The sequence below is a fragment of the Capricornis sumatraensis genome, chromosome 2 (genome assembly GCF_032405125.1).
Source record: "Capricornis sumatraensis isolate serow.1 chromosome 2, serow.2, whole genome shotgun sequence".
Classification (NCBI taxonomy): domain Eukaryota; kingdom Metazoa; phylum Chordata; class Mammalia; order Artiodactyla; family Bovidae; genus Capricornis; species Capricornis sumatraensis.
The window spans coordinates 199,571,555-199,643,643 of NC_091070.1; the positions used below are offsets into that span (position 1 = coordinate 199,571,555).

At 40.4% G+C, this 72,089-nt stretch overlaps 1 protein-coding gene and 2 non-coding genes across 7 annotated transcripts; all 3 read left to right on the top strand.

The window, feature by feature from the left end:
* The first annotated feature begins 5,679 nt into the window (after window positions 1-5,679).
* STIL (STIL centriolar assembly protein) lies at window positions 5,680-53,914 on the top strand. Of its 5 annotated transcripts, XM_068964693.1 has the most exons (18): window positions 5,680-5,723; window positions 8,997-9,104; window positions 11,152-11,264; window positions 12,490-12,674; window positions 13,475-13,516; window positions 13,658-13,722; window positions 15,754-15,837; window positions 17,175-17,261; window positions 23,417-23,567; window positions 25,502-25,611; window positions 29,750-29,864; window positions 30,926-31,891; window positions 34,991-35,156; window positions 38,490-38,721; window positions 40,011-40,021; window positions 43,011-43,159; window positions 44,251-44,501; window positions 52,804-53,914. In XM_068964693.1, exons 1-18 carry the CDS (start codon window positions 5,680-5,682, stop codon window positions 53,591-53,593), a joined length of 3,669 nt encoding a protein of 1,222 aa, XP_068820794.1. In that variant the 3' UTR covers window positions 53,594-53,914. The 5 variants fall into 5 exon arrangements, with proteins under 5 accessions (XP_068820794.1, XP_068820792.1, XP_068820793.1 ...); XM_068964691.1 differs by having other exon boundaries at window positions 13,475-13,722; XM_068964692.1 differs by lacking the exon at window positions 40,011-40,021 and having other exon boundaries at window positions 42,946-43,159.
* Window positions 27,079-27,150, top strand: TRNAE-UUC (transfer RNA glutamic acid (anticodon UUC)). Its single transcript has one exon. It is a non-coding gene; the product is annotated as a tRNA-Glu (tRNA).
* On the top strand, window positions 29,577-29,683 carry LOC138074674 (U6 spliceosomal RNA). Its single transcript, XR_011144500.1, has one exon. It is a non-coding gene; the product is annotated as a U6 spliceosomal RNA (small nuclear RNA).
* Window positions 53,915-72,089: the final 18,175 nt, after the last annotated feature.

Here is a 72,089-nt window from a genome sequence, read left to right on the forward strand (position 1 = left end):
CCCGCCCCACCCCGGAACTTAACCGTTGACGAAATCGAAGTGTTTAAATCCTCCGGAACCTGATCCTGGAGCCTCTTTCTCCACGGAGGTTTAGGATTGGTCGGCGTCGGACCGGTGCAGGGCGCTAATTGGCTATTGCACCATAGCGTCGCGGAGACCGGGAGTGTCAAGTCCGGCACCGCCCCTTCGCCCTGATGGGTTGGGCTTCCGACCAGTCAGCAGGCGTGGCGCGGGCTTCGGTTTCGCGAGCTTGTATTTGCCGCCCCGGTTCCCGCGACCCTCAACGTCCCAGAGGCGGGGCGAGTTGGCAGAGGTTCTCCTTGGACTCTGTTCCGGACCAGCAAACAAACCTCAACTCGGCGGAGATTGCGGTGAGTGTTTTTGTGCTTCAGTTCCCCCGAGGGGCCTCTGCGAGCCTGGGGGAAGGAGGGTGGGCAACACTCTGCTGCCTATGTTGGGTTCAGCGGACTAGGAGCCTGGACTAATGACGCAAAGGGAATCGGGACAATGAATTCCTTGGGAATCATTTCTACTTAGGTATGTGAACAAAGTTTTCCATCGATAACATGCTATCATATAAAGTTTTTACTGTAAAAATGTCTGGACGGAAGCCCAGTATGGTCGGACAGCTACATAGTAATGAGTGATACTTGCTCAATCTTGCCTGACTCTGCAATCCCATGGACTGTAGCCTGCCAGGCTCCTCTGTCCATGGAATTCTCCAGGCAAGATTACTGGAGTGGGTTGCCATTTCCTTCTCCAGCTACATAGTAAGGGATCGGTTAACGTTTAAAGTTCGTGGTCGGCTGGAAGTGATTTATAAATAACAAAGCGTGAAAATGCTGTGGGTGTGAATACAGTCGGTAGTAACACCACCATGGTATCTAGGAGACGGTTTCACAGAGGAGTTGATATTCGGATTGGATTGTGAAGGATGAGGGTTTACCAGGGCCTTCCAAATAAAAGGGACAGTAGGTGTCCGTGGATACTGCCAGTATCCACTGAATGTGATGTAGGAGTGAAGGGATGAGTGGAATAACAGGGTGGGGCCAGGTTCTGAAAGTCCTTTATTCTGTACATAAAGAAGAGCTGGAGCTTCCCTGGTGGCTCAGACTGTAAAAAGTCTGCCTGCAATTCAGGAGACCCGATTCAACCCCAGGGTCAGGGAGGATCCCCTGGAGAAGGGAGTGGCAACCCACTCCAGTGTTCTTGCCTGAAGAATTCCATGAACAGAAGAGCCGGGTGGGCTAGTCCATGGGGGTCACAAAGAGTCGGACACAACTGACCAATTGGATGGACATTGAAACAGGACATAAAGAAACTGAATGCTGAAGAATTGATGCTTTTGAATTGTGGTGTTGGAGAAGACTCTTTGAGAGTCCCTTGAACTGCAAGGAGATCAGCCAGTCCATCCTAAAGGAAATCAGTCCTGAATATTCATTGGAAGGACTGATGTTGAAGCTGAAACTCCAATACTTTGGCCACCTGATGCAAAGAGCTGACTCATTGGAAAGACCCTGATGCTGGGAAAGATTCAAGGCAGGAGGAGAAGGGGATGACAGAGGATGAGATGGTTGGATGGCATCACCAACTCAATGGACATGGGTTTGGGTGAACTGCTGGAGTTGGTGATGGACAGGGAGGCCTGGCGTGCTGCAGCTGATGGGATCGCACAGAGTTGGACACGACTGAGTGATTGAACTGAACTGAACTGAAAGAAGAGCCATCAACTCTTTAAGCCAGAGAATAACTTGGCCAGATTTATATAACAATAATTCCCTGTGGCTTAGATGGTGAAGAATCTGTCTGCAGTACAGGAGACCCAGGTTCGATCCCTGGATCATGAAGATCGCCGGGAGAAGGGAATGGCTACCCACTCTAGTGTTATTGCCTGGAGAATTCCATAGACAGAGGAGCCTGGCCGGCTACAGTCGTTAGGGTCACAAAGAGTTGGACACGACTGCTTCGTGACATTGTACAGGAGACAGGGATCAAGACCATCCCCATGGAAGAGAAATGCAAAAAAGCAAAATGGCTGTCTGGGGAGGCCTTACAAATAGCTGTGAAAAGAAGAGAAGTGAAAAGCAAAGGAGAAAAGGAAAGATATACCCATCTGAATGCAGAGTTCCAAAGAATAGCAAGGAGAGATAAGAAAGCCTTCTTCAGCGATCAATGCAAAGAAATAGAGGAAAACAACAGAGTGGGAAAGACTAGAGATCTCTTCAAGAAAATTAGAGATACCAAGGGAACATTTCATGCAAAGATGGGCTCGATAAAGGACAGAAATGGTATGGACCTAACAGAAGCAGAAGATAATAAGAAGAGGTGGCAAGAATACACAGAACTGTACAAAACAGATCTTCACAATCCGGATAATCACGATGGTGTGATCACTCATCTAGAGCCAGACATCCTGGAATGTGAAGTCAAGTGGGCCTTAGAAAGCATCACTATGAACAAAGCTAGTGGAGGTGATGGAATTCCAGTTGAGCTGTTTCAAATCCTGAAAGATGATGCTGTGAAAGTGCTGCACTCAGTATGCCAACAAATTTGGAAAACTCAGCAATGGCCACAGGACTGGAAAAGGTCAGTTTTCATTCTAATCCCAAAGAAAGGCAATGCAAAAGAATGCTCAAACTACCACACAATTGCACTCATCTCACATGCTAGTAAAGTAATACTCAAAATTCTCCAAGCCAGGCTTCAGCAATACATGAACCGTGAACTTCCTGATGTTCTAGCTGGTTTTAGAAAAGGCAGAGGAACCAGAGATCAAATTGCCAGCATCTGCTGGATCATGGAAAAGGCAAGAGAGTTCCAGAAAAACATCTATTTCTGCTTTATTGACTATGCCAAAGCCTTTGACTGTGTGGAGCACAATAAACTGTGGAAAATTCTGAAAGTGATGGGAATACCAGACCACCGGACCTGCCTCTTGAGAAATCTGTATGCAGGTCAGGAAGCAACAGTTGGAACTGGACATGGAACAACAGACTGGTTCCAAATAGGAAAAGGAGTACGTCCAGGCTGTATATTGTCACCCTGCTTATTTGACTTCTATGCAGAGTACATCATGAGAAACGCTCGACTGGAAGAAACACAAGCTGGAATCAAGATTGCCCGGAGAAATATCAATAACCTCAGATATGCAGATGACACCACCCTTATGGCAGAAAGTGAAGAGGAACTAAAAAGCCTCTTGATGAAAGTGAAAGAGGAGAGCAAAAAAGTTGGCTTAAAGCTCAACATTCAGAAAACGAAGATCATGGCATCTGGTCCCATCACTTCATGAGAAATAGATGGGGAAACAGTGGAAAGAGTGTCACACTTTTTTTGGGGGGGGCTCCAAAATCACTGCAGATGGTGACTGCAGCCATGAAATTAAAAGACGCTTACTCCCTGGAAGAAAAGTTATGACCAACCTAGATAGCATATTGTAAAGCAGAGACATTACTTTGCCAACAAAGGCCCGTCTAATCAAGGCTATGGTTTTTCCAGTGGTCATGTATGGATGTGAGAGTTGGACTGTGAAGAAGGCTGAGCGCTGAAGAATTGATGCTTTTGAACTGTGGTGTTGGAGAAGACTCTTGAGAGTCCCTTGGACTGCAAGGAGATCCAACCAGTCCATTCTGAAGGAGATCAGCCCTGAGATTTCTTTGGAAGGAATGATGCTATAACTGAAGCTCCAGTACTTTGGCCACCTCATGAGAAGAGCTGACTCATTGGAAAAGACTCTGATGCTGGGAGGGATTGGGGGCAGGAGGAGAAGGGAATGACAGAGGATGAGATGGCTGGATGGCATCACGGACTCGATGGACGTGAGTCTGAGTGAACTCCGGGAGTTGGTGATGGACAGGGAGGCCTGGTGTGCTGCGATTCATGGGGTCGCAAAGAGTCGGACACGACTGAGCGACTGAACTGAAATGAACTGAACTGAGCAACTAATGCTTTTCAACCCTTTTTCACTGGGCACAAAGGCAGCCCTTCTGGTAACACTGTGGAGACTTTTCAGTAAATCTGGTGAGAGCTAATAAAGTCAGGAACTGAGTTAGTGGAGATAGAAAGACAGTTTATATTGGGGAAGAGGGAGAAAGGAGAGATAAGGATGACTTGATGGTTTCCATTTGATACACAACTGTGCCATTATCCAGGGAGAATATGTTTTGCTAGGTGTAGGTGTTACATGATTTTACTTTCACTACACTTAGCTTTAATTGCTTGTGTGTTACTGTCAATTAACTCCTGTCGGTTTTTTTTAAATAAGAAATAATAGGTCAACATTCTTGATTTATCTTAATGGGTAAAGAAAGAACAGACAAATAAGGAGTTTTAAGACTCTTTTGTTTAATAAAGAAAAATGGCACTTTATTAATTCTGAAAGTTACAGCTATCAATCTGAATATTGTTGTCCATGACAACCAAGTAGCATAGAAGGACTTTAAAGTTTAAAACATGCATTCCATAGAAGCTGCATGAAGTCCAGATTCCTCTAAGAGGGACTTTTTATCAACCTTACAAGGGCACTTTAAATAGGATTTGGTTTTTGTAAATATTTCCAGATTGTGACTTTAACTAAAAAAATTTTCTGAGTGACTTCTGCACCAGCATGAATAACTCTCGCATTCCTTACCTTGCTTTTAAACAATTCTTTTTTGTTAGAATTGAAGTAGAATACACAGGGCCTATAGATTTTAACTATAAGCTTTGATAAAAGAACATAGCAAATAATGAGCTATAAAGAAAGGACTTTGAGATATGTATTTTGCTTTTATAATATTTAGAGGTAGATATCCAATGGGTAGGACTTTCCAGTGGCTCAGTGGTAAAGAATCTGCCTGCAATGCAGGAGACCTAGGGTTCCATTCCTGGGTGGGGAAGATCCCCTGGAGAAAGAAATGGGGACCTACTCCAGTGTTCTTGCCTGGGAAATCTCATGGACAGAGGAGCCTTGTGGGCTAGAGTCTACAGGGTTGCAAAGAGTCAGACATGACTTAGTGACTAAACAGCAACAAGAATCCAGTAGGCAATTAGAAATACAGACTTGAAACTTAGAAGAGAGGCAGAAACTGAAAGTTTGCTATGTTTGCTTCGGAAGCAATGGGAGTGGATGAGATTACCCAGAGAATGTATGAGGAGCCAAGAAAAGACCACTGACATGGCACTAATATAAGTTAGTTTGTGGGTATGCAGTATTTGTCTCCTATCTCCACAAGCTTGAAAGTTGTTGTCTTTATTATAGACCGAATAAATACCTAGCCCAAATTGTTCCTATTTGCTGCTTTGTGGTTTTCTGACTATTATGAAGCTTTTGGTTAAAATCTCATGTATTAAATACTACCTGCCCTACCCAGCTCACTAAATTAATACAAGGATCTTGGGGCAGAATCTTAATAAATAGATAGTTGGTGGGATTTGCTGCCTAGAATAAATATTAACATTAATTTACAGTCAGAGTACTATAAAGCATGAAAGTGATCAGAATCCATAAGCACTTTATCTTATTCATCTATGGATAAAGACACTTCATATAAGTAACCTAATTTTGTCTGTTATTTTGCTAATATGTGGTTAAATCATGTTTCTTTTTATTTTTTTGTTTTTGTCACTCATTAGTAATATTCTCTTTATTTCTTTAGGTTCCTGAGCATGTGAAGTTGAATAAATGATTCACCAACTATCATGGAGTCTACATATTCTCTTGCAGGGCCCCAGATGAATACCAGGTATAGAAATATTTTTACAGAATGTGCTTTTCACAGTTACTCACATAACTTGGGTTGGAAGAGAGGAGAAAAAAATAATCTTTAGAATCAGGAAAATCTGGGTCCATATCCCAGTCTTACCATTTATTAGGTGGGTGACCATGATCAAGTTATTTAACTTCTCTAAGCTTCAATTTGGAGAAGGAAATGGCATCCCACTCCAGTGTTCTTGCCTGGAGAATCCCAGGGACGGGGGAGCCTGGTGGGCTGCCATCCTTGGGGTCGCACAGAGTCGGACACGACTGAAGCAACTTAGCAGTAGCAGTAGCAGCTTCAATTTCCTCATCTGTAAACTGGGGACAATAATCTCTATCAGAAGGTTATTGTGAGGGTTAAATAAGACTGCTAAACTAAAGGGTCTGGGACATTGTAGGCACTCAGTAAATCCTAGTCTCATTTCCTCCTTTGCTTATTTTAGTTTCACAGAGGGTCTTTGTATTGATGAAAAATAGTACCTGAACTTTTGAGGCTAAAGATCACATACATATTTATTTACATCCTAGACAAATGGGAAAGCGGTTGAGTTCCTTCCCTCTTATAAACTCTAATTATTTGATGGGAAAAATTTCACACTGAATGTACCTAAGCCTTTTCCCACTCAGTGTGGTATAAGGAGGAGGAGCTTGCGACCTGTCTCCTAATTTTCTCAGTCTGTCACTACTTTGAGGAGCAGGCAAAAGGCTTGAGTTATTTGGCTCTTTGGATCATTTATTGTTCTTTTTTCCCCCTTGAGAAGAACAATTATTGCTGACATGTAAATTTCTTTTCTTCCTAACTAGAATTGCATCCATGAGTTACCTTTATCCGCTGTGTTATTTTTCTTTGTGGCAGATGTTCTTGATGAAGACAATGGGAAACATGACCCAAAGAGGCTATCATATTCCTTTTGCTTAACTTTGGCCCTTCTGTTCTCTCCTGTTGCTACCTCTTATTCTTTGAAACTTTATCAGCCTTTGTTCTTCTCTTTAATTTTATTATTGGGTCAAATCCATTCCTTACATTCTAGGGGAAATAATATACTCTTGTGATTTAAATTGATAATTCCTGGCATATACAACTCTAGATTTTAGTCCATTTATTGAACTCTGTAATTTGTGGGCTTTTAGGGCAGCAGTTTTGAATTATTTTTGTTTACAAACCCCTTTGAATGTCTAATAGCCATGAATTTCATTCCCTAAGGAAAAGTACTTTTATACATACATGCAGAACTTTGCACCCAGTTTCAAGGTGTTTTTATCTTTCTTGCCTCTCAAGTCTGTCTTGCTGTATACTTTAGATTAAGGAAAAAATTAATAAAACCAGGTTCTGTGCTAATAGGCACTTTGCATGCATTATTTTTATTTAATCCTCACAACAAACCCATGAGGAATGGGTACTATTATTATCCTCCTCTTTTTTTTTTCTATGCTAGGAAACTAGCATAGAGATCTTAACGAACCCACAGTTATACAGTTGGTAACTGGTATAGCCAGTATTTAAAGCTGAAATGATTTCTACTGTGTACTATAAGGAAGTAAACCTGCAGGAGTGCAGGTTGGATTTTAAACCTGCACTACTAATTACAGCAAAAAGAAATGGACTACTTATAACAAAACGAAATAGCTAACATTGAGCACTCACTGTAAGCCAGGATTTTTTTTCTGAGCATTTTATATATATTGACTCATTTAATAAGTATTCACTATAACTCTCCCAGGAGATACTGATATTATTTTGTTTAACAGTTGAAGAAACTCAGGCACAGAGACATTGATTTGATCATGGTCACACAGCCAGCAAATTTTGAAGCCAGGTTCGAAAATCAAAGACCTAAGCAGCTGATAGCCAGGCTTTGCTTTTAACCCTTAAATCACTCTTCTTCTCACCAACTGGTAAATAATAAATATATTAGATGTAGAGACATAGATAAATTGACAATTTGTCACTTAACTACCTTTGTGACTTTGAACAAATTTCTTAATTTCAGATTGTGTCTTTATTTCAAATAAAGAGAGATTAAAAATCCTTATAAAGATTTGCAAGCACATAACTAAGATTGTGGTAGAGCCAGACTGAACCATGGTCTAAAGCATTACATCATTCAGCTTCTAGTAGTACAAGCTTTGAAATCAGCCACACTTAGATACGAATTCCAGCTCTGCTACTTAGTTGTTGTATCAAGTTGTAGAAGTTGGAGTTTGTTATCTCCAAAGTGGACAATAAAATGTCTCAGAAACAGTTTTAGTGAGAAATATTGTACATGTAAAGTGCCCAGTAGGATGCCTGGTACATAGCAGATAATCTGTGGATCTGTGATGATCTGTGGATCATCATAGCAGATGACTGGGGCCCGTATTTTAGTTGGTAAGTTTTCTCAGGTGATACATGAAAGTAAGATCTAGAACAAGATATTCTTAGTGTGTGATATGATAAATATTTTTTCAATTCAACTATTTAATAGTCTACCACCATGCAAATTTACTTTTGTAGGTAGCTCACTGCAGAGCTTTCTTGCTTTAATTACATGTGACTTTAGCTGATATTCTCTCCTAGTCCTTTCTTTGCATTATTTTTCTTATTGTAGTGTTCTCAAATTACTCCCTTATACAAAATAAAAACTCTGTGATGCTACCCTATATGATTTAACATTGCTTTATGTTGCTTGCATGATCTTTGTTGAGGAATTATTGATGTTTTTCTGATGCTTCGGTAATTAAACTTATGTGTGGGACTTCCCTGGAAGTCCGGTGGTTGAGACTCCACTGTAGGAGGCACAGGTTCAGTCACTGGTCAGGGAACTAAAATCACGCATGCCATGTGATGCTGCAAAAAGAAAAGACCTCATGTGACAGGGCCTAAAATACCAAGTTTGAAAGCCCTGAAAAGGTTTTGTGTTTTTCAGAATTTTTTAAGTGTTTCCCTGAAATTAGTTCAGAAAGACATATATTAATTTAAAATTTAAATTCACTGTTTATATTCATTTTCTGTTACTTAAAGAAGATTTTATAGAATTTATACTCAGTTCTTTTTTAAAAGGCTAATGTGTATATAAATGTATATGTGAATAGGAAAAAAAGGATGTAACTTTTGAGTGTTTATTCTCTTGATAGTAGAGTTACAAGAGATTTTTCTTTTACTTTTTAAAAATGTTTTTCAGATATTCTAAAGTTACAAAAGCAATCAGAAAAGCTCTGTTATTTAAACTGTTTCTTGTAAGATTTGTCTGTTTCTCATTGTGCTTTGGTTTTTTTTAAGATTTTCTTCAAGCAGGATGGTGCCTTTCTATTTTCCTCCATCAAAACGTGCACTTTGGAACTCAGTGCCAATTGGAGATTTCATCTACTTACATCTCCGTTACTACAGGTATAAGATGCTTCTATTTTCAAATTAAACCAGTATAAACAGGAATCTAAGGAATATGTAAGGCAGTGGTTACTATGAGTAATTATTTTTTTTAATGTTTCCACCTAGGCTCCTCTGAGGCAAAATATTCTCTCTGCTTCTTCTTAAACCTGTTCCTTATGATTTTGAGAAGTAGTCCTAATTTCACAGTTAAAATATTCTGTAAATCTAAGGTTCTAAGTATTATAGGACTTCAAGAGGCAAAATATAATAAAAACTGAGTTTTTCATCATACTTCAGCATGGTATTTGAATAACATTGAGAAAATTGATTTTGAGTGAATAGACCATTTAAAAGGAGTGTAAAATATTAGAGTTATGACCAGGATTATGAAAGACAGACATAGAAGCTTAGGCTTCAAGTAATAGAAAACAGAGATCCATTGAGATATTGTATATTAGAGAGTTACTTGTTAAAAGCAGAGTTCTAAGAAGGATAGATCATAGCGGGGAGAGCTTAGAGTCAGCCCTAAGCGGGAGATGGTTGTCTGTTATCTAAGTGATACAGATTTACACTATAGTGGTTTAAGGTGTTAAACTAGAGCCAGACTTCCTGGAGGGTCAGATCCTGATTTACCCTCTCTTATTTAAGTGACCTCAGTAAAGTAGCCAAGGATCAGTTTCCTTATTTATAACATGGGGGACTTCCCTGGTAGCTCAGTGGATGGGAACCTGCCTGTCAATGCAGGGGACAGGGTTTCGATCCCTGGTCCGGGAAGATTCAATATGCCGCGAAACAACTAAGCCTGTGCGCCACAGCTGCTGAACCCGTGCTCTAGGGCCCACAAGCCTGTGTGCTGCAGCAACTGAAGCCCGCACGCCTGGAGCCTGTGCCCTGCAACAGAGAGGCTGCCGCAGGGGGAAGCCCATGTACTGCCAAGAAGAATAGCTTCTGCTCACCACAGCTAGAGAAAGCCAGTGCAAAAAACCTAACAAAGACCGATGCAGCCAAAAATAAACTAAAATAAAATGGGAATATGACACTTGTTTCATAGCACTCTTATAAGTATTGAATGAGACAGGTTTTAAAGCAGCAGTTGGCACTATGCTTGGGCATAAGAGGTAGTCAATAAATGTTAGGTATTATAAGGGTTTAGAGCAGTGTAGCAGCATTGAGACCAAGAGGAAAGGATGAAACAAGGTGTTTTGAAGAAACATTTTATAGCATTTGGTGATCAACTGAATAGAGGAACTGAAGGAAATTACATGTCAAAAAGGTTTTAAGTTTTAAACTAGTTGGCAGAGAAGGGTGATATCACTGAATATGTAAGGCAATGATTACTACAAATAATTTTTTAAACAATATCTTGTGGAAGTTCTGTTAAATATTTGTTAGACCTGTTGATTCTTTTCTACATGTCTCTTAACCTGTGTTTTCTATTGCTATCTTTCTGTGCTACATTTTGAGTATTTCTTTTGTTCTTCAGCTCTCCTAATTTACTCTTTAGCTGTGCTGCTTATTAGTTGCCATCTAACCTGTTCATTTAGGTTTTTAAATGTATATACTATACATGTGAAAGATAATTTATAATATATATACACACAGTTTATAGAATAATAAATTTCATCTTTTTTAATAGTATCTTGTTCCTTGTTCATATTTTAGAGTCCTTTTGATATTTAAACATGTGAATTGTATTTACATTTTGTATTCAGCAATGCTAGTAACAAGTTCATAGATAATATGTAAATAAATGGATGTGACTATCTCAATCAAAGTTTATTTACAAAAATAGGAGACCTCATAGTTTCTTGATCTTTGCTGTGGTTCATAAAATTAAGCAAATGCCTCAAGAATAACTGTAATTTCAGTGTCTGCTTATTGCAATATTGCTTTCTAGGCAGCCCTCCTTACACCTTGCCTTTGACCGTAGGATTTCCCAGCAGTGATCTTTCTGTACATTTTAGAAGATATATATATATATAGTACCTTAGGCAACATTTCATGACAGAAAGATTTTTTAGGCTGTCAGATCCATCACATTCATAAAAGGCTTGTTATTTTTCAGAAATCCAAGGCTTGTGGTAACTGAAAAGACCATCCGACTTGCTTGTCGTCATGCTAAACAGAATAAAAACAACTTGCCATGCTTTTTACTTGGTTCTCTCACAGTAGATGAAGGTAACATACTTTGAAAAATTATTTTTATGACTATAATAGACTCTGTGTTTACTGCTTCAGCCAATTATTGTAATACACTTTGACCATTTTTTCTTTTTTTGCTGTATACCAGTGTTAGGAAGATGAGTTAAAGTTGACACTACTTATCATAGATGTTGCAGTCTGGTCATGTTGATGAATATATATGCAAGTTATTTTTTTTAAATGAGAGTTTACATATATATATATGTATGGCTGAGTCCCTATGCTATTCACCTGAAACTATCACATTACTTGTTAATCGGCTATACCACAATACAAAATAAAAAGTTAAAAAAAAAAATTTTTTTTTTAAATTTAAAATCAGAGTTTCAGTTCAGTCGCTCAGTCGTGTCCGACTCTTTGCGACCCCATGAATCGCAGCACACCAGGCCTCCCTGTCCATCACCATCTCCCGGAGTTCACTCAGACTCATGTCCATCGAGTCCGTGATGCCATCCAGCCATCTCATCCTTGGTCGTCCCCTTCTCCTCCTGCCCCCAATCCCTCCCAGCATCAGAGTCTTTTCCAGTGAGTCAGCTCTTCCCATGAGGTGGCCAAAGTACTGGAGTTTCAGCTTTAGCATCATTCCTTCCAAAGAAATCCCAGGGTTGATCTCCTTCAGAATGGACTGGTTGGATCTCCTTGCAGTCCAAGGGACTCTCAAGAGTCTTCTCCAACACCACAGTTCAAAAGCATCAATTCTTCAGCGCTCAGCCTTCTTCACAGTCCAACTCTCACATCCATACATGACCACAGGAAAAACCATAGCTTTGACTAGACTGACCTTAGTTGGCAAAGTAATGTCTCTGCTTTTGAATATACTATCTAGGTTGGTCATAACTTTTCTTCCAAGAAGTAATCAGAGTTTAATGTACTCTTAGTATGAACAAAATGCTTTCCTATAATCTGGGCTTGCTTGGTTATTTCACATTTCATAATTGGCATTCTAATTAATAACTGCTGGGCTTCCCTAGTGGCTCAGTGGTAAAGAACCTGCCTGCCAATGCAGGAGACATAGGTTCAGTCCTTGGGTTGGGAAGATGCCCTGGAGGAGGAAATGGCAACCCACTCCAGTATTCTTGCCTGGGAAATCCCATGGACAGGGGATCCTAGCAGGCTACAGTTCATGGGGTCACAAAGAGTCAGACGCAACTTAGTGACTGAGCATGCATGCACACATAATAACTGCTGTTTTGTTCTACAGATGAAGAAAGTGTGACATTGACGATAGATCGTTTTGATCCTGGTCGAGAGGTACCTGAATTATTGGAGAGAATCCCTACTGCTTTTCTTCCTGGGGACTTTGTAATCCCATGCAAAATTCATACTCAAGGACTTTGTTCAAGAGAAATAATTCACAATGCAGATGACTTTAATTCAGCTTTCAAGGTAAGATTTGTTGATAATGTGATTATTCCTAATTCAGCAAAGAATCAAATTATGTGTACTGTGTTATATTTTAATAAACCCATATTTAATAGATATTCATAAAATTTTTGACTAAATGATTATTGACCTAAAATGCAATCAACTATAGTTTCTGAGGATGGAAATTGTAGTTGGATAATATGGGTAGCATTCTGGAAGAGGAAGCAACGTAACTAAGATAGCAAAGTACAAAGGATAACATTGAGGGTGGAGATTTTTGCTGGACTTGTGGGCAGTCACACTTCAGAACTAGTGTGTCTAGATCAGAGAGAGCCTTGTCTGCCAAGCTAAGGAATTTTAACTTTGTCTAATGGGCTGTGTTTTTCATTGAAAATTTCTGAAAAGGAAATACTGTTAAATCAAGGATGATTAATGTGATAGGGCAGGCTGAACAGAGTCAGAATAGTTAGGCCTTGCAATAGTCAGGGATGTATTTGCCTATAGTAGAGTGGTGGCAGTGAAACCAGAAAGGACAGTGTACATGAGCAACTACAGTTCTTATTTGGGGTAATAAGAACATAATCAAAGAGGAATGGACTTCTTTATATAGATGGAGTATAGAAAATCTTGTACAGTATAGTAAATCTTATTGATTTAACATCATTTTTCATGTAACCTTCTGGTCACATGGAAGAAGTAAGAGAATTGAAATATTGCAAATCAGAAATTTTTTTGTTAATGCAAGATACATGAAACAAATCCTTTAGAGATGTGTACAGATTTCAAAATTGTAAAATAATCGTGTGATGTCGATTCCTCAGGCTCTGCAGCATCATGTGTGTAGCAAAGAGTCCTTGGACTGTGGAAAACTACTTGCCCTGAGAGCTCACATCACTTCCAGGGAGAGTCTGGACACTGTGGATTTCGACTTGGATTGGGCAGCAGTAACTCTAGCAAACACCTTTAAGTGCACACCTGTTAAACCCATCCCCATCATTCCAACAGCTCTAGCAAGAAATTTGAGCAGTAATCTGAATATTTCTCAAGTTCAAGGTACCTATAAATATGGGTAAGTAAAGTAAAAGACATATTCATCCAAACTTTTAAATATTGGTCACATTAGTATATTTTCATGTTATTCACATAATATGAAATAATTGTTCAGTCAGTTTACATGCCTGATATTTGATGGCTAGAGAAATAACCAAGGAAGGTGATAAAGTAGTTAATTTTTTTTAATTGCTTATTTTTTTTACTTGTTTATTTGGCTACGCTGGGTGGTAGTTTTGACACATGGGATCTTCGATCTTTGTTGCAGCAGGAAGGATCTTTAGTTGAGTCATGCGAACTCTTAGTTGCAGTTTGTGGGATCTAGTTTCCTGATGAGGGATCAAACCCGGGCTCCCTGCGTTGGAAGTTTAGAGTATTAGCTTCTAGACCACCAGGGAAGTCCCTAAAATTGTTAATTTTTGCTGAATTAATTATTTTCCTGATAATGAGCCTAACGGAGGCTAGAGAATTATTTGTAATACGCAGTTTTACTTGTGGATAATGAGCACAGCAGATAGAGGAGATAATTAAATTAAAATGTTAAATACTCTTGCCTACTAAATTGTCAACCACTTGAGGGTGGAGTTTCCTCACATTGCTGCAGCAGCATCCTCTCTAGCCTCCTGTCCACCACTCTTGGTTTCTTAGGAAATGCATGCCAAATTGCTTGCATTCTGGTCCTCAGCAGGGCTGCTTCCCTGAATCCTCATCCACTTTCTTTAACCATTGTCTGCTGACCTAGGTCAGACAATGTAAGCACCCACTGCTTTAAAGTCTAAGCAATTCCTTTCTGGCTTCCTTTCCCACTGACTCCACCCTAGTTCCTGTTAGGTCTCCAGAGCTAAAACTGTTCGGCAAGGTAAACTCAACTCCAAGTCTCATCTACCAAAAATGCCTCTTCAAAAAAAGATAAGAGAAAGGTTTTTCTTCTCCGACTGTCCGTGAAATAGCAAGAAAATGCCTACATACTGATCAGAGCACCTTTCTGGTTGTAGTGGCACAAAGGAAAAAGTGTTCCAAAATGAATGGTCAAAGGTCATAATGATTTTTAACTGTTTGAACTAAATTGAACATTTAAATTCTCTTGGAGGAATAAAGTGCTTCTCAGTGGGGACACAGAAATGTGTGTTAAAATTAACCATAAAATTAGTTTATTTTCTTTAATATCTGTGTCCATGTAGTAGTGAAGCAGGAATTTATCAGGCTGTCAAGGCAGAAGCGCTCTCAAAGCAGGTGTAAGTGTCATTTTACTAATGTAAAACTCTTGCCAACTCTGGCTTAATCATCATGGTTTGATAAATTCATCATCTTTATGTTTTAAGGTTATTATAGCAATAAAATGTATCTTCTGTGGTATCGTCAAGACTTTACATCCCAAATGGAATTGTTTTTACTTTAGTGTTTTAAACCCACAACAGTGAAGTTAACTCTTGACAATTGTACTGTAGATATCATATTCTTAAAACTTATTGTCAGTAAATAAGTCCAATAACAAAGTATAAATGTAGTATAATGTCCTTTTAGGGAAAAGTGAGCTTTGGGGTTCTATCATGATTTGCAAAATTCTTTGATAGCAGTTGGAGGAATATAGTACAAGGAAGATTGAATACCCCTCACCTAATTCAGTGTCCTTCATTGACAAGTCACATCTGTTGTAATCTTGTCAGTTCACCTGGATGCTTGATCACTTCCAGCAATAGGAAGTTCATTTCTTGCAGGGAAACCTATTTGGTTCTGAAATTGTCAGCCTTGATTTTAATACTTTTGATTTTTAAAAAGTTGACACTTTCAGAGCAAGCTTTTTCAAAAGATGTGTAATCTTTATTGACCATTTTAATAGATAGAAATTTTAAGATATTAAATCTGTTCTATTTTGTCCTTGGAATTGCTGGAGTCTTTTTCTACACTTTGAACTCTTTTCTTTGTGTGTATGTGAGAGAAATTATTTATTTGAATCCTTTTCTCTGCCTAAAATATACTTCTTTAGCGCTCAGATTATTCTCTTTTAGGTAAAGTACATAGTTCCAATTGTTTTTTGTCTCTTGCTTAGATATCTCACCATGGATGAGACACGCAAGCTATTACTTTTGCTGGAATCTGATCCCAAGGTCTATTCTCTACCGTTAGTGGGAATGTAAGTATTGCATTACTTATAAAAACCTTTTCAGCCATATATGTACTTAAATGTATATGATAAATACGTGAATCATTTGTACTGTGAATATGTCATTAATACTTGGATCAAGGGAAAGGCTACCCACTCCAGTATTCTGGCCTGGAGAATTCCATGGACAGTCCCTGGGGTCGCAAAGGATCAGACATGACTGAGCGACTTTCGCTTTCACCTTATAAAATCATGAATGCCCGTGATGCTTAAGCTTTCTTATTTTAATAGCTGAACCAATTAAAGCAAGATTTTTGTCCAATCTTAGGAAGAATTCTAGTATATAAAACAAAGCTGAATTCTTCTGGTTGAAGCTGAAGCCTTAGAGCCCTGTTTCTTTAACCTTACTCACTATTCCAGTCCTTAAGGCAATTTGAAGAATCCAGGACTCAGAATATAACATTGCTTAAAATTCACTGCCAGGCAGTTTTCCAGAAATTCTCAGTATTTATGGCTGTCTCTTTCAAGTTAGTGGTTAATGACATTTAGACAGATTATTCCGTCAGAAATTTATCTTAATTCAGTATTTATTGAGTGCTCATCCTATACATAGTCTTGTGTTTCATAATGTGTTGGGATTTAAAGCTCCTCAAGGAATTTATAATATACTATGAAATAAACAGTTTAGACTGAGCACTATTTTTGTTTTTAAGAGAGATGATAGGGGAAAGGCTAACTTGAGCTGGACCTTACGTGTGTGGCCAGTAGAAGGAAGGATTGATGGGGTAAGGAACCTGTGTGTGGGAATGGCATGTGCAGAGTTAAAAAATAGGAGTGCACAAATGTTTTGTGGACTATGAAATATACTTACTGTCTGTTCACTCTGGTCTTAAGTGGCTGTGTATTGTTCCTGCTTAAGTGAGTATCTATTAAGAATTATTCTGTGTTTCAGGCTACCCTATATATTTATAGAATTCAGTCCTTTCAATAACTATGGTTTTAGGCTGCTAGCTTCATCCTCCCTTATTTCAGAATATTCTTTCTAGTACAGGCTAATTGATTAATTCTTATTTTCACTTCTATTAACCATTTTCTCTCTCACCATTTGACTGCCATTTCAGGTGGAAAAGGACAGAAAGTAGTGCTCTCTCTAAATATCTATCTATAGTTATAGCTATATCTATAGTCTCCCTCTTAATTATCACCATGGTTTAATGTTCATAGATTTCTTGATTATGAGCCCTTTGATTTATTCCTGGTGAATGCCAAGGATCTCTGCCACATTACCTTGAGAAGAACATAATCTAAAGATGTTAAATACTAATTTGTAAATGACTGTAGTTCTTAATTTCTATTTTTTGTTTTAGCTGGCTGTCTGGAATTATACATATCTATAGTCCTCAGGTATGGGCCTGCTGCTTGCGATACATGTTCAGTTCTTCTATTCAAGAAAGGTAAGTGGTATTTTTATTTTGATAGGGCTTTATTTTGATCTTTTCCTCTACTCATGTTTTATTGGTATCATTTAAGATTCATGCTATGCCTTAACCTTTTACAAACCAGAAGAACAAACACACCAAGGAAAACAAACCTTATATTAAACAGGAATAAAACCAGACAGAAAAGATGATGTTGTGCTAAACTTGGAAATATCAAGAAATTCACTTGCCTAACAATAGTACTGTAACACAGAAGATACATTTTTAATGAGGGGGGGAAAAAACCCTTGGGATCATCTACTCTAGCATTCTGTTTCATAAAAAAGATTAATTTTCATTGATGTGACTGAAAATAAGTTAGAATTTTTTTATCTTAACAAGTGTTTTATTTACTCAGTGCTACTGATAGTACCCTAAGAAACACTTGAATTTTAATGTTCTTGGAACTAAAGTATAAGCTTTGGAAGTAATAAACCTTCTGACCTCACTTCCTCATTTTATTTTGTACATGGTACCACTATTTGCCTCTTCCTTTCTTCATCTATTAAATGAAAATTCCATATTCTCTTTCTGTCTGCTTTGGTGGCTATAATACACTTAAAAGAAAATTTAAATGGGAAGCCAGTGCAAGTACATGACAATAAATCAGACATACATAAAGATGCATAATAAAAATGTCTCTTCCACCCCATTTCCCCAGATACCCTATCCCCAGAGACAACCACTGTTCAAGGAGTGCTTCCTTCTTGAAGTATAGACAAATATCACCCTTCCTGACCTATAAAAGTTAAATCAAAAATGATATCACACTATTCACCCTTTTCTCTGTTGCTTTTTTCTCTATGTCATAATAACTTAGAGATCATTACTAAATCTTGGCACATACAGATTTAACACGTATGTTTTACAACTGAATAGTAAATAATAGATACTACATTTTTAAAACTGCTCCTTTTGCTTGCAGAAACTTTGTCTTATACATCTTTGTGTGCAGATACTAGTATATTTGTAGAATAAATACCTAAAAGTGTGTTTTTCTGGGTGAAAAGCATATAATTTTAAGTTCTGATGCATGCTAAGTCGCTTCAGTCATGTCCCACTGTGTGAGACCCTTCCAGGCTTCTCTGTCCATGGGATTCTCCAGGGAAGAATACTGGAGTGAGTTATCATGCCCTTGTCCAAGGGGTCTTCCCAACCTAGTGATCAAACCTGTGTCTCTTGCGTCTCCTGCGTTGGCAGGCAGATTCTTTACCACTGGCTCCACCTGGGAAGCTTTGGTAGATATTGCCAATTTGCCCTTCAAAGGCTACCAATTTATAATCTTTCTGACAGTGTCTGAGAGTGCCTGTTTTCTCCATCCCCTCACTAACACTGTGGAACAAGTATTTGTTGAGCACCTACTAGGTATCAAGCACTATTTGTGATATTGGCAGTAAGCAGTACACAAAATAAAGACCCTACAGAGAAAAGCATTAAATAGGAAAAGTAAAATAAATAGTATTTTACAAGGTGATAAGTGCTGTGAAGAAAAACAAGCAGGGAGGCAGATGTTGTGTTGATACAGTGCCAGGTAGGGTTGCAGTTTTAAATAGGGCAGTCAGGCAGGCAAAGACCTGAAATGAGGTAGTAAGCCATGCGGCTGTCTGGGGCAGCGTCCCAGACAGATGGGTGCAAAGGCTATGCGTCAAAGATCACCTTGCATCTTTAAGGCACAGAAAGAAGGTAGTGTGGCTGGAGAGGAGTGAGGGAAGGGAAAAACAATAAGACCTCAGAGAGGTAACTGGAGGGCCATCATTAGGCTTTGATCTTTGCAAATCTGACAGATGAAAAATGGCCTTTTCTGATGTTTTATCACGTCAACTTCTTGGAGCTTCCTAATCGTGTCTCTTGCCTTTATTCTATTGGATTGTACATCTTTTTCACATTGCTTTCTAACCGCTCTTTTTATTCTCTGTATGTATGCGTTTATATAATACGTAAAGTATACAGAGAAAATGGGCTTCTCTGGTGGCTCAGCAGTAAAGAATCTGCCTGCAGCGCAGGAGACGTGGGTTCGATCCCTGGTTTGGGGAGATCCCCTGGAGGAGGGCATGTAACCCACTCCAGTATTCTTGCCTGGAAAGTCCCATGGACAGAAGAGCCTGGCGGGCTATAGTCCCTAGATTGCAGAGTCAGACACTAGTGAAGCAACTAAGCACACATGTACACACAGAGATAAATGTATTTATTAAAATATATGTGTTACATGCTACAAAGATTTTATATATGTATATAAATATGTTGTAAAAATGTGCATATGTATATATGTATTGGTGGGATTTTCAGGTGATTTAGTGGTAAAGAAGCTGCCTGCCAGTACAGGAGATACAGGTTCAGTCCCTGGGTCGGGAATATCCTCTGGAGAAGGAAATAGAACCCACTCAAGTGTTCTTGGAGAAGGCAATGGCACCCCGCTCCAGTACTCTTGCCTGGAAAATCCCATGGACGGAGGAGCCTGGTGGGTTGCCGTCCATGGGGTTGCAAAGAGTCGGACACGACTGAGCAACTTCACTTTCACTTTTCACTTTCATGCATTAGAGAAGGAAATGGCAACCCACTCCAGTGTTCTTGCCTGGAGAATCCCAGGGACGGGGGAGTCTGGTGGGCTGCCGTCTATGGGGTCACACAGAGTCGGACACGACTGAAGTGACTTAGCAGCAAGTATTCTTGCCTGGGAAATCCTATGGACAGAGGAGCCTGGTGGGCTACAGTCCAGTCTGTGGGAGTCACAAAGTGTTAGATATGACTGAGCACTCTATAGATACATAGGCACAAGTTTATTTCCCCCCAGAATGTCATTTTATTTGACTTTGGTTAATATTTTTTCCCAAATAGATGTTTTTTTAAAGTCAGATTTATCCTTTCTTTTTCTGTTTTGGTTAGAAAGGATTTTTATTAAAAATCTCTAGAAGCTTTTACATTTCTACTTTTTACATTCTAATTATAAAATACAATTAATTTTCCCTGCAATAAAACATAAATTAAATGTTCATTTTGGCATATTAGTACAGTTAAGTTTTATTATCAGTGACTGGTCTTGCTTTAATTACTTATTGATAGTAAATGCTCAGCAAAGTTATTTTTGAAGCTCTCTCTGTTAGTCTGAAGCATTAGGCAATTTCCTTGATACCTGGACTATAATGCCACCCTTTAACCAAGGAGGCATCAGTATCGCTTGACATAGCTTAGGTTGATACTTAACAGCATTCTGATCAGTGGTCTTGTCTGATTCTCAAGCGAGGAGTTGAACAGAATGGGCATTCTGCCTCCTGAATTCCCACTGCCTTATTTTGTTAATAGTATAATAGATCCCCAAATCATTTTCATTCAACATTTTACAGAGTAGAGAATTAACTAAAAGTATTTTTAAATACTGGGTTTTGGTGTGTGTTTTAAGGACTCTTGATTACTTTACAAATATTTGTTGAGTCATGTAGTGAACAAAATGAATATTCATTTTATCATTGTTTACAGTAGTGAAATACTATAAATTTCTACTTTTAGATGTCTACGTGAATCAGTAATAGCACATCTATATGTTATATTACTGGATAGTAACTAGCAAAGAATAAGAGTATCAAAGGTATAGTATAGAATAGTGACATGGAAAGAAATCCAAGATTGTCAAATAAGAACTAGCAAATGCAATGAAAGAAACAGTTCCATTTACCATTGCAGCAAAAAGAATAACGTACCTAAGAATAAACCTGTCTAACCTGACCTGTACTGAGAAAACTATAAGATAGTGGTGAAAGAAATCAAATATGATGCAAACAGGGAGATGTGCTATGTTCTTAGACAGGAAGAATCAGTATTGTAAAAATGGCTGTACTACCCAGAGTAATCTACAGATTCAGTGAAATCCCTCTCAGATTACCCGTGGCATTTTCACAGAATTAGAACCAAAAAATTATAGAGCCAAAAAATTATACAATTTTTATGGAAACACAAAAGGCCTCAAATAGCCTAAGCAATCTTGAAAAAGAAAAACTGATCTGGAGGAATCAGGTTCCCTGTCTTTCAGACTATGCTACAAAGCTACATTAATCAAGACAGTATGAAAAAATATGGTACTGGCACAGAAACAGAAATATCAGCCAGTGGAATAGGATAGAAAGCCCAGAGATGAACCCATACACCTATAGTCATCTAATCTATGACAAACAGAAGAGTATACAATGGAGAAAAGACAACCTTCTTTAATAAGTGGTGCTGGGAAAACTGAACAGCTACATGTACAAGACTGATATTAGAATGCTCCCTAACACCATACCTGGAGAAGGAAATGGCAACCTACTCCAATATTCTTGCCTGGGAAATCCCATGAACAGAGGAGCCTGGCTAGCTACAGTCCATGGAGTCGCAAAGAGTTAGACATGACTGATCAACTAAACAACTAACATCATACACAAAAATAAACTCAAAATAAATTAAAGACCTAAATGTAAGGACAGACACTGTAAAACTTAGAAGAAAACATAGGCAGACCACTCACTGACGTACATTGTAGCAAGATCTTTTCTGACCCATCTCTTAGAGTTATGAAAATAAAAACAAAAATAAATAAGTGGGACCAAATTAAACTTAAAAGCTCTTGCACAGCAAAGGAAACCATAGACCAAACAAAAAGACAACCCCTAGAATGGAAGGAAATATTTGCAAATGAAGTGACTGACAAGGGATTAATCTCCAAAATATATAAACAGCTCATGCAGCTCAATATCGAAACCAAGCAGTCAGTATGAGTTAGTTGCTAGTTGTGTCTGACTCTTTGCAACCCCATGGACTGCAGCACGCCAGGTTTCCCTGTCCATCACCAACTCCTGGAGCTTGCCCAAACTCATGTCCATGGAGTCGGTGATGCCATGCAACCATCTCATCCTCTGTCGTCCCCTTCTTCTTCTGCCTTCAATCTTTCCTGGAATGAGGGTTTTTTCCAGTGAGTCAGTTCCTCACGTCAGTAAGTATTGGAGCTTCAGTATCAGTCCTTGCAGTGAATATTCAGGACTGATTTCCTTTAAGATTGACCAAGTAACCCAGTGAAAAAATGGGCAGAAAACCTATATAGACATTTCTGCAAATGAAACATACAGACCAACAAACACATGAAAAGATGCTCAGCATCACTTATTAGAGAAATGCAAATCAAAGCTACAATGAGATATTACCTCACACCGGTCAGAATGGTCATCATCAAAAAATCTACAAACAATAAATGCTGGAGAAGATGTGGAGCAAAGGGAACTCCACACTGTTGCTGAGGATGTATTATAAATTGGTACAGCCACTGTGGAGAATAGTATGGAGGTTCCTTAAAAAATTAAAATTAGAACTACCATATTACCCAGCAATCCCATTCCTGGGCATATACCTGGAAAAAAATTGTAATTCCAAAAGGTTTATGCACCCTAATGTTCAATGTAGCACTATTTATAATAGCCAGGACATGGAAGCAACCTAAATGTCCATCATTAGAGGAATGGATAAAGAATATATGGTACATATATATAATATAATGGAATATTACTCAGCCATAAAAAGGAACAAAATTCAGCCATTTGCAGAGATGTGGATAGACCTAGAGATTGTCATACTGAGTGAAGTAAGTCAGAAAGAAAAAAACATAATCAAATAATATCACTTATATGTGGAATCTAGGAAAATGATACAGATTAATTTATTTGCAAAGCAGAAATAGACTGATGGGGAGAACAAACCTATGGATATCAAGGGGGGTGGTGGATAGGATGGATTGGGAGATTGGGATTGACATATATATACTGCTATGTATAAAATAGGTAACTAATGGGAATCTGCTGCAGAGCACATGGAACTCTACTTAATGCTCTGTGGTGACCTAAATGGGAAGGAAATCTGAAAATGAGGGGTTGTAACTGATGCAGTTTGCTGTACAGCAGAAACTAACACAACCTTGTAAATCAACTATACTCCAGTAAAAATTAATTGCAGGGTGTGTAGGTTCAGTACCTGGTCAGGGAAAAGTAAGCAGTTTTCTTCCAAAAATTGGACTGTTTAGTCTGTTAACTAAGTTGAGAGACTCACATAGAACTCTTTGATGTGCTTTTGTTATTTTCAATAAATTTTAAGTAAATGGCATTTTTTTTGTCCAGGGTGTTTTCAGAATCTGGAAATTTCATCATAGTTCTCTATTCTGTGACACATAAGGACCCTGAATTTTATGAATGCCTCCCTTGTGATGGCAGGTTACCTGACCTTCGATTCCAGCTACTAACCAGCAAGGAAACCTTACGCCTTTTCAAAGTAAGTGTGATTGGATCACCTAGCACACTAATGACTATTTAGTTATATGTTGTTGTATATTGGCCTTATAAACCCAATGGTCTCTACCCTTTAAAATAGTAACTCAAAGTATTAGGCTTTCTTTATTTTTGATCAGTCTTACTTAATATTAACTTTATTCATTTATGGTTAATTTCATTTTGTAAATTTTAGGACATAACCTTCAGAACCAAATTCTAATACAGGATCAAATGTTATCCACAGAGTAACTTTTCCATGTTTTTCTAAAACCTTTTAAAGCTATATAAAGAATTCATGTGTTGTTTCATTTTATGATGTTGAGAGTTAATTTGTGATCTTAGTGTTTCCTTTGTCCTGAAAGTTAATTTTTTAAATTATGGGTATAAAAAGTGATTTCTCATAGTTAAAAATCAGCATCTATAATATGTGGTCCTTGGAATCAGAGTGGATTGTTGCTGTATCGAATAATATACATAAAAATACATTTAGGAAATGGTCACAGAAAAAACAGGTCTTTGAAACCATAAGTGTCATTATGTAAAAGCATTCTAAGGCTGGGAATTGCCTCGTGGTCCATTGGCTAAGACTCTGTGCTCCTTCCTGGTCAGGGAACTAGATCCCACATGCTACAGCTAAGACACAGTATAGCCAAATAAATAAATAAATATATATATACTAAAGGTTTTTTTTTAATTAAATTTATTCTTTTAAGAAAAACATTCTAAGGCCAATAATAAAAAATAATTCTAAAAAAAAATTATGTATCATTTTACAAAAATATTGACAATCCCTAAATAACGGTGTGTTTCTACTCAGATCTTATTTTGTGCCTTTAATTTCATTTATAGGTTGTATTAATTCATGAATCAAGTTTTTGTATTTTAATTATAAGCATAATCATTTTTGATGTATAATTACTTATTTCCATTTTAGAGACATATATCATTCACTCATTTTATTCTTCAGATTGTATCCTCAGTTTAAAGTTACTATTTAATTGAATCTGGTTTTTAAGTTGTAAGTTATATAGCGAAGCTAAGTTTTCACTTTCATTTATATAGTAAGCAAATAGATAGTTTTTTAAAAGGTTGCATAAAAATAGAACTACCATATGATTCAGTAATTCCACTTTTGGGTGTTTATCCAAAGGAAATAAAAACACTAACTCAAAAAGATACCCACACCACCATGTTAATTGCAACAGTATTTACAATAGCCAAGGCATTCAAATAACCTAAGTGTCCACGGATGGATGGATAAAGAAAATATGATTTATATTATATCACATGTTTATATAATGGAAAACTATTCACCCATAAAAAAGAAAGGAAATCTTGCTGTTTGTGACAACATAGATGGACTTTGAGGGCATTATGCTAAGTGAAATTAACAAAACAGGCAAATACCATATGTCACTTATATGTGGAATATTTTTAAAAAAATTAAAACATTTTGTTGAACTCACAGAGAACAAATCAGTGATTTGCAAGAGAGTGATAAGGGTTAGCGAAGGTTTGAGGGTCGCCAAAATGGCCAAAGGTGGTCCAAAGATACAGACTTGCAGTTTTAAAGTAGGTAAGTCATGGAGATGTAATATACAGCATGGTGAATATAGTTAATAATACTATACTATATTTTGAAAATTCTTATCATAAGAAAAAATTTATTATCTGTATGGTGGTGAATGTTAACTAGACTTAATTGTGGTGGGTGTTTCACAATATATCCAAATATCGAATCATGTTGTATACCTGAAAGTATTATAATGTTATGTCAATTATATCTCAATTAAAAAACTTTTTTAAAGAAAGATTACAGTTACAGAAATCATAATTCCCCTTCCCACCCAGTGTTTCAGAGCTACTTTTCATCTACATAGTATTCTCTGGTGTTTATTTAAGTCACATCTCAAAGTATGACCTACTTTATTTCAGAATGTTGAACCTTCTGACAAAAATCCCATCTGTTTTGAACTGAGCGCTGAAGACCAGAATGCAGAAAGAGAGTTTTTTAAAAAAGTTTCTAAGAATCTTTCAATTAAGAGGTAAAAGATATTTTTATTATCATACTTTTTTTTTATTACTTTCATTAGTTTTTAATAATTAAAGTAAGTCCCCAGTTATTTCTGAGGGAACTGTTTGTAAATCTTATACCACAGGTGTCCTTACTTTAAATGCATTCCTTCATATTTGTAAGTTGGATGATAATTTTAATGAAGTGACAACTCTAATGTGGTTCTCATTTGACTTGATTTATTGCATAGGGGAACAAAAGTATTTGTCAAGAAATTATCTTACTTAAGAAGAAACATCCTGTTTTTGTTTGCCTTCTGTCTTCCCTTCCTTGTAGTATTAAACCTAGGGCTATCAGATAAACTACTATAAAAATAACTCCTACTGTAAAAATAACTCCTCTCCCTAAAACAGAAAACTTTTAAAGCAAATGCACTTGGAGAATATTAAATAATGGCTTGTGACTTTTTGGGTCCAATATCTACTTTGGTAAACTAAATATTCCCTTTATATTAGGGTTCTCCAAAGAAATAGAACCAACTAGTGCATAGAGAGATTTGTTAATGCTAGTCTAACAAATTACCACACACCTACTGACGTCAGATAATACAAATCTATCACCTTCTAGTTCTAGGAGTCAGGAGTCCAAAATGGGCCTTTGCAGCTAAAATTAAAGTGATGGTAGGGCTGCATTCTCTTCAGAAGTTTCAGTGGTAAATCCATGTTCCTTCTTCCAGCTTCTAGAGGCTACCTGCATTCCTTGTTGTCTGGTGGTCCCTTACTCCATCTTCAAAGCTAGAAGCATAGCATCTTCAAATCTCTCTCTCTGACTTCTGTTTCTGTCCTCACATCTCCTTCCCTGACTCTTATCTTGACTCCATCTTATAAGGACCATTGTGTTTACATTTAACTCATCTGATCGTCTAGGATAATCTCCACATCTCAAGATTCTTTACCTTAAGGACATCTGTAAACTCCCTTTTTCCTTGTTCACTAACATATTCACAGATTCTGGGGATTAGAAAGATGTCTGAAGTAAGCTCTATCTTTGGGCATTTTAAGTTATCCTTGAAACAGGCTAGGTCACCAGAAAACTATATTCTTATAGACTTGCAGGAACACCACCACTGACTGAAGGTTTAAAGCTTTTTTCAAGATTTTATTGAATGTTTATGGAAGAAAAAGCCAAGTTAAGGGGATGCTTGGTAATTTCTTTAACATTGTTGAAAAACAATGCCTGTTTTCAGCTCTGACCAAAGCTTAGATAAGGATCAGTCATTTTTAGATTTGAATTTTTGTAAAATGTTTATCCCTGGATAACTTTTGTTGAAATTATAGGTCAAGTTTTTTCTTTTTGTTTGAGTGCTAAAAAAAGCTCACAGTTAATTTTTTTTTTTTTTAATTTTTGGCTACACCACACGGGATATGGGATCTTAGTTCCCCAACTAGGGATTGAAACTGTGCCCACTTGTTTTCTTTTTAAAAGTAATTGGGGGAATTCCCTGGTGTTCCAGTGGTTAGGACTCAGCACTTTCACTGCTGAGGCCTGGGTTCGATCCCTGATCAGGGAACTAAGATCCACAAGCCATGTGGGATGGCCAAAATTTAAAAAGTAACGTACCTAATTTCCATTTTGAGCCCCTCTTAATCATTATGCACAGTTATGGAAGCCAAATTTCAATCAATTCAAGGTCTGTTTTTCCTGTTTCTGCTGAGGTTTCATGTAATTTAGAGGGGACTAATGCTATGCCCTATGCTTCCCTGGTGGCTCAGACGGTAAAGAATCTGTCTGTCAATGCAGAAGACCTGGGTTCAATCCCTGGGTTGGGAAGATGCCCTGGAGAAGGGAACGGCAACCCACTCCAATATTCTTGCCTAGAGAATTCCATGGACTGTAGCCCACCATGCTCCCCTACAGGCGGACTAGCTTCCATGCGGTTACAAAGAGTCAGACATGACTGAGCGACTAACACTTTCGCTAGCACTGTGCCACTACTGGTGATGGGGGGTGACGTGATTCTCATCCACCCACACCACTTGGCCATCTGCTGAGATGTTTTCTTTTGCATCTGATCTTTGACAGTCGGTTTGTGCAGGTTCCTGCTGCAACCTCTTTAACCTGTTCAGGTCACTGGTTCTGTGTCTTGTCCATGCTGCGCGGAGGCATATGGAATGTCATTCTGTATTCTCCACGTCCTTCTTGGGTATGGCAGGAGAGCTTTGTGGGATTGTTTCATTGCAACACCTTGGCACAGAAAGAACTCTGTGTTTGCCTCTCCAGACTACCAGGGTTTGGGACAAAGGTCTGTTCTGCTGTCAGATCTTCCACATCTGCCTAAGGGTTTCTGTTGTTCAGCCTGCTACGGAGACAGGACCCTTTCTTCAAAATTCCATTAATGTCTAAACTCTCTTAGCTTCCTTCTGGCTTTTCTGTCATCTTCCCTACCTCATCTTATTGAGATTTTATTTAGTTTCAGTTCAGTTCAGTCACTCAGTCGTGTCCGACTCTTTGCAACCCCATGAATCGCAGCACACCAGGCCTCCCTGTCCATCACCAACTCCCGGAGTTCACTCAGACTCACGTCCATCGAGTCCGTGATGCCATCCAGCCATCTCATCCTCTGTCGTCCCCTTTTCCTCCTGTCCCCAGTCCCTCCCAGCATCAAAGTCTTTTCCAATGAGTCAACTCTTCACATGAGGTAGCCAAAGTACTGGAGTTTCAGCTTCAACATCATTCCCTCCGAAGAAATCCCAGGGCTGATCTCCTTCAGAATGGACTGGTTGGATCTCCTTGCAGTCCAAGGGACTCTCAAGAGTCTTCTCCAACACCACAGTTCAAAAGCATCAATTCTTCGGCGCTCAGCTTCCTTCACAGTCCAACTCGCACATCCATACATGACCACTGGAAAAACCATAGCCTTGATTAGACGGGCCTTTGTTGGCAAAGTAATGTCTCTGATGCACAAAAACTTGATGTATATAGTCTTTCAAATCTTAGTCTTAAACTCTAATTTCAGCATTTGAAGTTCAGTACCAACACTCAAAACTTTTTCTGTGTTCTATTGAGGCACGATACTTGTGGCACAATAACTACAACTGACTAAATGGAAGGAGGTACTTCAGTTAGTCTCAGAGTAGTTTACCATAACAGATATAAGTACATAGGAAAATGTAATTCCTTGCTTGATTTTTCTTTCTAACACAGTGAGTGTTTAATGTATTATGTTTAATATAGTGAGTATACATCTCTTTCATCAGATGATAGTTTTTTTACGGTAAATTCAATATCTTATGTATTTCTATGCTCCTTAAAGTGGTTAATTCAGAAAATGCTCAGTAATTTGCTTTATTATGACTTAAGAATAACTGGGTTATGGATGCAACTAGAGATGATCATACTAAGAGAAGTAAATCAAAAAGAGAAAGGCACATACTGTATGGTATATGTGGAATCTAAAATATGAAATAAATGAATCTGTCTGTGAAACAGAAACAGAATCAGGGACATAGAGAATAGATTGGTGCTCGCCAAGGGGCAAGTGGGTTGGAGAGGGCTGAATTGGGAGTTTGGGATTAGCAGGTGCAAACGGGTATATACAGAATGGGTGAACAACACAGTCCTACTGTATAGCACAGGGAAATATATTCAATATCCTGTGATTAAACTATAGTGGAAAAGAATATGAAAAAGAATGTGTATGTATCTATGTATAACTGAGTCACTTAGCTGTACAACAGTAATTAACACAACATTGTGATTCAGCTATACTTTAATAAAAAAAAATAAGTTAAAAAAAAGAATAAATGGGTTAAACTTGCCATGGTCAAGAGAAGGGGATAAATTATTAAGCATGAGTCTGACTGGCTCAACTTTCCTGATCATCTGACACTAGCTTGAAAAATAAAATACTTTGTGGTTGTCAGATACTAAATTAAGTGGTCAAGACACTACTGTGTCTAATTAAAGGACCTTATTCAGCTTCAAAACAAAAGAAGAGTGCTCACTTCAGCAGCACATATACTAAAATTGGAATGATACCGAGAAGATTAGCATGGCCTCTGTGCAACTGTGACATGCAAATTCATGAAGTGTTCCAGATTTTTTTTAAAAAAAAGAACAAATGAATACTGATTACTGAAGACTTACTTTTTCTCCCCTCTGTTCTTTAGCTCTTCCCAGAAGTTACCTCCAGGGAAAATGCCAACGAATGATCATGACTCTGGTGTTGAAGATGAAGATGTTTCTCCAAGACCAATTCCTAGTCCTCATCCAGTGAGTCAGAAGGTATCACTGGTCTTAGAACTCACCTTTACAATTAGAAACCTAAAAGTCTGTTCATGTTAAAGCACTCAATAATATATAAAGATGAATACCATATATTCCTCACAGGTACATTTAATTATCATATGTAATAATATATATAAGTATGTACACATATTGTAATAAGTAAGTATAGTATTTCCAGAGAAAACCAAGGGAAAGAGGTTAAGTTAGCTCCCTAGGATTATATAACTAGGAAGTAGTAAAGCTGGAATTCAGGAAGTTTAGGATTGGATAGACTAGTAGTTTAAGAGGTTTTGTTTCAGAATCTGGTGCTTTTAACCCATGTAGACTCAACATTCTATACTATCACCAGAACTTGACATTGCTTCTTATCACCGTATTTTGAGAAAACATTCTACTTGCTTTTGGAGATTGCTAACAACCCATCAGAATTTTTTTTATTGAGGCGAACTAGTGGGTTATTTTAGAATTGTTCTGTCTTAATTGGACTAATTATTACAAGAAAAAGGAATGAGAAAGTTTTCTTAAATTAATATTATAACCAAATTCACCACAGCGAGTACTTTACTTACTCTTTTTGGCTCTCCAGCTCTTTTAGTTGATATCAATAAGAATAGCAGTGAATAATCTCACTTAGTATGATATTTTGAAACACTTACTGGAAGGCCCTTTCTTATTAAGATGAAAAAACATGATTCTTTATTAGATGTGTTGGAGCATCTGGTCTGATCATTTTTTTGTTTTTGCAGAGAGGGTAAAAAAAGTCTGCTTCCCATTTTGAGTTCTATAATCTAAGCAACGTCAATTGGTGTTCCAGTGAAAAGAGTTTCATTGTTAAATAAGTTTGTGAGGGCAAGGACCTTATTTATTTTGTTGACAGTTGTGTTCCTGGTACTAGCCCATAGAAGATGCCCAGCAGATATTTGTCAACTGTGTAAATAATCAACACTTTTTAATAAATAACTGGATACAATTTGGAAAATACTAGCTTAAGGAAAATGAAGCATATATCATTCTCCTGAAAGATACTTTTTCTTCTTTCATTTCTTTCCCACTTATAGGTTTCTAAGATCCAGCCATCAGTTCCTGAACTTTCACTTGTGTTGGATGGAAACTCCATAGAACCAACCCCTGTGCCCAACCCATTGGAAATGGTGAATAATGAAAATCCTCCTTTGTTGATTAACCATTCTGAGCACCTTGAGCAGTCACAACCCCAGCTTTGTGATGAGAAACACAGACCAGAAGCAGAAGCTGGAGAGCCTTCCTTCAGAGGGCTACCAAATCAATTAAACCAAGACACTGCTCCTTTGAGACACTGCAAAGTAAGACAGCTGTCTACCTGCAAGAAAGGGAACTCTCATATCAGGAACAGTAGTAAGCCCTCTTTTAATGGACTGTCTTCAGATACATCTGAAAAGCTTCAAACAGTTTCTGCTGCAAATGTACACAAAGAAGAGTATCCTGTAAGATCCTCCACGTTTAATTCCAAGCAGTCTTCTCTTGCCCCACAGTCCCACCCACACAATTTTGTTTTTTCACCCCATAATTCAGGAAGACCGATGGAATTTCAAATACCTACTCCCCCGCCACCGTCTTACTATTCCACAAATGTCTGCAGTTGTTGTCAGCATCGTGGCCATATTCAGTATAGCCCAATAAATTCTTGGCAAGGAATGAATACAGTAGGATCTGTTCAAGACCTCAAGTCTGAAACCCTTCAAAAACATTCATTATTTCATCCAGGTGGATGTCCAGCTCAGTACCATAATGCATTCTTTTCTTCAAGTAGTCCTATAGCCTTGAGACCTCAGGGAAACATGGGGGGTTGTTCTTCCCACAGCAATGTAGAACCGTCACCTGTGGCAAGACTGCCTCCACACGTGGACTTCTGTAACCCGTGGCCTTGTGCAGTGTGTGTGCACACACCCAAGACTGGGTCAGATGATGGAATGATGGGACTGTCTCCAGATGCGTATAGGTTCATCACAGAGCAAGACAGGCAGCTGCGACTACTTCAAGCCCAGGTTTGCTAGCTTTCTTCTCTTAAATTCTTGAATTTTTAAAAAGTAACTGGCAACTCTTCAGTAACTATAGTTTATGAGGTAGAATTGTAGAATGTCAGAATTAGAAGAGACCCTGGAAACTGGATTCTAGGCCCTGATGTTTTACACATTAGGAAAATGAGGATTTGATAAGGAAATGGCAACCCACTCCATTACTCTTGCCTGGGAAACCCCATGGATGGAAGGAACTTGGCAGGCTACAGTCCATGGAGTTGCAAAAGAGTCAGACATGACTTAGCGACTAAACAACAACAATCAGGGTTTTATTTGTTGCTTTATTTTATTTTGTTACACTAGATAAAACATTTTTCTTTTTATCCTTAGATGACTGACTCCATATATTTACTGAATAATATATCTTTTTGTTAATGATTTAAAAATTTACTTTTTATTTTATAATGAAAGCATCATGTGTTTGTATCTATTTCTATACTGTACTCTCCATTGATCTGCCTCTCTGTTCCAGCACTACTACCGTTTAGTTTAATCTCTATAACTTTGTAGTAAATGTCTTATCAAGTATTTCCTATGCAATTTCTCTAAACCTCACTTTTCTCAGCTGTAAATTGGGAATAATGATTGGTGTTATTAATATATATAGATCTGATGGTTAAATGAATTTATATGTGTATATGTACACACACACACACACACCTGTCTATCTATCTAAAGTGCTTAGTGTAGGATGAAGCTTTAGTAAACAATCAGCAAATTACAATTATCTTATTTGTCTCTTAGTCCTTACAACTACCTTAGTTTTAGGTAATATTGAATCTCACAGTGGCTAAATAGCTTTTCCGAAAGGTAACAGAGTAGGAGTTAAGTTATGTCCTTATGACACTAAAGTCCATGCTCTGAACCACTATAAGTACATATGCCTTTTTGTATTATTAATGCAGGTTATATTTCTACTGATGTCAATAATTTATTGAAAATACTTATTTTCCTATATTAATAAAGTTAATCTGCTAAAATTAATGAGATGAGTTGAATACAGCAGTGTAACTTAAGGGCTTCCCTAGTGGCTCAGATGGTAAAGCATCTGCCTGCAATGCAGGAGACCCAGGTTTGATCCCTGGGTTGGGAAGACAACTGGAGAAAGAAATGGCAACCTTCTTAACTTAATAAAGTTAATCTGCTAAAATTAATGAGATGAGTTGAATACAAAGTGTAACTTATAGGGAAACATGATTACAGTGCTTAAAAGAGGAGGCTTTTCCACTCCTAGATGTATATCTAAGAGAAATGAAAAAATATGACCACACAAAAACTTTTACACACATGTTTATAGCAACACTGTTTGTAATAGCCAAGGGTGAAAACAATCCAAAGTCCATCAACTGATGAATAGATGAACACAAATGTGACATTATATATACAAGGGAATAGTTTACTCATCAAAAGGAATAAAGTACTGATAGGTACTACAGCACAGATGAACTTTGAAAATGTTATGAAAATGAAAAAAGCAAGATATAAGGCCACGTGTTGTTTGGTTTCATTTCTGTCAGATGTCCAGAATAGGCACATCTATAGAGATACAGTGGTTTCTCAGGTGGCACTAGTGGTAAAGAACCTGCCTGTCAAAGCAGGAGACAGAAGAGATGTGAGTTTGATCCCTTGGTTGGGAAGATCCCCTCGAGGAGAGCATGGAAACCCACTCCAGTATTCTCTGGAGAATCCCTTGGACAGAGGAGGCTGGTAGTCTACAGTCCATAGGGTTGGCAAAGAGTTGGACATGACTGAGGTGACTTAGCACACACACACATATAGAGATAGAAAGTAGATGAGTGGTTGCCAGAGGCTAGATTCTGGAGCCGTGGAGAGTGACGGCTAGTGGGCACAAAGATTTTGCAAAGTTAATGAAAACGTTGTAGAGTTAGATGGTGGTGATGGATGCAGACTTTGCTGCTGCTGCTGCTGCTGCTAAGTCGCTTCAGTCGTGTCCGACTCTGTGTGACCCCATAGACGGCAGCCCACCAGGTTCCCCCGTCCCTGAGATTCTCCAGGCAAGAACACTGGAGTGGGTTGCCATTTCCTTCTCCAATGCAGGAAAGGGAAAAGTGAATGTGAAGTCGCTCAGTTGTGTCCGACTCTTCGCGACCCCATGGACTGCAGCCTACCAGGCTCCTCCGCCCGTGGGATTTTCCAGGCAAGAGTACTGGAGCGGGGTGCCATTGTCTTCTCCACAGACTTTGAGAATATACTAAAAACTATGGAATTGTATACTTTACAAAGAATAAGTTGGTTTTTTTTTTCTTTTAAATTGGAGGCTAATTACTTTATAATGTTGTATTGGTTTCAGCTGTACAACATGAATCGGTCATAGCTATATATTCCTTTCCTCTTGAGCATCCCTCCCACCCCCTATAAAGGGATAAGTTTTATGGTAGGAGGGGAAGCTTTTGGTGCTTGAACTTCAGCTTTGCTACTTGTTAATTATGTGACCTGGGCAAGTAACTTTATTTATACTGCCTCAGGTTTTTTCTCTGTAAACTGTGCTTGCTAGTAGTACATATTCACAGGGTGGTTGTAAAAATCATACATAAAAGCTCTTATTGTAATGTCTTGTAAACAGGAAGCACTCAGTGTTAGAGATTGTTATTAATATTTCCAGTTTCAGCATGACCAAACATGGACAATTCTGGGTGACCTTTATAAAATGAATCTTGTGTAAAATAATTTTTCACATTTGGTATGTAGAATTAGAGAATCCCCTCTATCTTACTTTTGATTCATAAATGAAATAGAAATAAAATGTCAGAGTGTTAGCATTAAGGCTTTTCTACACGAGTGTCAATTTATGAATGTTGATCTAAGCACCTATGTTTTTACTTTTAATAGGTAGCCCATGTAAATGCTTCTTAATAACTAATGACAATGATTTTCAGCATTGAATAAATTTTATGATATAATCTAGTTGAAATGTGAGAAAATATAGTTAAAAGTCAGTTATTTATAACTGGAGCACTTTGTAATTCATTTTTAAACTCTTCTGTCAGTTTGGTTGATTACTTCACTCTCATAAACATACATAAAAAGTGTTTTTAATTGATACAGATTCAGCGTTTGTTAGAAGCACAGTCTCTGCAGCCCTGTTCTTCTAAGACAACCACTGTTGAAGACACAACGCAAGCTGCAAGACAAATGGAGTTGGTTTCCATGGAAGCACAGTCTCCCCCTGCTTTGCACATGAGAAAAAGTGTAAGCATTGCTGTGAGCACAGGTAATTTCATTTTTCTTAATTTGTACATAGTACACATAGAATTTAAACCAAGGTGATGGGTAACTTAACTCTTTGTGTGATTTTACTCTTTATGAAATAAAACTCTACCTGAAAACAGATTGGAAACCACATAACGTAATGTGTTGTTTGTTTTTGCTGCTTTTCCAAGCTGGACCCAGTTCTAATGAGAGAAGTCATCTGTGGTTTAGGGGATCAGGGAAGATTTCATCCATGCAGTGTTATTGATTCTTGGCCTTGAAGGGAATGTAGGATCTTGGTGGAATTGAGAGATGGCAGAACAGATTGGTAGAAAAATTACGGGCTCAGAGAAACAACGCAGAGTTCTGAGTTGTCTAATACTCTACCCATTACTATGTCACGGAGAGCCATTACTACATCTTTCACAAAGCCGTGTCTGTTTCATCTTATAAGCAAAATAGAAGGCCTTTTAAAAAATCAATAATATAAATGAGATCTATGTGTTTACATATTTCCTCACAATCAGACTATGAGATCTTTAAGAACATTTTTGTGTGTTCAGTATCTAGCAAGATGTCTAGCAAGGTGGTGGTTGTAAGACTGAAGAGGAAGAGTCATGTACAGTGTTGATAAGACTAAGATCCAATCAGTAGATCCAAACTAATTGGATATGGCAGTTGGAAGATTCAAGTTACTTTAGTTAAATGCTGTGTGATTATCCTGGATTGGATACTGAAACAGAAAGAGAACATTACTGGAAAAATTGGTGAAATCCAAAGTCTGGAGTTTTAGTTAATAGTAATGTACCAACACTGTTTTCTTGATTTTGAAAAATGTGCCATGATAATGTAAGATGTTAACAACAGGGAGAACTGGGTGAGGAATACACAGTAACTCTCTGTTTTGTCTTCTCTGTGAATCTAGAATTATTCCAAAATTAAACATTTATTAAAGGTGAAAATGAAAGTTACTTCATGATTTTGAGCTTGGATGACAGAGGGAGGCAAGTTAGAGAAGCAGAGGAGAGGAGATGAGTTCAGTCTAAATATCTGTTCAGACTGAGCTATTTTGGAAGTGTAGCTGGTGATACTCAAATGTTAGGAGACTGGAGTGGATTGATGACATAAGAGTTGTGACAGTAACAGACGAAGGCTTGAGGCTGGAGAATACAAATTTGAGAGAGAGCATTAACAAGGAAGACAGATTGCTGTATTCTTTATCTGTACCCAGATGTTATCTAAACTTCATGAAGAGGGCAGCAGTGAGGGAGGGTAGCGGGAACCTCATGTACGTTTATAAGTCAAATTCAGGTATTACTAAGTTAAGAATTTTTTTAGCAGCAAGTAACATAAGAAACTTTGAACTAAGCAAGGAAGGGGAATTTACTGGAAGGATATGGGGATGTTTCATGAAAACCAAGGCCAAGAATTGGGCTGGACTTCAGAGAAAAACTAGACGTAGAAACTAGAAATCATTGGAGTATCCAGTTATTACACATGGCTGTTTTATCAACTCTTATCTGGAGTCTTCACTGCTTTACATTTTAAAATACAGCTCACCCAGAGCCCCAGAGTTTCTTTTATACAGTTCTACCCATGTACACAAACCACATTATGATCCTTCAGTCTCAACTTCAAAATGCAGAGAACCTGAATGGTCTAGTTTGGATTATAAGGGGATTGAGAAACATGTAATAGGGACATATCTGCTGGAGTCCCATCTTTGTTAATTGCAAGGATGACAGTTTCCTGCATATGTGTGTTGTAGAGGGTGGTGGTAAAGGAGTATTATGAGATAAACCAAAAAGTGCGGTTTCCTTCTATGTCCTCTCGTGAAGTGCTGTACTTACTATATTCCAGTTGTTCATCATCTGTATCTGTCACTAGACTGTAAACTTTTATTGACTTGTATCTCATTACCTAGCCTGATGCCTAAATCAAACTGATATCCTGAAATTATTTGAAACAAGTTTTCAAGCATGACGTATATTTCAAATATTTTGAAACCTCATATAGTCATATTTAGAGCTTTGACTTATATGCAGAAAAATGAATTATTAGTCATTTGAATTAAATGGCTCTCCATGATAATACTTAATTCCTAAGGGTATACATTGGTGGTGTTCAGGAAGAGTAACAGCACTTACGTATTTTTTCTAAATTGTCCTTTTATTTTTGGGGGGTGCTGTGCTGTGTGGCTTGCGGGATCTTAGATTCCTGACCAGGGATTTTTTTAAATGCTTAGTGAATACAAAATAAATCATCCTTTTATTAATTTATGTTTATAAAATCACCCAAGCTGATGCTCAAAGTGGAAACAATTTTGACTTGAATTTAGTCTTTGGTTTTAACTTTATTTCTTTAAATCATGTATGTATCGCAATATTTCTCAAAATGTGGAATGCTTATCGCTCAGATTCAAAAGATGATTTGGTGTAGTATACAGATTACTATTTTATACTGTGTAGATATATTTATTCCTATAAGTATTAGAAAAAAATATAACTAGCACATAAAACGGAGAAGGCAATGGCACCCCACTCCAGTACTCTTGCTTGGAAAATCCCATGGACGGAGGAGCCTGGAAGGATGCAGTCCATGGGGTTGCTGAGGGTCAGACAGGACTGAGCCACTTCACTTTCACTTTTCACTTTCATGCACTGGAGAAGGGAATGGCAACCCACTCCAGTGTTCTTGCCTGGAGAATCCCAGGGACGGGGGAGCCTGGTGGGCTGCCATCTATGGGGTCGCACAGAGTCGGACACAACTGAAGTGACTTAGCAGTAGCAGCAGCACAGAAAAATTTATGATTTCACAGAAATGATGTAGCTCGGTAAAACAGTGAGTTGATTTAAAGAAAATCAGTAAGCAAATAATAATACATGAAATAGTTGTGCAAATGATCTATTAAATTTGGGAAATATTTGATTTTTACTTGCCTTATATTACATATATCTGATATAACCCTAATATAGTCTCATAAAGATTGTGTTTAAGAATCAAAATCAAAGAGCCCAGGGATTTGCATTTTATATATTTTCTCCTGTTTTTCAGAACAGCAGTTTTCAAAACACATATATACTCCAAATCATATTCAGAACCTTGACAGGTAAAACCCGTCATGAGAGCCACACCTCTTGAAGAGTCAGGGCCTGAAAGGTCCTCTTTCCCTTTGTACTCAGTTTCCTCTCTTCGCTTGTCATTTATTTCTTCATGGCATTTCTGAGAAAATATAATCTGAAAACAGTTCTAGGTAATTGTGTTAATATAGCTAATGTTACTTAACAAAAGTTTGTCAGAGAATTGTTTTCGATAATTGTCTGTTTCTGCATCTGTTAAATCATCTATTCCCCAGGTGCCAGCTTGTTTTGGAATGCGGCAGGTGACGATCAAGAGCCTGAATCTCAGCTGAGGCAAGATGATACCAAGATTTCCAGTGAGGACATGAATTTTTCTGTTGATATTAATAATGAAGTCACAAGTACTCCAGGTAGTGCATCTTCGTTAAAAGCTGTTGATATTCCCAGTTTTGAAGAGAGTAACGTTGCTGTGGAAGAAGAATTTAATCAGCAACTTTGTATATCCAAGTAAGATCTCTTCGATTCAGTATTCATCATCTTTTTTTTCTTTTTAAGTTCTAATATTCCTCTGGTATTCTAACTCAGGAACAGTTTGTTTTGTAAAAGTATTCTCATGGTGTCTTTCCTAATGTGATTCCTATGGAACAGACAGTTCTTTGGCTGCACCACTCGTCATACGGGATCTTAGTTTCCCCCACCAGGGATCTAACCTATGCCCCCTGCAGTGGAACCATGGAGTCCTAACCACTAGACGTCTAACCACTGAAATGCCAGGGAATTCCCTGTAAAAGACGATTCTGAGCCTTCTATGCCCATTCCCAGATGTCAGTCATTGGATGTATAAAACAGTCTAAACCAGAACAGTTGCAGATCAGAAATACGTATGTCAGGCCTCACTGGAGAGTCTGACACTAGGTCCCAGATGGAGCCAGGGTCCTGAATTTAAGATTTACATACTCTATTATATGTGCATAATAACAGAGTCTTTATTTCTGAGAGATGTACCCTGTTATTCAAGATATGGTAAAGGGTAGAGCTGAAGTAAGATAGACTCTGAGTTAGATAATTTTTAAAACTGATTGTACATAGTGATTTGTTAAACTCTCTTGTGTTTGAAGTTTTTCATTGTGAAATTTTCTATTAAAAAAATAAGGATTCTGAAGTAATTCAGATCCTTTGCAAATTTGTAAACAAATTCAGCAAATAGTCTTTGAGCTTCTGGTATATGCTGCCAAAAAACTAAGCCCTAGAAATTGAGCAGTAGGTCAGACAAAGCTCCTGACTTCATGGAATTTCCATGAGTTCTGGAGACAATAACCGCATCAGCAGGAAACATATAATTTCATATAAAGACCACTGCCTGAAGAAAATAAACCAGGGTGACCAAGTGGAGTGTAACTAGGATAGTGGCATGGGAGTGAAGTGGCTATATTAAGTAAGATGGTGAAAGAAGCCTTCAGATTATGTAGGGCTTTGTAGGATGTAGAAGTTCTGAATATATTCTGTGTTCATTAGCATCAGGGAGGATTTTAAATGATGTAGTGGTATGATCATTTTTGTTTTTTAAAGGCCATTCCAGCTGTTTTGTGGCAAGTGAACTGATGGGGGTTAAGATTAGAAGTAAGGAGACCGGTTAGTAGATTGAAGACCAAGTGAGATGAAGGTGCCTGGGAATTGGAAGTAGTGGCAGGGATCAGGTGTAGGATACATTTTGAATGTAAAGGAATAAAGTGGGTTAAAATACCACAGTGTAATATCACATGAAATAGTTTTAAAAGACGTGAATTCAGTGGTAGCGGTGGCATGGGCAGACAGTTGATTACTTTTTAAAATTTTAAGCCTTTTGGTAATATTTGATATTTTAAATTATCTGATTACAATAATGATTAGAACAACAAACACCCTTCCAGAAAACCAGAAATATTTATCTGCTTTGCTCAGTAGAGAGTATGTTTTAACCTTACAATTCAATTAAGTATTCATAATATGTACTGCAGTATATTAAAAAGATCTGTATACCTGTCTCAACCCCCACTAGATTGAATTCCTACAGGTTGTGGATCATACTCATTTCTGTACCTTTAGGACTTGAACCCGTGTCTAGTTCCCCACATCAGCTACTTCGTAGATGTTAGGTGATAGGAAGAGCAGTTTGGGGTAAGCCCCCAAGATAAGTTCACATTTCACTTGGAACAGTTACAGAAAATGAGAACAAAGAGACATGAGCTGTGGCCATCCTTATTTGTTCTCCGTGTGGTTACCCACATTTATTCTATCTGTCTTTCCTTTCGTAAATTGTAGACTACTTTTAAGGATTAGTTTTGCCCTCTGAAAGTAGAACTTTAAAAATCTCCAATCCATTGCGGTGTTTAACTTCAGAAACAGATCTGAGTTAGCTGATAGAATGCAATTAATTGCTTTTTCAGGGCGCTTAACCACCTCTGTGGATTCCAACATATAACTAGATGTAAATCTGATCTTTGTTCCGCATAGTATATGATTCGGATTAAATAGCATCTCCAGTGTTGTGTATGGTGCTTTTGGTGCTTTTCTAGGATTCTTCCCAAACATCTGGTCTGATTCATGCTGTGGTTCGTGCTGCTGAGTATTCATACATGGCACCTGTTCCCTTTGGATGTCTTGCTGGATTTAGTCTAATGTTAAAGCAGTTTGTGAAAGGTAGATTTTTTGACTTGCAGCATATATGGTAATTGGTTGCTTTTTCCCAGGGAAGAGCCATGTGTGATATCCATAGACTTTTTTTTGATAACAATACTTTTTTTTTTTAAGAAGCCAGGCTTTGGACATACCTGTTAATACTTGCCATATTAGAATCATCTTTAAAAAACTTTTCAAATTTGAAATTGTTAATGTTTTAGTTCTTTTCTTCTGGAATTTTTAGCTTTTATTTTTGTTTGGTAGGTTAGACACCAAAACAGGTATTTTTAAATTCTTGAAAAGGCAATATAGCAGAGTGATTAAGAGCATGGAATCCAAACTGCCTGGATTCAAATCAAAACTGTGTGACCATGGGCAGGTCTCATAATTTCTGAATGCTTCTGTTTTCTTTTCTGTAGATGGAGACAGTGAAAGTACCTATCTCAGGACTGTTGTAAAGATTAGATGAGTTAATATATGTAAAACACATAGAATAGTACCAGAATTAGTACCTTAAAAATTAATTGTCATCATTTAGCTAAAGGTAGAATAAGTCTAACTCAGTGACTGACGTGAACTCTTTTTAAAAAATAAAGAGCTTTGCAGGTGTTTGCATGATAAAACTCCTGCTTGGTACAAGTACTTTCCCCAGAAGTCATAAAATCTCTGAAGCCTGGCTTTCTGCCTCTTCATTTGAGTTTTGATGTCTTCATTAAAGTGAAATCAGTTAACATGATTGACGATGAAGGTTCAGTGTGCTATTAAGGAAGTAAGGGGATAGCAGCGGGAGATGAGGAAAGCTAGCAATTACAGATGTGCCGCTGGGTTTATCTGGTCCTGTGCTGGGCACTCTGTATCTCCTTTAGTCCTGTCTCGTGTCTTTCAGCCCAGGGAGGTGGATGCTGTTTTTCCCATTTTATGAATGAGGAAGCTGAGGCCAAGAGAGATTAAGATATTTGCCCAAGATATAATGAACACACATATACCTTTATTATAAATGAGAGTATATCTTCCCTGGTGGTGCAGAGGATGAAGAGTCTGCCTGTAACGCGGGAGACCCAAGTTCGATCCCTGGGTTGGGAAGATCCCCTGGAGAAGGAAATGGCAACCCACTCCAATGTTCTTACCTGAAGGATCCCCATGGACATAGGAGCCTGGTGGACTACAGTCCATGGGGTCGCGAAGAGTTGGACATGACTGAGCGACTTCACATTTTTATATGTGACCTAAGAGATAAAAGATGGAGAAGGCAATGGCACCCCACTCCAGTCCTCTTGCCTGGAAAATCCCATGAACGGAGGAGCCTGGTGGGCTGCAGTCCTTGGGGTCGCTGAGGGTCAGACACGACTGAGCGACTTCACTTTCACTTTTCACTTTCATGCTTTGAAGAAGGAAATGGCAACCCACTCCAGTATTCTTGCCTGGCGAATCCCAGGGACGGGGGAGCCTGGTGGGCCGCTGTCTATGAGGTTGCATAGAGTCAGACACGACTGAAGCGACTTAGCAGCAAGAGATAAAGTGCTAATGGAGTTTGAAAGAAGCAAGAGGACATATCCAGTTAACATTTTAGAACATCATAGAGGAAGTAAACTTTTAAAATGTCTCTTGAACAGTGGATAGGATTTTGATAAGAGTATGCCAATTTAAAAGCATTAGAACAGTAACTCTTGGCTCCAGGGCATTTGAAAATACAGTAAATTGGGGTGTTCCACCAGTTGAGAATCTCTGTGGGGAGAAGTCCAACCAGTTGTGTTTTTAAAAACTTTACAAGTAATATTGATGGTGTTGTTAAGATTGAGAACTATTGCATAGTAGACAAAATTTATGGGCAGAAGAATTCAGAGTATTGTTCGTAATCCAATTTGTTCAGAAAATAAAATAAAACAGGGAGCATTGATTGAAGGGACTGGCTGAAAAGCCAGGTTGACTACCAAGTTTCAGAGAGCTTTGACTGGTATAATAAGGAATTGTTTTTGTTTTAATAAACCATTTAAGATTTCTGTTTGTTTTGTTGTTGTTGTAAAACAAAATAACAGAATTAACTAACAGTTACTTTATATATGTCCTTTCAAGCAGCTCTTCTCCACTTGAGAGAAAAGAACCTGATGTACCTGTATTCTTTCCGAATCCCCTGCAAGCAGAGTGTGTAAGCATGTGCTTCCAGAGTGGACCAACAGAGGGTGCCACTAATAGCTCTGGACCATCAGGGGAACCCAAAACCGAGCAAGTCACGCAGCCCTTGCCTCATCAACCATCAGATAGCCAGCAACTGTTCCAGGATGTGCTGGTAAGAAAATGAAAAGCATTCTGTCTTTTGTGAGATGGTGATTTAGTCTAAGGTACACTAGTTTAGCCTTTCCCATCTTTAAACTGATGGGGACCTTGCTAGGAAAAAGATTTTCCCCTAATTCAAGTTCGAAGTTAGTACCAGAAAAAATAAGCAAGAGTTTGCAGGAGGTTTGAAAATTGGAGAGTAATAGAATAATTTTTATAATAATTGCTGTTTCAGCTCATATAAGCAGATTTTTATGGAATACTTAGCTTAGTCTAACAAAATGAACTGAGTAAAGTGGGTAATATAAAGATGAACATGACAGTCTCTGCCTTTGAAAACTTAAGGGAGATAACACATGCATACCAGTAACAAACAGCTAAAAATGAGCAGTACTGTAAGCACAGCAGCACACAATAAAAAGGAGTTGATATGTGCCAGAAACCAGCACAATATTGTAAAATGTAAACTGGGACTTAGAGGTCAAATGACCGTGGCTGTCACTTACAATCAAATTGTAGATTTTAGAACAGTTGATTTCTCCATTTATAATTGAAGACTAATTAAACATACTTCATAGGGCCCTAACTATTAATCAGTTAACATGGATTTGTTATTTGCCTGCTAGGTCCTACACTGGTGCGTGTGCTCAAGGGAATGAAATATGCTTTAAAGTCAGGAAGGCAGAATTACAGGTCATTTTCATTCAAAGTGAGAAAAGAGGAGTCAAATTCTGAAAGTAACATAAAGGTTACACTTAAAACTCTAAAACATTATCCTTTTTCAAATGAAAGCATGATTTTAAACTTGTTTATAAAGATTTCACAATAAATCCTTGAAAATACTTGAAATATTACTCAAATGATTTTAAATCTGTTGGCTTTAAAGGAACAAGTTCTGAACAAATATTCTAAGTTTTCTCTAGGATTTTCATTTATTAGAATGGACTTCTTTTATAAAAATTCCATAAAACTTGGCAAATGTACTTGATACTTTGTAGAATTTAGCAAGATAATTTTTTTACTCAGGCATTACTTAACAGTATTATTTGTATTTTTGTTTCCTAATAGTGATTTTCAAATACGTCCTTTTTCTTCTTTCATCAGAGTCAAGGGAACCACCTACCGAATAACTCCCCCAAAGTAACCGAGGAGCCATCTACCAAAGCAGTTATTATCAGTCATGAGTGCACCAAAAACCAGAATGTTTACTGTACTAAGAAAAAAATACATGATTCAGGATCGATGGACAAAGAATGTGTTCTTAATGCAACTCTTAAGCAACTTAGAAGCTTTGGAGTAAAAATTGATTCTCCAACTAAAGTGAAGAAAAATGCACATAAAGTGGATCATGCCAGGTAAGTTTAAAATTTGTTTTAAATGATTTAAAAAAAATGTAAATGCATTGCAGCTTCCTCATGAAAAAAGGTATAAGCCTGCCATTCAATTCAACTGGCTTCTGATTTATTCAGGGTCTGTGTTAACATGTATGTGGCGAATAAGAAATCATATCTACCCTATAGAGGTTCCGTTTTAGTAGAAGATAAGTTATATACCTAAGTAATTTGAGAGACATAGGGATAGCTCCTGAGTAAAGATGCCAACAAAATGCTCTAGGAGTCTTAGAGAAAGAGAAATGAGCTGTTACTTATTTTTGGTGTCTCGAAAAGTTTTCCTGGAGGTGACGGGGTCTGTGTCAACTACTGGATGTACAGTTAATGCAGTTGTCATCTAAAAGGCAAAAACCTTCCTTTTTGTAGGACTGTGTTTTGAAGACTATAGTTATATGAACTTTACTTATTTCTCACCAGTTCCAGCTGGCCATGTTCTTCTGTTCAGATTTCTCTTCATCAAGGATCAGCTCAACACACACTTGGCTTTTAAAGAACATAAAATCTGGAAATTCTGTAATTAAGGCTAGTGTTGTGCTTAGTCACTCGGTCATGTCCAATTCTTTGCGACCCCATGGACTGTAGCCCACCAGGTTCCTCTGTCCATGGGGAGTCTCCAGGCAAGAATACTGGAGTGGGTTGCCATGCCCTCCTCCAGGGGATCTTCCCAACCCAAGGATCGACCCCAGGTCTCCTGGATTGCAGGTGAATTCTTTACCATCTGAGCCACCAGGGAACCCGAAATAAGGCTAGTATGTTTTCTGTTAATTATTTTTGATATTTTAAAATATAATCTCATGATTTAAAAAAAAATCAAATAAAATGCATGAATATCAAATAAAATACAAAGAAACCCACTTCCCAAACTCCTCAGTCTGACTCCTTCTAAGTTACTGCTCTTAACTATTTCTTTGGTATTGTTCTAGAAATGCTCTACACATGTTCAAGTATGTATCTGTGTGATGTGTTGCAATTTATGGGTTTTTTTGCGTAACATAGATACTTTCTGGGTATATGCAATTCTTCCTCATGCATTTAAACGACTACAATATTCTGTTGTGCCCATGTACTATGATACGGTGAACCCCAGTTCTCTACTAATGGATTTTTAGGCCGAATCTCTTATTCCTTATCTCAAACAGTGCTAAGTGAACATCATTCTACAGGTACTTCTACAAATGTTTTTGTAGGGCAAATTCCTATAAGTGATGGGATCAAAGGATGTGTGCATCTGAAAGTCTGGCAGATGTTGCCACTGCCCCCAAGAATAGCTGTACTAGTTTATACTCCTGCCACCAGTGGAGTGAGGCTAGCATTTTTGAAGGTCTTATTTCAAAACTCTTAGGATAGAGGCTCTATTACATCTGTTAGAATGCTTAAATCAACCTGCTGTCTTTGTGGAACCCTTACAGTTGGTATGGCTGCTTGTGGGGAACAGTTTTTAAGTAATGTATTTCTTCATAGTGGCCACCCTATTTTAATGTCTTAAGTGTCAAACATTGAAATTAATAAATTTTCAGTATACAATAAACTTGATATAGTTTTTACATGCCTAGAATGAAATGGAAAGTAAAGCCATTTGCTCTGTCAGTATGGGGTGGTCAGATTGTTTTAATCAATTATTCTGCCCTTTACTAAAATGAAAATTTATATTATAGATTTATACTATAAAAATGATACAGACTCAGGGTTGGAATTTTAGAAAATGAAGAAAATGTCGTTTGAACTCATAACACCCAAAGGAAATTAGGAAGCATAGTTGAGTTTTACTGTATATATAATTTTGTTTACTTTTCTTTATTTACCATTATAAAATAGACATTTTCATTTAGTATTGTGGGCTATTCCCATTTTTGAAATTCATTTATCTATATGGTTTGAAACATCCATATATACCCATAGATAGAATTTTAGTTTCATGTACGAAGATTTTCTCAAGGAAATGAAAGCTGAGGTGAAAAAAAATTGTTTTCAAAAGCAGTATGTTAAATTAATTATTTCCATAGAGGGGTAAGCTGGCTAAAATGTTAGAATAACATAGCTATATCTTCACATGAAAACTTTTTTTTTTTGAAACTTTATTTTATTATATAAATTGGGTAAAATATTATAGTGCTTTGGGAGTAGAGTTTGATATTTGTTTTGTTTCCATTACCAAAGTAATGTAAGCTTATTTTGGACACCTTAGAAAATTTAGGAAAGTAGACCAAAACAAGTAAACAAACCATATTCAGAGAAATTCCTTGGCAGCCCAGTGGTTAGGACTCTGTGCTTTCACTACTGAGGGCCCGGGTTCCTTCCCTGATTGCAGAACTCAGATCCCGCAAGCCTCGAGGCTAAAAAAAAAACCCCAAAAAACATATTCATACCAACCAATTTAATTTATTATTAAAGAATTTGTTTTTGTATTTCTTTGTATTTTTCTAAAATTATTTTAACATCAGTCATTTATTGAGTGCACATAAAGTGTGAGGAACTATGCTAAAGGTTTATGCAGCATTATTTCAGTTGATCCTTGCAATAATCTATATGATAGATACTCTTATTATACATGTTTTATGAATGAAGAGGGCCTTCCCTGGTGGCTCAGATGATAAAGAATCTGCCTGCAATGTGGGAGACCCGAATTCGATTCCTCGGTTGGGAGAAGGCAATGGCAACCCACTCCAGTATTCTTGCCTGGAGAATTCCATGGACAGAGGAGCCTGGTGGGCTACAGTCCATGGGGTCGCAAAGAATCGGACTTGACTAACCAACTAACACACATACACACAGACATCAATGAAAAAATTAAGTACCAATTTATTCAAGGCCCAACACCTGTAATTTTAAACCTCCTCTTCTAACTCCAAACTCCATGGTTTTGTTTTTGTTTTTTACTCTTTTGCTCTATGCTTTCTGCTTGTTTAAGTTTTTGGTAGGATCTTACAGTATGTACATTTGGCTGCTTTGTGTTTTGACCATACTGTATATACCCCACCCCCAAAATATTGGTCTTATATTGGAAAATAAGCATGTTTTCAAAGTTGTTATAATGTTTTCTAGGCATCATCTTTAATGGGGATTTAATAAACCAGTAAGGGGAACATGGTATTTGTTTACTTAACCCTTTCCCTCTTGTCAGAACCGAGTCAAAGCGTTTTCAGTGTCTTACTGTCTTAAATATTGCTGTGATAAACATCTTTTTGCAAACATTGCATTTTTTAGGTTTAATATCATTTTTTCAGAATAGAATCTCAGAAATGGAAAGATTAAGCCAAATGGTAGGAAAATTTTAAGCCTGTCACTATACTGCTTTCTGAAAGAGTAAGATTTACAGTCCTATCAGCTATATATGTATTAGTAGTTCAGCAATACTTTCACTCACTTTACTTCAGTAAATATATTTTATATTTCACTCATTTTACTTCAGTAAATATATATATATGTATATATATATAGCTTCTGCTGTGAGCCAGCTCTAAGAAATACCATAGTATATAAGATACGCTAGGAAAACTGTCTTTCCCCTCATAGATCTTAAAGTTCAGTAGAGAAGATGCACAGGTAAGTAGTCAATTATAACGTACTCTGATGGGAGACGTACCTAGCGCATTTTCATACTGTTTTATAATTAGCCTGTATTAAAATTGATGATTTTTAAAGATTTGTGCTAATTTAGACCAATAATTATCTTTAATTTATATTTTATTGATTATAACTGGGTTCTATATATTATTGTGATTAAACTGCACTGAAACTATGTCCCTAACACGTACGTCGTATTTTTGTTGTCGATAGTCTTGGGCTGAGAGGAGACTCCAGGTGTAAGACTATCTAAAGCCCGCCTAATTCATTCCTGTTTGACAGTCTGTCTCGAGCTTAGTGTTTTAGTGTAAATCTCCTGCCACATTCCAGTTTACCCACCTTTGGCATCTGCAAAATTCCTTGCTATTACTTTCGCTTGTAATGCTCTTTTTCATCTTACTGCTTGCCACAGTCCTCCTTATCCTGTAAAGTGGAACTCAGATGTCACCTTCTTTGTCAGTGTATCCAGGACCTCTCACCAGATTATTGATGGTTTGTATCTCAGAATACCTAGTTTCTAATAGATTATACAGCCTGTTCTTGTGATGGCCTTTCCAGCGAGATAGTGAGTTTTATCTGTCTGTGAATCCTCATTGCCTCTGTCACACTTGGTGGGCCTGCATGGATTGCTAAAGGAATGAAATCCCACCTACTGGGGTCATCACTGAAGTTTACAATGAATGCTTTACTCTTTTAATACCTCTGTAATACTTACTGTCAGTATTTATGGCCTTGTGTTATCTTTTAACACATATTGGTATACTATAGCTGATGTGTGAAAAGTTCAAAAGGCAGTTGTTTAATAGATTTTTCCTGTGAAACAGTGTATAAATTGTAGTTTAGTATTCCAGGAAAGCAGTCTTATAATCCTTGTACACCCATTGTTTTTCTGATTCTGTAAACCAGCTAGCCTTTGTCATTGTACCTATGTGAAAACTTACTTCACGTTCCAGTTCTGGACTCCAGGAGTGTTATCCTCCAGCCACAAGAGTAGCTGAGACAGGGGAAGCAAGATTTCCTTTCAGCTTTCCAGATCCAGAACACTGCAGATTAAGAAGGTCCAAAAGCAGGAAAACAAAAGAGAGTCCCAGACGTACCTAGGAATTGTAGGGAAGATGGAGGACCAGCAGCCTCTGTGGGCATATTCCCAACTGGAGTGACGTTTTGATCTATTCAAAATAGATCTTAAGGAGTCTCTGTAGTTACTTTGCTCTCTACTTGGAAACATATGTGTTCTCTAGTTGAAAACCCTGCACAGGGTAAGTAGGAGATAACTAATTGGGATTCAAATAGGACAATAAGTCAGGGTTGATTTTCATCTTTAAGTAAGTTGGAATAATTCCCTTAATTGTTGGCATGTGACTCTCATACTCAAACATAAATGGACTCTCATTATCCTTTTGTAACTGCACATCTAATGAGATTCTAATATAGTATATCTGTGATCAGGGCTTTTAGGATTTGATCAGTGGAGTGTCTTAATTACCCTAGTGTTTCTATCCGTTGGTCCCATGTGTTATTGATTTGTTTTCAAAGTCAGGTGTTTCCCCCAGCCCCCAAATTGAAACTAGCTGGCTGTGTTAATGAAGCTTGAAGAAACTTGTAAACTGATATCAGTTGTTTTCATGGATTTATATAGATCTTTTAACCATTCTATAAAAGAAGATCTGTTATTACTCAGCCATAAAAAAGCAATGAAGAAACTTCCCTGGAGGTCCAATGGTTAAGAATCCACCTTGCAATGCAGGGGGCGCAGGTTCGATTCCTGATTCCGGAACTAAGATCCCACATGCCACGTGGGGCAACTAAGCCTTGTGCCACAACCAGCGAGCCCTCGTGCTGCAGATAGAGTCTGCGCATCACAGCAAAAGACCCTGCATGACACAATGAAGGCTCCACAGGCTGCAACCAAGACCGGACAGCCAAATAGATATTTCTTAAAAAAAAGAATGAAATAATGCCGTTTGCAGCAGCACGGATGGACCAAGGGATTATCATATTAAGGAAGGTCAGACAGAGGAAGACGGGTATCATATGATATCATTTATATGTGGAATCTAAAAAAAAAATAAGAGAAATGAACTTATGTAAGACTCACAGACATAGGAAATAAACTCATGATTACCAAAGGGGATGGGGGAAGGAGATTGGAATTTAGGAGTTTGGGATTCATGTATACACATTACTGTATATAAAACAGATAAACAACAAGGATCTATTGTACAGCACAGAGAACTGTATTCAGTATCTTGTGATAACCTATAATAGAAGAGAATCTGAAAAAGACTATAAATAAATAAAAACTGAATCACTTAGCTGTACACCTGAAACTAACACAACATTGTAAATTAACTATACTTCAGTTTTTAAAATGATTTTTTAAAAAAGATTTCATTCAAATTAGGTCTACAATTTCTCAGTATTTAACTTTTTTTTCCTTTTTTTTTTTTTTTGGCCGTGCCATGCAGCATGTGAGATCCTACTAGTTCCCCAACCACGGATCAAACCCATGCCCCCAACAGTGAAAAGTGTGGAGGCCCAACTACTGGACCACCAGAGAAATCTCTCAGTAATTAACATTTTGAATTAGAAATTTGCTTTAAATTTATTTGTCCATTTTTGGCAGCACCGGGCCTTCACTGCTGCTCAGGCTGTTCTTTAGCTGTGTCAGGCGGGCTACGCCCTAGTGTGGTGTGCGGGCTTATTGCAGTGGCTTCCTTTGCTGTGGAGCACAGACTCCAGGCCCACAGGCTTCGGTAGTTGTGGCACATGGGCTCAATACGTGGCTCTCGGTCTCTAGCGGACAGGCTCAGTAGTTACGGCACACAGACTTAGTTACTCCACGGCATGTGGGATCTTCCTGGACCAGGGATTGAACCTATGTCTCCTGCAGACTTGGCAGGCAGGTTCTTTACCACTGAGCCACCAGGGAAGCCTGAATTAGAAGTTTCTATTTGCCTTTTCATGTTATTTACATTAATAATATCTATAGATATTATACTTAGATATTTTTAATATGTACAAATCTGATTTAATATGCAAATAGCTTATAATTTAAAGGAAATGGGCAAATAAAGTAGAAAAAAGACTTTAATATTCAGAAGATATTAACGCTATGAATGTATCATAAAAGAATATGTCTAGATAGATTGGTAGTACCTCTTCTATCTTAGTAAGACAGTCTCCAGATTTCCCTGGCTGTCCAGTGGTTAAGACTCCATGTTTCCAATGCAGGAAATGCAGGTTCGATCCCTGGGTCGGGAAGATCCCCCTGGAGAAGGAAATGGTAATCCGCTCCAGTGTGCTTGCCTGGGAAATCCCATGCATGGACAGAGGAGCCTGGTAGGGTACAGTCCTTGGGGTCACAGAGTCAGACATGACTGAGGGACGAAACAACAACAAAGGGCAGAGATGCAGGCAGTGTCTGACTTGTATAAAACAGCTGAACTGCTTCGTTGGGTGCTATGGAAAGTCATAGCATATTCATTGACTAGGATATAATAATATAGTATATTATAACATATAATAGTATACAGAGGACTCAAGGGAATAGAAAAACTCTGATAGCAAAAAACAGGTTGCTGAATACAGTACGTGAAACAGTAGTCATAGAGGCCAAGAGAGTCAGGCAGACCCGGCCTCAGCTTGCCAGTTGCTAACTGTTCAACTTAGGGAAATTAGTGAAAGTCTCTATTCCTTAGTTTTCTCAACTGTAAAATAAAGATAATAATAATAATAATACCTATTTACTCATTCAGTAAATACTTATTGAATGCCTGCCTTGTGCCAGGCACTGTAGATGCTGCAGTGGCAGGAGAAACAGAAACCCCTTGTCCTCATGGGGTTTCATGAGGGAGCGAGACAATAAATAAAAAATGTGAGTTAAATATATAGACAGCCATAAGCGCCCAGGAGAAAACAGAAAAGTTGGGGAAGGGAAATGTGAATTATTATAATGGTGAATAAGGTTGAAATACATGATAGGGATAACCTCCCAGAGAAAGGTTTTTGTGAGGATTAGGATTAAATGAGGCACTAAATGTTTAGCAGAGTGCCTGGCACATAAGGCACCAATAAAAATTAGCAGCTATTATAGTATAAATGATATGCAGGAAAAGGCAAGTCAGTTAGTTACTGTTAATAAAATAATACCAACCAAAGAGAGTGAGGATTATATCTAATGAAAGAAAATTACTATATACACACATACACACACATGCACGCACGCGTGCATACACCTTCATATCCAGAGACTGGTTAATATTTTCATTTATTACAAATGGAATCTCTTCTATGAAAATGCAATATTCTGAGCTACATCAAATCTTGTAATGTTACATTATCAGTTGTGTTTTCTGTTTGATTTTATTTTTGTTTTACTTTACCAATATTAAAAAGCTTTACATTGTAAGGTCTTATATATGGTCTTAAAACCGTAACTGATATTAATTTAGGAAACTTAATTTGTGTTCCACTTTTAGTCTTTGAATCATAGATTGATTACCTTCTAGATTATTGTATTTATCCCTTGAATGTATCTGTATGATCAAGACTTAGATGTCTGAGCACTCAGATAAAAAAGCACCATCCAGCTCAAAGCTGAAGACCTTTTGTTACTTTCATAAAGTGAAACATATTTGCAATAATACTGTTTAGTACTCAGAATAAGATAAATGATGGCCTGCCCTATTCTGTCTTTTAGTGTGTTGGCATGCATCAGCCCCGAAGCAGTGATCTCTGGATTAAACTACATGTCATTTGCTAATGTTGGCATGAGTGGCTTAAGCCCCAATGGTGTGGACTTGAGCATGGAAGCAAATGCTATAGCTCTGAAATATTTAAATGAAAATCAGCTGTCACAATTGTCTCTCACACGATCAAGCCAAAATAATGGTGATTCACCTTTTAGCCTTCTACATATTAATACAGACAGAAGCACAGTGGGGCTTAGTTTAATTTCGCCAAACAACATGTCACTTGCAACCAAAAAATACATGAAGAGATACGGACTCATACAAAGCAGTGACAATAGTGAAGATGAAGAGGAGCCTCCGAACAATACAGATGGCAAGAATGAACATTTGGTGAATCAAAACCTTACATACATAGCGGAACAACTTGATTGCCGGAAAGAGCCTTCCAGGAATGCTGGTGAGATAACTAATTGTTACAACTGTGACTCCGTGGGTACCCACACAGATATGCCAGTATTGAGAAACATTACAAATGAAGTTGTTCAGCCAAAAGCAACACAGCAGTTGAATGAAAACCCCACTTTCTTATTAAAGAACCTGAAACCAAGCCCTGCAGTGAATCTCCGAACTGGAAAAGCAGAATTTACCCAGCATCCTGAGAAAGAAAATGTAAGGGACACTCCAGTTTTTCCTGAAAGTTTGAAACCTTCTGAAACCTTAAAGGAAATGAATAGTATGAATTCAGTAGGCACCTTCTTAGATGTAAAGCGTCTTAGGCAGTTGCCAAAATTATTTTAAACTTCTAATCCCCCTCCCTTCTGATATGAGGATGGGACGTCTCCTGAAGATACTTACAGAAATCAGAGCCTTTTGACAGTTTTGGAATTCCTAATCACTCTAGGGATCACTCTGTTGATAGCAGCTTATGGCAAAGAGCTGAACAAGTGGCCTGACTGAGGTGGCTAACTGATAGGAGGCCTAAGTGCTCTTTGTTCAGATAGAGTTGTTAAGCATCACTGAATCTTAAAAAAAAAAAAAAATCTTGAGATCAGTTATTTCAATAAAGTTAGATAAGCAGATGCTATCCACCTATGAATCTGAGTTGCCCTTTTATACTGTACATTTTGAGAAGTGTTTTCCTAGCATTTTGCATCTACCGAGTACCACCTAAAAGAACATAAAGTTATCGTGACCCTGACTAAATTAGCTGAACAACCCTTACTGAATTTAAGGGGGGAAAAGTTTTATTTTTTTTTAATAACTTGCAATCTTTTATACAAGGTGTATATATATATATTCTCTTCAGATGCACATTTGTTAAACACTGTGGAAGTAAACTTTTGCACTCTTGTGGATTGATGTTAATGTAACATTTCAACATGTAGCACTAGCTATCAAAGAATAAGAAAATTATGAGTGTTTTATAAACTTTGTGAGTTTTTCAAATGTTTTACTATTTTTTTAATGGAACTTAATAAAAATGTCTAGATTGACTGCTTCCCTTCGTCCTCCGTTATAGCATATCCTTGTCCACTTAAAACAAAAAAAAGCTTTGTAGACTCCCCCAAAATTCCAAAAATGATACAGAGAATTCAGGTGTACCCTTCATCTAGCAACACCCAACAATGCTATCTTACACAACCATAGTAAATGATCAAAACCAAGAAATTGACATTTGGTGCAATATTAGTAACTAAACCACAGGCCTTTCAGGTTTCAAAGCTGTTGCACTCATTTATTTACTTTTTGGTGTGTAACTATGAAATTTTATCACTTACAGATTTACATAACCACCCCCACAATCAATGTGTAGAACCGTCCCATCATCACCAAGAAATTCCTTAGTTCTACTCTTAAAATACAGCCTGCCTGCAACTCTAACTCCTGACAACCAGTGATCTGTTCTCCATCACTGGAGTTGTGTCATTTTGAGAATGCTAATAAAAATGGAATCAGAGTATGTAATTTCTTGAAGGTGGTTTTCACTCAGCATAATGTCCTTGAGATCCATCTAACTTTTTGAGTACATCAAAAGTTGCTTCCTTCCCCCACCTTCTTACAAAATAACTTTTAAATTGTTATTTCTGAATATAAATGAAAAATGTCCTCATTCACTTGAGGACACTTGAGAAAATTCTTCTGCTAAAGCTAAATTAAGACATCATAGCCTTATATAAAAACTTTGAGATGTTAACTGCAAAGAAACGGACTTTCGGTCTCTATATACCCAGCTTGGGCCCTCTGAGATGATAATCTGATGAACCAGTTTAGCTAGCCAGCCAAAGTGTGGTAGCATGACAGCTCTCTGCTGTTCTCCACAGGAGCCAGGGACCAGTTAGTGCACATTTTCCTGTTGCATTGCTCTTTGAGGTTAAAATTCCGATGTAGAAATGTCACTGGTGGTGATTCTCAGTGTTTTGTCCCCATGGTCATCATTTGGGACTTTGGTTATTTTAATAAATATTTTCAAAATCCACTTATAGGTTTCACTAGAATGAAATTTTAAGTAATGGAATTGTGAACGCTGCTTCAAGTGCATTCCGTTTCATTTTAGCTATCTGTTTCACCCAAGAAGTGAGTGTAAGTACAATTTATATTATTTTTTAAAATCTGAGAGAATGCTAATTCACTGACAGCCTCATTAACTCTACCATTATCACTGGGAATCCTGTAATTGTCACATGAAACAAGAAACTATCCAAACAATGAAAACTGAAGCTGAGACTTTATTTAAAACTAATTTATTTTTGGCTGAACTAGGTTTCATTGCTTTGTGTGGGCTTTCTCTGGTTGCAGTGAGTGGGGTCTACTCTTCATTGCAGTGCACGAGCTTCTCACTGTGGCGGTGTCTTGTTTTGCAGTACAGGCTGTTGGCTTACAGGCTTCAGTAGTTGCAGCTCACGGGCTCTAGAGCTCAGGCTCAGTAGTTGTGACATGGGTTTAGTTGCTCCACGGCATGTGGCATCTTTCTGGACCAGGGATAGAACCTGTCCCCTGCATTGGCAAGTGGATTCCTAACCATTGCACCAGCAGGGAAGTCCTGAAGCTGAGACTTTTCAGGCAAAATCTAATTCCATCACTTCTGTTACCACATTTAATTTAAGATTTCTCATAAGACACTTTAGCAGTTTTGGAGATTGAATTTAGACTGCAGATTAATTCAAAAACACATGTCTCCTACTAACTAAATGGGCTTCCCAGGTGGCTCGGTGGTAAAGAATCTGCTTACCAATGCAGGAGATGCGAGTTCTATCCCTGGGTTGGGAAGATCCCCTGGAGAAGGAAATGGCAACCCGCTCCAGTATTCTTGACTGGGAAATCCCATGGATAGAGGAGTCTGGTGGGCTACAGTCCACGGGACTGCAAAAAGTTGGATATGACTTAGCAACTAAAACAACAATAAAAACTAAAAACACACCCAGAGAAGAGGGATCATTACTGAAGCCTCTCTAGAAGTTCTCTAAGAAGATGTTTCACCTAGGAAGTTATTTGACAAATTAGTATCTATGATAGCTTTTTGGCATCTTTGGAAAAAGTATCAGTACTGGAAAAATTGGATTAAGGACAAGATGATTGCCTCTCAAGTGACGTTTGTCTGAATTTCTTTGATTCAGTCAGTCCCACACAACACTGTATACATATACGGGTGTTACCGTCAAATGGAATAAGGAAACAATGGAGCTTCTATTACCTGGGAAAGGAGCCTGTTAGTCTAGGTCCTAGCCGACTGGCACCTCCACCCCCTTCATCCACTGTCCCTTCACTCAACCTCTGCGCCCCCTCTACGCTTTATGCTGTCTTGTCCTCTACCTTGCTCTGCCCATGCTAAATAAGCTCCACAGAAATGGATATAGACATATGAGACATAAGCCTTGCCTTTGCCAGCTGCAAAGGCTTCAGAGAAAACAGATACACACTGGAAACAGTGGCACAATATGAGACAGCGTATGATGAAATGCAATAACCAGTGACCCAGACTGTGAGGAGACACAGCGGAGCCATCGCGATAGCTTCCATCTTTTAAGACTTAACCACGTGCTCACAGGGCACTGTGCAGAGCATTTCACACACCCTAGTAAATTAAGCCTTCTGGCTGACGCCAGCTGGTAATCCTCATAGTTGAGGGACTGACCTTAGGGAAGTAATTTGCAGATTCAAGCTCAAACTTCTATTAAGCCACTGAGAAATGCAACTTATCTGAGGCCTGAGGACTTCAGGAAGAGCTTCCTACAAGACCCAGATCTTGAACTGAATGAATGATTTTGAATACTACAGCCAGTGCTATTTCAGATACCTGCCGACCTCCAAGCTACTGGCCTTATTTCCACCCCCCACCCCAAAAGCCCCCCTTGCCCTTTAGCCAAGACCAGAAACCACTGCTTTTAGAGACAAGAGTCCTGTAGTAGGCAACCCCAGCACTGTTCATGTTATAAGGAGTTCGATGATTTTACATCATGGTACTACTGTCAGGGTCCCAGGAATTTAGAGGAGCAAGACTTTTCCGTGCCCTTGTTTTCTAGACATTACTCTTTGGGCAGAACCTAGTTTAACCAAGAGACCTTTATTCTTGCAAAATAAATTTAATGGTAATGTCTTAGGTTTGCAGACTGCTTCACACTCTTCAAAGTGCTTTCCCACACATTTCCTCATATAATCCTCACAACCAAAACCCAACGGGAGTATGTGTGGCAGACATCATTTACCTCTTTGTACACATGATGAGACAAAACACAAATGAGGTATAACTGGGCCAAGATCACACCTTGAGAGTTCACCTGGTCCTTCCATAGCATCCAGTCCAGCATCAGCCTTTTTGTCTGTCCTTCCTCTCCCCACCTGCACCTCATTTACCCTTCATCATTCGGCAGGTGTCTAATGTTGATTCTGCTGGGCTCTGAGCTGGATGCCAAGTCTAACGTGATGAACAAGACCCCTTGTCCTGTAGTATCTTGATCTAATGGGGAGACACATGTAACCATTAGCCATACAGAGACGTAGAGTTTATAATAAAACTATATGATGTGTGAGGATATATTACGAGAGGCTGGGGGGACGGTTATTTTGAGAATGCTCCAGGTTTTTCCAGAATCTTGCAGGAGCAGTATGGAAGAGAAGGGGAAGATGTGCTGTTTCTGAAAGAGGGAACAGCTTGTTGGGAAGCCTGAAGATCTGAACAGGTATGGCATTGGAAGAGGGGGCTGAGGCAGGAAACCAAAGATAGGAAAGGAGAAAAATATACATGTAAAAAGAACACTGAGTTAGAAGTCAGCAACAATTGGGTTCCTCTTGTCCCTCTGTTCCAAATTCCGTGACATGGGGCAAGTCACCTCACATCACTAGGCTTTAGTTTCCGAGAATTATTGAGGTGAAGGGGTTAGCTGTGCATCTCTAAGATGCTGTGATTATAAGAAGCGTTGATGCAGAAAAAGAAATCGAAGTCCAGAGGAGGGAAAGGAGGGAAAGACAGAGTGTTAAACTGGGCCTTGAAGTATTCCGAAGGATTTCTACAGTCGTCGATGAGGAAAAGATGTCCTTACTAATAACAATACCTACTATTTAACAATTTAAAAAGAAAAAGAATTCTGTTTTCACCAACAAAATGTCGAGCAATAATATCTGAAGAAGGTACCAATGTGTCTTCCTCCAGTTCTGAATTAACACATTCCTTGCCTTTAAGGAGCTCAAATTCCAGTGTGAAAACATCAAACCCAGGGAAAGGGGTTTAAGGGTTTGGAGGCCTGGGAGATGTTCCCTGTCTCCTCTCTGCTCCCCAAACCGGAACTGTTTGGATCACAAAAAACATCCTCACAGGAAATCCTGCTTTCCCACCTCCTGGTAAGAGGCTGAGCTCCAGGAAAAGGATGGATTTGGGGAAGAGCCCTGTGTCCTGCCTCTTCACGGGAGGTCTGGGACCAGGAGGACAGGAGGAACTAATTAAAAACACAATGGAAACGGCAATGTCAGGTTTTCAGAGCTGCTGGGGCCCTCAGAAATCACTTGGTCCTCACTGTACAAATGAGAACACAGGAGCTCCAAGAAAAGGGACTCGCTCGAGTTCACACAGCTTAGGAAGCACAGCGCTTGGGCTGGAACACGGGACTCCGGCCTGAGTTCACATCATATGCTGTGGTATTTGAGTCAGTAAATCAGGTGCCAAACAATCAAACCTAGCCTCCCCTCCCCCGCCCCATTACCCTTTATACCATAAAGGAAGGAAAAGGCTATGTGTGCACATGGCCACGTGCACAAACACACACACTCCAACTGCTCCCTTGGCCGCTACACCCTCCAGGAGCTTAAAGCCCTATGAACTCATAAAATGCAGCTTAGAGGCACCCCTGCTCCACAACTCCTCCCTACCCTCCAGGAAAGTGAGTCTTTTCCCGCTTTTGACTTCCCATTCCCCTTTCTCTAGTCTTCCTTTTGTCCTCCTGCAGATGATGACAGCCAGCTTGAATGCTGGTTGTTGAGTACCCAGGGCTGGGAGGTTCTTAAGGGCAGGGACCACGTATGCTAGCTTATCCAGAAGGTCTGCTGAATGTCCCTGCTCTGTCTGGGGCCTTGTGCTAGACTACTGGGAACAAAAGGAAAAAAAGAGAAAGTTCTGACAGACCCCGCCATGGTAAACATGCCTCTGCGCGTGCACGGACACACGTGCCGAATCACACTCATCAAACATTTATCTTTGTCCTACTCAGAGTCTCGTCAGGCCTCACCCAGTCCTGCGAGGTAACAGCAGCCAAGGCTGCAGCTTCACAAGCAAACACTCACAGAGGTACTCGGGATCACAAGAAAACCGACCGAAGCAGAGGAAAAGACTGCCGCGAGTGACAAGATCCTGCTTCAGGGCGGTGGGAAGGGGGAAAGGATGACAGGATTATCCTCAGAGATCTTTCTGAAAATCAGAAACTGCCTGCTGCCTGGCCGATCCTTCAGGTCACAGACGAAAGCACAATTATATTTGTTTTCTCATCTAATCACCGTAATGACTCAGAGACTGAAGAACAATAGTTAACATTTACTGACTACATCTGCTATGTTCTAAGCCCTTTCACATTGTTAGCTTACTTCTTCCTCACAACAACAGGGTGAGGTAGATACTCCTAGTATCCCCCGTTTTAGGGAGTGGGAAATAAGAACAGGGAGGTTAAGTAATTTCCCCCAAGGTCACACAGCCAACGTGAAGAACCAGGATTCGAACCCTGAAAATCGCTCTTCACCCAAGCATTATGTGGAACTAGACTCGGTGCTTAAGTGCTGTGGCTGAGGGCACACAGGTGAAGCCAGGGTTTAAACTCGGGCCTGTCTGGCTTCAGAGCACATGTTGTCTTCTCTCCTTTTTCTCCTCCTTCTCTCTAAGAGCAGAGGGTTGATTGAGGGAAGCCTGTGTTTCCTTTCCCTAAAGCTCCACCTCCTACCTTGATATGGTAATACTAGGTGACGGATGCTGGCTGGGAGGGGGTCAGGTACATAGACTGCAGCTGAGTCACTCCCAATAAGTGGCTTGCTCCAAACCCCAGAATCACCCCAGGGGTGGGGTGTGCTGTGACTCTCTCCTGCTCTCCCCTTCCCCAGGATGGACAGTACCTTGGAGCCAAGGAGAGTCCAGCACCCCACCCCCATCAAGGCCAGCATTCCCTGGGCCACCCAGGAAGGGGCTGCGAGCCACAGCTTGTGTAATCACAGAACAATTTCTCTCTCCTACAAGTGCCTTATGGGACTCACTTGCACGTTTTCTGGTGCTGGTTTCTAGAACCAGGAGGGCTGGCCAGTTCTCCCTGCTCTAAGCTCATCGCCCCCTCCTTCAATTTCTTTCTCCAGCTCCATCTCTGTTGCTCGTTTCTTCAGCATACATTTGTGTGCCTCCTGCTCTGTCTCCATGATAAGCTGGGACATGGACAAACCAGACAAGGTCCCTGTCTTTGGGGGCCTCAGTAGGGAACACAGAAACCCAAACACATGTGGTTGGAACCACAATGAAGGGATGTTTAAGGACCATAGGAGAAAGAGCTGAGGCAGGAACCTCTGCTCTGCTGAAGTCCCAGGCCAGCCAGGGTCCTTGGCTCTCCCTGTCTCCCTCGGGGAAATTTACTTGGTGTTTACCCACGTCTCCTCTCCCCCTGCCACTCCGTGCAGTAGGGCCCCAGGGCACAGTCCTGGGAAAAGAAGACAGCGGAGGGATGAATCCAGGAGAAGCAAAGCACCCAGCTGTATGCCGCCAAAGGCCCTCGATCATGGGTGTGATTTCATTCATCGCCTCTCCGTTCTCTGAAGAGTAAGCCTTGGCTCCTTGAGGGCAGCGCAAGTGGGGTATGCCTCCTCTCCCATCCCCTGCAGCCAGCACAGGGCCCAGGACTGCTGCTCCACAAGTGTTTGCTTAAGATGGACAAACGACCAGAGGCTCGTGCAGATGAGAAAACTGAGTTCCAGACAGGGAAGGTACTTGCTCCCCCACCATAGCTTTTTAATAACAGAATGAGAAAGAACCCAGGTTTCTTAACCTAGTACAGGGACTTGCTGTCCAAGAAAGGGGAGCGTGTCTTTTTGTCACCCAGACACTGAAGACGTTCAGTTCAGTCCAGTCGCTCAGTCGTGTCTGATTCTTTGCGATCCCATGGACTGTAGCACACCAGGCTTCCCTGTCCATCACCAACTCGCGGAGCTTGCTCAAACTCCTGTCCATCTAATCAATGATACCATCCAACTATCTCATCGTCTGTCATCCCCTCTCCTCCTGCCTTCAATCTTTCCCAGCATCAGGGTCTTTTCCAATGAGTCAGTTCTTCACAACAGGTGGCCAAAGTATTAGTATACCTAACAACAGGTGGCCAAAGTATTAGTATGCCTAAGACATTGCTTGGCACAAACTAGACGTGCAGCAAATGTGGAATAAAATGAATTAATGGAGCTGGGTGGCATGTGATAGAGCCCTCCATTCTTGCCACATCTACTGTGTAGCCACAGTCACACCGAGAGGCTTGTTGTCCCCATCTGTGCCCTTCAATTCCCAACACCGGGCCTTTGTACTTTTCTCTTCCCTGTCACCTGCCCAGTTCCTCGCAGACACCAGTTCTCTGAAGTCTAGTCTGATGCTTCCAGGCTGAATAAACACATACACACACACAGTCTGTTCCCAGCGCACTTTGCACACTCCACCCTAGTAGTGTGCCGATTAAACTGCACTGTAATTCTTTGCCTCTATCTTAAGATCTCTAGGCATGAATATAGAGCTGATGTGGAGTAGAGACTCCTCATAAAAAAGAATAGCTTCTATTTATTAAGTGGTGGTAAGCTCTTTGCAAAGCTCTTTATATACATCTCATCATCTTTCCAACAATCCTGTGAATCCTGTGTTATTTTTGCCTCCACTTTAGAGAGGAGGAAACTGAGTTAGAGAAAAGTGATGTAACTTGCGTAGTAACACCTACTGAGGAGCGGAGGAGTAAGTCTTGCCTAGGGTGGTGTAACAGTCACATAATTAACCACACCATCAGGCTCTGTCCTGTGTGTGGGAGGCATTCTGAGCTGACATACAGGACCCAGGCCATGTGGACAGAGGGCTCCTGCCATGGTGTTTCCTGGTGACTCAGGAGCTGGTGACAGAGTCCAGTAGGACCATGCGTGTCTTAAAATGGTGGCTTTACAAACTTTCCCCTTCACTTTCTACCCTCCTTTCCATCACCCCATCACCCTGGCCCTGAAGAGCTGACAGACTGCTTATAACTGTCAGGACTGACTTGTTAGAAACATGACAAGGGACCCAGGATGCTCTGCTGGTATAGGTACCTGTGGGAAACTGGACTTCTCATCAGGAGCTGGAGAGGAGACGGAAAAAGAAGGAGGTGAAGATGAGAAGCCCAGAGACAGAGAGTAAGGATCAGTTCAGCTCAGCCACTCAGTCATGTCCGACTCTTTGCAACCCCATGAACCACAGCACGCCAGGCCTCCCTGTCCGTCACCAACTCCTGGAGTCCACCCAAACCCATGTCCATTGTGCCAGTGAAGCCATCCAGCCATCTCATCCTCTGTCATCCCCTTCTCCTCCTGCCTTCAATCTTTCCCAGCATCAGGATCTTTACAAATGAGTCAGCTCTTCACATCAGCTCTTCCAAAGTATTGGAGTTTCAGCTTTAACATCAGTCCTTCCAATGAACACCCAGGTCTGATCTCCTTTAGGACGGACTGGTTGGATCTCCTTACAGTCCAAGGGACTCTCAAGAGTCTTCTCCAACACCACAGTTCAAAAGCATCAATTCTTCGGCGCTCAGCTTTCTTTATAGTCCAACTCTCACATCCATACATGACCACCATAGTCTTGACTAGACGGACCTTTGTTGATAAAGTAATGTCTCTGCTTTTTAATATGCTGTCTAGGTTGGTCATAACTTTCCTTCCAAGGAGTAAGCGTCTTTTAATTTCATGGCTGCAAGCACCATCTGCAGTGATTTTGGAGCCCAGAAAAATAAAGTCAGCCACTGTTTCCCCATCTATTTGCCATGAAGTGATGGGGGAGTAAGGATCAGGGGCAGAAAAAAAAAGAGCAGCCCCAGGGAGAGAGACAGAGACAAAGAGAGCACAAGCTTGAGACAGAGGTGGCAGGGATGAGAGGCAGAGAGAGAGAAATGATGAGATAAATGGAGAGAGGAATTCTGTGGTTTCCTCACCCCATTACATTCCCATTACAGATGGAGAAACTGAGGGTCAGAGGAAATGACCCTACTTCCTGGCAGATGTGTCTGCCACTTCCTAAACACCATCAATTTAGTTCCTCTTGTGTCCCCGGATACGTACCAGTGCCCCATATGCTGGGCCTGAGCGTCTTTCCACAACATTTTTGGCTATTTGTTTATTTTCTTTAGTGTCACAAAGGATTTAAACTAGGACATATCACAAGATTTTGAAGTAGTTCTCCAAAGGTAGCAAATATTTCCTTATAGTCAGCAGGAATGGAAAGGATGTTGGGTCCAAGCTGACATGGGACCCAAGCTGAAATGACTAGCTGAATCACCTTGGATAAGATGAGCCTGTTTTCCTCATCTCTAAAGACGGGGTCACGCTAGCAGCCCTCTAGGGTTATTGTGGAGGATGAAGTAACAGAAGGGAAGCAGAAGCAAGGAGCGATACAGGCACACACAGCAGGTGCTCAACACCTAAAGTCCTCTTCATCTGTCCGAGGGTCCCACCCATAAGCGTTTATGTTACACGAAGGCCGGGGCCCTGTCTGGGTGACCAGCAACAACTGTCTGCTGGTCAGAGGGCTGGTGGCTGCACACTTGTTCTGTCCCTTTCTGACAGTTCTGGGAGCAAAACCACTGAACAGAGCTCTGTGGGATTCTCTCCTCGTGAGGACAGAAACCACTCAGGCACTATTGGCTCTATGATTCTGGGGAACACCTCTGGTCTCTGGATGCTCCCATAAGAAGCATGGGTTCAGGTAAAGGGAAATGGCTTCAAAACATCAGGAAACACACTGCTCTCTTAATACATTCAGTTCTTTCACATTGGCCTTTGAGATAGACGAAGCTTATAGACCAGAGCAAGGGTCCTCACATTTTGGTGCTCATCAGAAATCACCTGGACTTTCTGTTAGAACATGGATTTCTGGGCCTCACTCTCAGAGTTTCTACTTTAATAGGCATGAGGGTAGGCCTGAGAATTTGCTCTTCTAACAAGTTCCCAGGTTGTGGTGATGGTCCACTCTGAGAATGACTGAATGAATGCATGAAGTCTTTTCTATTTGCATTCTGATGGCAGCACTGGGTTTGGAAGCACAGAGATGACTCTCCCCACATCTCAAGCTTGGAATTCTGGGCTCAGATGTGCTTACTGGGGGGCAGAGGCCAGGGTTCTTCCAAGGCAAGGAATGGGGACCAAAATAGAGACAATGGTCATATGGAAGTGAAAGAGGAAAACAATGACATCTCAAATTGGATTTTTCACTGTTAAAAGTAAAACCCTAAGAACAGTGTGAAGAACTGACTGGTTGGAAAAGACCCTGATGCTGGGAAAGATTGAGGGCAGGAGGAGAAGGGGACGACAGAGGATGAGATGGTTGGATGGCGTCACCGACTCAAAGGACATGAGTTTGGGTAAACTCCTGGAGTTGGTGATGGACAGGGAGGCCTGGCGTGCTGCAGTCCATGGGGTCACAAACAGTCGGACATGACTGAGCGATTGAACTGAACTGAACTGAAGAACAGTATGATGTATAGACAATTATCATCTCCCTTCCACAGAGGAGGAAAGTGAAACTCAGAGAGTAGGTCATTTACCTAGAAACATACAGCTGACCAGTGAGGGAGCAGGGCAGGAACTCAAGACTGCCTTACTCTTGAACTTGCTCTGCTGCCCTTGGAAGCAGCAGAGCCTGAAGGCAGACTGGCTCCACCTCTTGCCAGATGGGTGTTTTCTCCAAGTTGCTCAACCTCTCTGGGCCTCAGTTGGCTACCTACAATAATGGAGGTCCTGGTAGTCCCTACCTCTCTGGGCTGTTTTAAGGATCAACTGAATTAATAGTTATGAAGCTAAGGCCGGCCCCTGACACCTAGTACCAACATGTACATGTATTGAAAATAAACTGGCTGCTCACCACAGTGCACAAACACACACACCACATCTCTCCAGGGAACGAGCTCTGGGGAGAAAGCTCAGAGACTGCCTTGTACCCAGAGACAGGGGTAGGCAGAAACACTTTCAAAAAATTTAAAGCCTCAAGTTTGGAGGCGAACCCAGCCTTTGGTGGGGTTGGGGGACAGGTCAGAGAGTGGCGTCGGCGACGCCCTCAGGCCCAAAGCCGGGCTCGCTGTTCACTCCAGGCCTTTTCTCCCAGGGCCTTTTCTCCCAGGCCTTTTCTCCTCACGTCCCCTCCACCTCGACATCCCCAGCCCAGGAGCTCCGGGTTTCCTGCCCGCCCGCGCGAGGCCCCTGCTTGGGGCGGGCGGAGGAGGGGTGGCATTTCCTGGCGGGGCCGCGGGTAGCGTCACTCGCTCCCGGACACTCGGACAGTGCGCTGACCGACAGGCCCCAGATGCTATTTCGGGCGGCGCTCCGTTCAGCGCGCCGTTTCCGTTTTTCCATCGACCGTCGGAAACCGGGAAGGGGGGCGAGTGTAGACGTCACGAGCCCCCAGCCCCAGGCTGGGGGCTGGGGCTGGGGGCCGGGTCGCGATGGCCGCCAGACGGTCAGAATCTGGAGCTTCGCGGATAGAGGGGGATGGGGAGACGTCACCTCACCACGCGTCTCTCTCTCTCTGCGCAGCAGGGCTGACAAAAGCCGTACCTGTCCCTGTTCCTTGCTCACAGCCCTTAGGGTGCCCGGCGGGGTCGTTTAATGCCCTGTAAAATAACCCAACAGCCTGGCGGTTCCTCCAAAGCACCTAAACTCGAGACATTTAAAACCCAATGCAGAATCCCTTCTCGTTCCCTTTGGCTTCCAAGCCTCCATCACCAGGAGTAACACACCCATCGAGGCAAATTCAGCCAAAAACCCAGAGGGTTCCTGGATCTCTCCTTGCCCCTCACCCTGCCAACCCAAATCTTACACCTGATTTGTGTTCTAAATACATGTCATCTACCTCTTGCCATTTTCCTGGCAACACCCTAGTCGCCTCTCCAATCCCCCTTCCTTGGATCACTGCATTGTCTTCAGAACTGACCTCCCCACATCCTTCCCACCCCCACACACCCTTTCTCCACCTTGCAGCCAAATGGCTTTCTAGAAATGCAAATCTGATCCTGTATAGGACATTACGCTCCCACACCCAACCAAATAAACATGATGGTCCCCTCCTCAATTCTTTGAATTGTCCACAGCCTTGCTTCAGCCATTACTGGACTGTTTTCTGTTCCTTTTATGAACCTCAAGTTCTTCTCCTCCAGCCCTTGGTTTACCTGGAAGGCTCTCAGTGCTCAGTCCTCTAAGCTACCCCTCAGCCTACTCTCCCATCTCAGCCCAGGCATCAATTCTAAGAAAGCATTCCCTGGTGGGGCTCTCCCTTTTCGCAGTTGCTCAGAGATGTGAAATGATTTGCCCAATGGTGCCACAGCCCAAGGGTGGTAGCGCTGGGCTTTAAATTTGGAATTATTTGAATCCCACCCTTTCTATTTAGTGATGCAGCCAAGCAAAGGCAACAGAAACTAGAGACGGGAGAGATGAAAGCCCACCCCCATTGCAGAGAGGTTTCAAGAAAGAAAAGGGCAGGGACTTCCCTGGTGGTCCAGTGGCTAAGACTCCTTGCTCCCAAAGCAGGGAGCCCCGGGTTCAATCCCTGGTCACGGAATTAGATCTTGCAATGCCACAACTAACACCTAGTGTAGTCAAGTAAATAAATATTTAAATGAAGAAGAAGAATAAAGGGGTAGAATTTGGTAACTAACAGTGGGTGAAGCAGGGCTAAAGCCCTGGGGAGATGGGGCTGAGTGAACCACAGAGACCTCTGCCCTGAGTCCCTTGCCCAGCAGTTGGTGTGGCTGGGCCAGAGCAGGCTTTGTGGCAAGTCCAGGAATTAGACTTTTTCCCAGGACATGGGTAGCCTCTCTTCCATAGGACTCTGTAAAGTTACCCATGTCCACATGGTATCCTGACTTCCACCAGAGAGCACAAGAGAAACAGAGGGAACAGGCTGCACTGAATTAACTGTATCTTTACAGAGAGTTACCTGATAGCCAAGGAGGAGCTGGACTCAGGCTTTGGACACACTCTGGACTCAGTCTTCAAATGGGACTTGTTCCGTGAATTCTCAGGCTCCAAAAGGAGCTCAAAACCAAGATGCTGGAAGGACAAAGAAGCCTTGCCTGGTGGGTAGAGTTGGGGACTGGGAACTGGATAACTGAGTTTGGGTCTTGGCTTTTCCTCTAGGTCACTGAAAGCTTTGATAAAGTCACATCTCCTCATGACCTAATTTCCTTCTCTGTAATGATAACCAGAACTCCTATGTGCAAGTGCATAGGATGTCAGCCTGGGCAAGGTTCCATAAATTATTGCCCTCACCACCTTTTAAAGATCATTTTATATAATGATATATAATGATAACAGTTCTCTGGGGTTGTTACCCTCCCATTTTACAGATAAGAAAGCTGAGGTTCAGATCTACATGACTTGTTGTATTTGAGCTTCCACAGTAAAACAATGAATCTATATACCTTCCATAGGCTGAGCCCACTGCCTTGTGGTTGTTCAGTAGCTCAGTAGTGTCCGACTCTGCGAATCCATGGACTGCAGCATGCCAGGCTTTCCTGTTCTTCACCATCTCACAGAGCTGTTAGTGAGCAAGCTGGATGTCAGTGATGCCATCCAACCATTTCATCCTCTGTTGTCCCTGTTTCCTCTTGCTTTCAATGTTTCCCAGAATCAGGGTATTTTCTAATGTGTCAGTTCTTCACATCAGGTGGCCAAAGGATTGGCGTTTCAGCTTTGGCCTCAGTCCTTCCAATGAATATTCAAGTTTGATTTCCTTTAGGATTGACTGGTTTGATCTTGCAGTCCAAGGGACTCTCAAGAGTCTTCTCCAACACCACAGTTCAAAAGCATCAATTCTTCGTCATTCAGCTTTCTTTATGGTCCAACTCTCATCCGTACATGACTATTGAAAAATCATAGATTTGACTATATGGACCTTTGTCAGCAAAGTAATGTCTTTCCTTTTAGCATGCTGTCTAGGTTTGTCACAGCTTTTCTTCCAAGGAGCAAGGGTCTTTTAATTTCATGGCTACAGTCACCATCTACAGTGATTTTGGAGCCCAAGAAAATAAAACGTCACTGTTTCCATTCTTTCCCCATTTGCCATGAAGTGATCGGACCAGATGCCATCATCTTCGTTTCTTTGAATGTTGAGTTGTAAGCCAGATTTTTCACTGCCTGCCCTCTCACAGAACCCAGATTTTTAGGACACAGTACAGATCTGGGCTCCAGCAATGAGTTGAGCCCATATCTGTCCTCCAAGCCTAGGCTCTGGATGGGCTCTGGAGGACTCCGGTGCCAAATTTGCTTCAAACTCAGGTTTCACCACTCAATAGACCTGTAACACTGGGGAAATTACTTTTACTCTCTGTGCTTCAGTTTCCCTATCTGTTAGGTGAAGATCACCGCATCAACCTCTTAGAATTGTTTGTGAGGACGAAGTAAGTTAGTATTTGTACAGGGCTTCAGTGTGTGTTAGTCGCTCAGTCCTGTCTGACTCTTTTGTGACCACATGGACTGTAGCCCGCTAGGCTCCTCTGTTCTTGGAATTCTCCAGGCAAGAATACTGGAGTGGGTTGCCATTTCCTCCTCCAGGGGATCCTCCGGACCCAGGGATTGAACCTGGGTCTCCTGCATTGTGGTCAGATGCTTTACCAACTGAACCACCAGGGAAGCCCACAGTGCTTCAGTAGTGAGATTAAAATGTTAAATGTTCCCGAGCTCTGGGCTCAGCCTGAAACTCAGTAGAATGGATATTTTAAACACTTAGTTGTCACCAGTTCCTCCTCCCTAGAGCCCGTTGGAGAAACCTCAGTCCAGACATTCAGGCAAGCAGGCTCCATTTTAGAGCAGAAAAGAGACAAGGTTCAGTGGGGATGGGAGTGGGAGGGGTGGGAGCTGGGGAGATTTCTGGGCTAAGAGGAACTGTCCCTTGAAATTCGGGTATCTAGGACACTAGAATGAATAGATGTCAGGGAAGGAAGGGTTAGATGTGACCGTTTGGGTGCTGTGGTCTGGCTGAGATGCGAGTCGTTGGAGAAATGTGTCTGGAAGGAGGAGGGATTGAGGTTGTGGGGAGCCGGGCAATCCGGGAGGCCTTGGGATCTGTAATGAGGCTGCACCCGCCGGGTCCTACACAGAGCCCAGCTCTCTCCGTGGCGCATTCCGGGGCCGGTCCCAAAGCCGTGCAACCAGTCCCCACTCCCCTCCGGTGAAATTGCCAAATTAAAATGAATCATTTGGCCCATAATGGCCGAGGCGCTTATCGGGGGCGAGCGGACCCGCGGCAGTGCCTTATCTCCGCGGCGCACACGGCCCCCGCGCGCCTCGGCCCATGCTAACGAGGCCTAGAACGTGAGCGGGATTAGAGCGCGGCGGTGGAGGAGCCGGGCGCGGCGTGGCGCGGCGCGGGCGGGCGGGGGAACGGGGCCGGGGCCGGGGGGAGGGGAGGGCTCGGCACTAAGGACCAGGCCTCAAAATGGCCACACGCGTCCCCCAGTAGCGGCAAAACGTGAGCATTCTGGCCTTTTTCTAGGGGAAGGCAACCTGCAGCCTCTCACGGAATTCCCCATCAATTTCTTCCCTCTTTTTGCCCGCTCGCAAAAACAAGGTTTCGCTCCTTTTCCCTCGGTTTCTTTCGATGGGGGGGCATTTTCCAGGGACGCCCTTCGCTCGCCGCCGCCGTCGCCGCCCCTCCCGTCTCGGAGACTCTCTTCCTTCCTTCCCTTTTTTCTTACGCAATATACAGAAATGCGCGAGGCGGTGGTTGGTTTTCGTTTCTTCTTGGTGGTTGTGGGCATGCAGTGGAATTGTTGAGAGTGCGTGTGTGAGCTATGGACAGTGTTGACTTCTGAGTGTGGTCTTCCAGGCGACAGGTTGTGTGTCCCAAGTGTGATGGTGCTTGTGCTGTTCGGTGTATAGATTTGGATTCTCCGAGGCCCTTCTGCGTTTTCATCGTTGTATATACAATTATGCTCGTTTGCCTTCTCGACATGTATGTTGGGTTGCTTGATCTCGATTGTGTTTGGATAGTCTCGTCGTTGTGTCGGACGTCCGCGATCCTGACTACCTTGGGTCGTGCGCCTAGGAGCGATTGCATTTGATCGGTTTCGTTGTGTCCTGCTGGACAATGTTTGGGCCTGACCGAGTCGGCTTGTGGGGCAGTGTTGGGCTGTGCTTACTTTGCTTCCCTTCTATGCGGCTGGTCCGCGAGTGGTCTTGTCCACCCCGGCTTGTGTGGCTGTGTGCTAGTGTCCTTTGGAAGTGCATTTGTAAATCGCTGGGGGTGGAGGGGAGGGCGAACGAGCGAGAGATGGATGCGCAAGTTGAGGAGGCGGCATGGGGGCGGGGTGAGGGATTTCACATTTTATTCCAATTTATGATGTATTCGGAAGCCAGTGTTGGCTTGGATGAGCAGCTGGATCAGCGGCTGCTCTGTCCGGAGGCCAGTCTGTGCCTCAGTGTTGGAGGGGTTTGTTAGTGAGTGGGAGCCTCTTCCAGGCTGGAAGCTGAGCAGCGTTCGCGGAGGCCCGCGCCTTCAAGCCGGTAGCCGCCAGCTTCGGTTCCTGCGGCACTCAGGCTTCGTCCATTTCTGGTCAGTTTCACGGGTACGGCCTCCGGGGTCTGCGGGAGAGGCCCGGAAAAGACAATGGGCGCATTCTCCAGGCCTCGCGCCTCGGGTGGGGACTTCGGGATCATCTCCAAGGAACATTTTCCCACCCCTTCCCCGGGTGAGCGACATTCCCGCGTGGGTCAGATACCCCGTCGCATCGATGACCAGGGCCGGGCTAGGTCAGTGCTGCCCTAGCTCAAGAAAGGATTTTGTTTTGCCAGTGGTTGTGGTTGCTAATGTCATCATCACCATCACAGTCATCGTCATCACCATCGTATTTTAATTAAAATAGTCATGTAGGAGCGACTAGTCCCTTTTAGCTTCTTTGGGGGCGATAACAAAGCAGCGGGGGTTTCCTCCCACCAGCGCTCTGTTTTTTAAGTTGCTGGGTTTGTGACTAGGAGAGAAATGGAGAGAGGGAGGAGCACAGAGACTTCATCCTAAAGCAAAAATTAACCCCGACCTAAGACACCGGGCACAACTGGATTTCCCCTTGTTCTCACCCCTCCCCCCTTTTGAATTAGAAGAGGAGAAAGAAAATCTCCTGCATTGGATTGAAACTGCAGGGAACAATTATTACTGTATTTCCACTAAAGCCAGGGCAAAAAAAGAGGTGGCATTAGCTATTAATCCAAGACTTCGATGTGTGGCCATAAACTGAACGATTTCAGCAAAACAAATTAAACAAAACCTTCCACAGGGAGGGGGAAAAAAAAGAAAAAAGGCAAACTAAATTTCCCTGCCACTACACCCTGGGAAGCAATATTTGATTTATTTTTACCCTCCCTCCTTTCCTTGTTTATTGCTGCAAAGAATTACTAGAATTCTCTTGTACTCTGCTGACTTGAATACGGAAGAATCGAAAATTTTGTGTAGGGATGGCTGGAGGGAGAGGCGAGGACCTTCCTTCTCTCTCTCTTTTTTTATTTCTTTTCTTATTTTCCCCTTCCTCATCGTTTTTTGTTTGTTTCCCTTAATCGGTAGGAAGGGAAAAAAAGGGACCTG

Excerpts from the sequence above, each read along its gene's own strand:
- STIL (XM_068964689.1), top strand. The coding sequence starts at position 5,680 with ATGGAGTCTACATATTCTCTTGCAGGGCCCCAGATGAATACCAG. Across the intron at positions 11,265-12,489 it reads TTCTCTCACAGTAGATGAAG|ATGAAGAAAGTGTGACATTG; the intron begins GTAACATACTTT and ends TTTGTTCTACAG. Across the intron at positions 25,612-29,749 it reads AAGAATCTTTCAATTAAGAG|CTCTTCCCAGAAGTTACCTC; the intron begins GTAAAAGATATT and ends TCTGTTCTTTAG.